The following is a 67,955-nucleotide window of genomic DNA, read 5'->3' on the forward strand; positions in this document are numbered from 1 at the left end:
TAATAAAATCATGTTTTCGGTTGACATACGTATACAATAAACAGGGTTATCAATGTAAACCCTTCCCCACCCAATCAGAGATCGTTCTAGTTGTTCAAATGACACCAAATATAGATAGATGGCACCTCCGCTATAGAAATCCCTTTTCAGTAGGTTCCTATTCGCAAGTCTACCGAGAGTAACCATGACTCCCACATTCTGCAGCAGGGTCCCCTTAGACTACTTCACCGATAACCTACTCCGGTCATATCATTATACAGCAATTTACTACCGATCGATCGCAATGGGTCGGAAATATTTCTTCATATAGAGAAAGTCACAACATACTTCTATACTCGTCTCGACTTTGCGAGAGCATATTGGGGGACGGCTACATCTATCGGGAGTCGCCTCAGGTTCAGTAAAGAAAGAAATTATATCTATGTACTTCTCCAAGTAATCGAACCCACGGACCTGACACTGGCCTTCATATTGGTAGACGAGCACCTTCTTACCACTGCGTCACTCACACCCCAAGGGACCCTAGACTGTGATCTTTGACGGGACCTCAGGAAAGATTTCTCTCGGGGGAGCACCCTGTAGTGAATTTACGGAGTTGAGAACAAAAAAAGAACTGCTTCGGGTTGGAGCCAAACTTTTGTTAGAAATTCCACAGGAAAATATATATACGAGGTACGTGAGCAGTTTAGTAGTAGTAGGCCTACTCTTGAAGGGGATCGCGGGGGCATGCCCATGATTCTGTCACGTCTGAAAGACATGAAATGGCAGAATTCTGCTACCAGATGTATCCCGTTGCTGAGATCTCTCTTACATGGGCCCACGCGTCCACATGGACAAACTGCTTACATATCTTCAGGAGACAGAGCAGGGGGCCCCGGTCAGAATAATGGCTTTGCGGCAGAGTCTGGAGCTTCATAACATTTCAACCCCCACCTCCTCACTTCATGACATGCATTATACTTATATAAAAAAGCAGCGTTTGTCGGAATCCCTGCGTCCAGCTCTTGAAAACATGGTTTGCGAATGGGAACCACGAATTTTTTTAACCAAGACACACACACGCGTGAAATTATTTATCGAGCAGTGGCTCTATCTGTCGAGGAATTTTTGTACCAAGTAATGATTAGCAGATGAAGTGAAGTAGGAATGAATTACCTTTTGAGTGAGACAATACTAGGGAAAGACCAACGTGTGTAGACCCAAAATTGCAAAAAAGGAACCACAGCTAAACGCTTTTCGGAACTATATGAAGCTCCTTCATCAGTAGCAAAGAAAAGAATATTGAAAATACTCCTCACTATCCTTGACTTTGCTACTGATGAAGGAGCTTCATATAGTTCCGAAAAGCGTTTAGCTGTGGTTCCTTTTTTGCAATTTTGGGTCTACACACGTTGGTCTTTCCCTAGTATCAACTGAAATGTCTGTTGTTCGAATTTCGGTGGCATCTGAATCAGTAGAGTGCCGTGCAGAATCCTCTGATTGTGGGGAAGAGGAATTTCGGTAACCCTATACACTTATATTACACGCGCGTATTGTGCACACAAAACATATATTATATACAACATACAATATGATAATTTATCTCTGAAGAAAACTTTCATCACAGATGCAGCACCATTGGTTCACCCACGGGATGGCATTTGATTCGGGCGTTGGTGGGAAGCATACCATTCCCTCGTAAGTGTCTCGTCACATGCGAATCGTTCATTGGCTAGTACCAAGGGAACCGCTCCTGTTCCATTCGGATGATCCAAGCTCAGTGCTCGTCACACATTCGAAGCACCATCCGTCTTGTCACCATTTTCCTCTTTGCCATCACCGTCCTCACTGGGAGAAAAAAATTAAAAAAAAAAACGTTGTTTTCGTTAATAATGTATATTAGAGTGTAATATACGCATAAGGGGTGTTTCTGAAATGCATTACAAAGATCTGATGGAGGGAGAATGCTCAAAGGCAAATCAGGATCATTTTGAAGTACAGGATTCCAAACGCCATCTTCATCCGTTAAATGGCATTCATCGGCTGAGATTCTGCTCGTGAATTCTCTCAGGACACCCTCCCGTTTCCCATTTATAGAGCCTTCGCTTATCCGCGGTTCCGTATGAGTTGCGTTAGTGATGTGTGACTTCAGAAGGATACTCGTAAAATGACGATGACCTGAAAGTATTCACGATCATTACCCCGCCGTCGAAAAACGCCATCTACTGCATAAATATGGTGTTTGCGACCCGCCTTTTTCTATATGATTCCGATTTGTCTTTGCCCAATCCACATTTCTTAAACACTCGGTGTTCATTACGGTGTATATTAAGTACTTCATTACATACTTTTGGCTAGAGGAACAGCGGAACGACCCCATCCCGAAGCTCTCGGAATCCATTATGGTCTGCGGGAGTCTCTTATTCAGAGTCTCTGGAACGAGGGGCGCCACCAAACCGGCCGATACGCAGAAGGCACCGATTATCAGGAAAGGAATGGCTTGGTTGTACATACCCTGTAAAACAAGAGGACAGAAATTAATAGCTGATTAATTGACTGTGACTAGATTCTTCAGGGTTTTCAGCAACCAAGGCTATTTCCCTAGGTTGCCGATTAATTCGCTGCTGCTGCTTTCATCCAAGTGGAGGTACCGCACATTATAAGAGTAAGTAGTACTTACCAGGTAGCACACGTAAGGCATGCATATCACAGCCAAAGAAGATACGGTCGAGCCCAGGCCCATGCCTATCGCTCTGACGGGCGTCGGGTAGAGCTCCGCCGCCTGCTGGTAGATCACCATGAACGCCGCAGCTGATCCAAACTTGCCCAACATGGACGCTGTGACGGCGATACCCTCCATATCTGTACGGAAACAAACAGACCTTTTAGATGGAAACTGCAAGCTTATATGAGAATGACTTCGAGTTACGAATAGTATTATCTACGTGTCGCATTATAATTTAAGGCAGAATTGGGTGAATTATACGCACACACTCGAGATCAAGTACACTTGCTCTGATATTTTTGGGCGCATTAACGATCTAGTACACTTGTGTTGATATTTAGTGAGTAAATCAATGATCGAGTACGCTCGTGATGATATTTTTTAGTATATTAACAATTGAGTACGCTTACACAAGTTATTTTTCGAGTGTATTCGCGATCTAGTATGCTTGCATTGATATTTTTGTGAGCTCATTTGTTGTCGAGTACGCTTGCAATTGAGCGCATTCAAAATGTATCAAATAGGCTTTTGTGCTGATAATTATTGAGTGCATTCGCACGCTCGTACTTGATATTTTTTGAGCACATTTGCGATTGTGTACGCTCGTACTGACTTTTTTTTTTTGTTAATTTTCGATCGAGTAGATATTTTTGAGTGCATCAGCAATCTAGTACACTTGCACAGTTATCTTTTGAACGCATTCGGGGTTGAGTATACGCTCGTTTTGATATTTATTGAGTACAATTTTCACGGTGGAGCGTTCGTTCAGATATTTTCGAGTACATTCTTGCAGTACGCTCGCACTGATATCTTTTGAGCGCATTCGCAATCGTACGAATGAGCATCCAACGTTGCCCACAAAGCTGTGTAAACATGTAAACAGTGACATGGCCCTCGAGCGAAGCGATATTTTTGAGCCTCCCCCCCCCCCCTCCCACTTAGCTGGAAGTACCTGGGTACACCAGCTTCTATACTTGCTTTCAAAAACTCATAGCACTAAATCTAATTATCCCGACGACCCCGGGTGTGGCAAATGCGTTAAGACGGCCCTGGCTTTTCAACGACCCAAATAAGTAAATACATACCGTCGGCTAAGAAAGAAGGCACCAGGCACGCGGTGCCAGTCAACAACACGAATATCGTGTTGGACCACCTCCTGCCCAGCCTCTCCATTATGAACAGGGCCAATGGAAAAGCCGGAAGCTCCACCACGGACAGCAGGAAAAAATTCAAGAAGTCGTTTCCTCCGAGGTTCGTGGCGTTTATGGTCAGGCCGAAGTAGGCGATGGCGATCGCTGTCCTGCAAACACAAAAGGACAACATTTAGTTTTCCTCAGCAAGGCTTTAGGATCCCGATACAGCTGCACAAAACAATATAAATTAACTCGTTTATTGTAATTAGCCAGCCGACAGATGGCAGCAACATCGTTTGTCAATAAAGTGTTTACATATTTGTCAATAAAGTGTTTACCAGTTGAGAGTCACAACCAAGAGTTTCTTTCTTAGCTGTGGGTATTTGATGATGTCCAATAACGAGCTTGAATGGGTGCCGTCGTCCGTGTTCTTCACGTTTTCGCTGATTTTCTGTAATAAAGAGGAAACAGACTTATTGCTACAGAAGGGTTATATTTTAATGCTAACGTTTCTCAACCGGGTTTCGGCTGAATCCTAGTGTTCCCATTGACGCATAGTTGAAAGTTCGACGAAAGCCATCCAATCAGTCCGTGCTGTTTCAAAATATATTTCGCGTCATGTCTTTTCCTGCGTATCTCCCTGCTCTTTTCAGAATTTCTAGCCCTTCCTCCCCACTCTTTTTGCCCTTTTTCTGAATTTTTGTCTCCTTTGCTTTTGGAAAATTGATAAACTTTGGCTAATAACACTCAGAAAAATTCACCAACGAAAAAGGCAAATAAAAGAAATTACGAAATCTGCTCTTTTCTGGTTTCTTGCCCCTGCGTGTGGTCTTTGTTTCTGATTCTCTGCCCACCTCTTTTCTGGCTTTCTTCTTTTCTGCCCTCTTTTTCTTTTCTCCGTTTTCTGCCTCCCTTTGTCCTTTCCTGATTTTTCTGTCTCCGTTGTTCTTTTCTGATTTTCCGAATCTTTTGTCCTTTTCTGATGTTCTGTCTTTTTTTTAGTTTCTGATTTTCTGCCTCCTTTGTTGTTTCCTGGTTTTTCTGCCTGTTTTCACCTTTTCTGATTTTCTGCCTGTTTTCACCTTTTCTGATTTTCTGCCTCCCTTCATCTTTTCCTGATTTTCTGCCCTTTTCTTTTCTGACTTTCTGCCCCGTTTTTCTTTTACTGATTTTCTGTCCCCTTTTTTCTGATTTTCTGTCCCCTTTTTTCTGATTTTCTGCTGCCTTTTATTTTCCAATCTTCTGCCACAATTTTTTTTCGGCCTTCCTGTCTTTTCCTAATTTTCTGCCCACCCTTTCTTTTTCTGATTTTCTGCCTCCTTTGACGCTTTTTGACTTTCTGCCTACCTTCTTTTCTGATTTTCTGCCTTCCCCCCTAGTCTTTTTTCTGATTTTCTGCCTCTCGTTCTTTTTTGATTTTTCTGCTCCCTCTCTGGCGTCCCTAATTGCATGGGTTCCCTCAATCATGAATGTTATTTCATGGGTCCCATCAGGATAAAAAAGAAGTTGGGAAACTGTGTATTATATACCTTTGACCTTTGAAGACCGGACACACCCCGCTTCCCATCTCATAGAGATATCGAAGCGTTCCCGAAGGGTGGGTGTATCCGGAAAGTTTTATTATAAAAACAAAACATTGTATTATATACCACAGAAAATTTATACGAAGGTGCAAATACTAACCTTGAGCTTAGACAAGAGATCCCTGGGCTTGTTGCGGCCGTTGACGATCGCGATCCTCTCGATGATCTCCTCGGCTTCCTCGCACTTTCCTTCGCTCAACAGCTGACGTGGTGACTGTGTCAGGTAACTGTGCACAAACAAATACACCTAATTAAGAAACTTATTTCGCTTGTTATACTTAATTATATCATGGTCTTTTCGGACAACCGGGACACCGCAGCCAATTCTGATCAGCTGGGCAAAATCAAACGTATCCCAGCTGGTACACAAATCTTTGTAGGCTTATTCCACTACCTTCCTACACAGCTGCATACCAATAACGATGACCATAACGATTAATCCAGGGTATTCAACTGGTCAAGAAGGCATTGTAAAAACTGATAATATGCAGCACTATGAAACTCACCTGTTATAGACATAAAAAACAGCGATGGGAAGAGTAGTGACGAGTCCCAACGTCGACCAGTGGCGGGACACGAAAGCCACCAGAGCAAGGCAACAGGCGCCCATGGTCCATAATATCCAAGAAAGACAGACCAGCTTCGCCCTCTGGCGAGGACCGACTTGCTCGACAGCTGTTAATTGAGAACGGTGAATTTAGTATGAGGACATTTCGCATAATAATGGTAATCATGATACTACTCTATACATTAAAAATGGTTATGTTTTTACTCATTGGTGGCAAAAAAAAAACTAATTCCGGTTTTTTTCCGGGCCAGCTATTTCCATCGAGGCAACTTTATCCCACAAAGGCATGGGTTGGCTCCTAGACAATTTACGGAAAAATCACCGATAAACAATTCACTGCCCAGCGAATCTATCGACAAGATAATTCACAGATGGAGAAATCTTCCCTGGGAAAATTCAACGACAACAGTTCGTCGGAAGTGAGTGAGTGATTGAGCAAGTGAGCGAATTTGTGAGCGAGTGATTGAGCAAGTGAGCGAATTTGTGAGCGAGTGAATGACCAAATGAGATGGTGAATGAACTAGTGAGTGGCCATATGAGTGAATGAGTAACTTTATGAGTGACCGTGTGAGTGTGTAAGCGAGTAACCACATGATGACCAAAGTGAACCAGTGAATGGATGAGTGACCGAGTGAGTAAGTAATTGAGTTGGGACCTTTGACCTTTGAAGACCGGACACACCCCGGAAGTTCGAGATGAATTTTCTCCACACGCTCTTGGAGACTACTTTTATGACGTTCAAAGTAATATATATATATATATATATATACCGTGTGTTGGTGTACTACTTACTTATGATGTACGGAAGCTGGAAGTTGGACGGAACGGTCGAACCGGTCAGTGCTCTCAGGATGGCGAAAACGGCGAAAGTCGGCGAGAAGATGGACAGTACTCCCGAAATTGCAGCTACGGATACGTTGGCGAGAAATGCTACTTTGCGTCCTTGCCTAGAAAATTAGAAGCAGTGATTATTATTGGGGAATACTGATAAACGGAATATATAATAATATTGTTTCATCCCATTGGGAATCGTTTGGAGCGGACAGTACTTGAACTTCCCACGATGTTGGCAAGCGTTCACAAATAAAGGACGTTACTGAATAGGTTCTACCACAGGGGATCACATCATGGGTTCTCCGATCTGCAAAATACTGCACCCAAGACTCCAACGTCATCGTACACATTAGTACCGGGGCACTGTTTTAGCAGGTGCACGTTTAACCCCCGATGTTTCGTCACCGGTACATTTCACCCCTGGACGGGATCAAGTGAGTGGGTGAGTGACCAAGTGAATGAGTGAGTGACCAAGTGAATGAGTGAGTGACCGTATGAATGACCGAGAGGGTATTCGTTTGACTGACCAAATGAGTGAATGAGTTACCGACTGAGTGAGCACATGAACTTATTAAAATACTGTCACAATTTTATAAAATTTGTGTAAAATTTTGTCATGTACCGTAATTTCTCTATTTTTGATCCTCATGTACGTACCTTTTTTCTGCACGAAAATGAACTGGGAGATTAAATATTCTGTTAATAATGGAAAATAATATTTTCTACCAACCAATGACAGCAAGAACTTTTTGATTTTTTTCAACGAGATCACTTTTTTTTTCCTTGGCAAACCAATGAAATGTAATCAAAGTTTAATAGACGAGCGGCATGTCAGCCCCCCCCCCCCCCACCAGACGCGGGGCCCGATTAGCCCCGATTTTTCCTTCTGTGAGAGAGAGAGGGGGGGGAATCGAAAAATCAAAAAATGAAAATTAAGAATAAATGCAAGAAATAATTTCAGAGAATCGGTGAAAATTTGGAATGAAAGAAAAAATTGATGAAAATTCAGAATTTATTAAAAGACCAGTTCCAGATATGGTAGAAATTCAAAATTTTTTGAAAGGAATTATTGTTATCGTAAATGCCGGTCGAGTTGCGACCGCACACCCCTATAAGGGCAGTTTTGGGACATATCCTCATTTCTTGGTTGGTCCACATTTCATGGTATATGAGTCCTATTAGATTGTAGCAGAGCCGCGTTTCCTGTGACTATCTTAGACTGATATCCACCATCTAAATTTTTTATGGGCATGATTGTAGGCAAAGGCGCAGACAGGCATGAATCAAACATTGGGGAGGGGTGAAAATTGCCGGTCGTTCCGTACACACTGGTCTCAAGGTCGTACGCTGGTGGGGTGGGAGGTTGCGTTGGATAAAATACGTTTGCAACAGGGTCAAATTTTATTCCAATTCGCGGGTTTATTCAGAATTTAATATAGATTAATATCGATCTTCTGAGAACATTATGTGTTCCGTTGAGCCGTGCTGTACCAACACACACCTTCTAGAGCAAGGGTTTCGTAGGACGGACCGGACTCCCACATTCAAAAATCTGGCATCCGTCGTTTTTTCGGCATGCGGCAAATGCAGTGGGGAACCGTGGCACCTATATTTATTACAATTAATTAATTTATTTTTATAAATAAATGACTTATTAAATTGTTCTTACAATTTTATAAAACTTGTATAAAAGTTTATCATGTACTTTATTAATTTTTGATGCTGATTTTCCTTTTTTGAATGAAAATAAATTGAGTTCTATTATACAAATATTCTTTTATGTCTAGTGAGAAGTCTCATTTTTCTGTCAACAGATGGCAGTAAGCACTTCATTTTTCTTTAACGAGATCACTTCTTTTTCCCTTGACAAACCTATAAAATGTAATCAAAGTTATGTCCTCATTTCTTTTTTGATCCACATTTTATGGCACATGAATATTGACGAAGAGATGTGTGTGACCTTACAAGAAAAAGGTCACGAGGTGTCTTCAAAAAACTGTGAAAAAATTTAAGTACATTCGTCTCTTACCCATAAACACTTACAAAAAATGGTGTCGGAGTACAATTATTATTAAAGCCGCAAAAAATTATTAAAATTTGGCTACTCATCGTTGACCTGTATAAAAGAAAAACCTCTTCTTTTCACTCTCTCACACACACATCTAGCTCTTTTTTTTTTCCTTTTCTGTTGAATACTAAGCGATCTATAGCCACTGGGAACCCAGGCCGACTCGCTATCCGCCATTGCTGTGTAATGCGACGTCAGTATTATCGCCATAGCCGACAGCTGCCCACGATGTCGATTTTTTTTTTTTTTTTTTGAACAATTAGACGTCACTTCTCACAAGAAACACTTTTCCACACTCGTCTTATAAGATATGGTATGTCGAAAATTCTCCAACTAACCTGTCGGCCATCGCAGAGAATATGAAGGATCCGAAGACGCTTCCGGCATTCGCCAGGGTGAGCACCAAGCTCGGCATGTGGTTTCGGTCACACACCAGATCCCACTGTCAAAGAAATTCAGATTATTTCCAAAATCAAAGGGAAGAAATGTATAAACAAACCGTGTTTAATTAATTTTTTCGTGTTGTAAAGTATTTCCATTCAGGGCTATATGAAGGACTATACATCATCCCTTTAAAGTCGCACTTGCCGCCTTGGCTCAGTGGGCGTGGTCTCGTAGATGATGTGCGACGTCACAGCCCTACTACTTTTCTATATCAGACCAGACGACATGAGCTTATACGCCGGTATTACACTATTAAAGTTTGATAAAAGATCGTTTATAAAACTTGAAAAAGCACCCAATAAGCCTGTTTGTTACATTCGCTTAAATGTAACCGATGCACTTATTGCCTGAATTTTCAAATTTTATAAATTAACTTTTGTAAAACTTTTATAGTGTAATCTGGCCTTACATTTTAGTCGCTTATTTCCTATTTTAAGCGAAAGATTGTTCGTTTATGGTGGTTTTAGTGGTATACGAACGTAGTATTTTTATAATCTGTGAGCTAAGAAATGTATTAAATCCAAGTAGGTGAGTTACTTCTTATTGATGTTAGCATTCAAAACAATAATACTAACTTCAAACATTGTGTATTAGGAATTTTTTTTTACATTTGCTTCCGACAGGGAGTCGGAAGTGTTTGGAACTTGTGGTACTCGTCTTGATCTTTACATAGGGAATTTAGGTTTCTAAATAGATTTAGTTGGGTGCTCAGACCCATACTATACATTACCGCGGGTGATCGAGCATCCCACATCACGCCACTGGCTTCCTATGTTTTTATATTGCGTTTTATTGGTAATAACGAAGTTATCACTTCTAAAAGTTACACCCATGGCCGTCTTAAGAGCATCATGAGTTCCCGGGCCAAGTAGTTTTTCTGAGGCCCTAAATGGTAAATTCTAGGAAATTTTAACCGGATCTCATTTTTGTGAGGCCCCCGGGTAGGCCCATGCCTTAAGACTGCGCACTGATTACACCTACTTGAAATGTGAGAACAAAAATATAATTAAAACTCTAGAAAGTTCGAAAGATACTTGAAATTATCTGTGTGTCTCGAGTTTTCTTTCAACAGGAAATATATTGGCGCCAACCAACAGTCGCCGGAAAAACGCGCACCAATAAATATGTCGCGCATGCGCATTGCATCGAGTTCCGAAGTCACGATCGGGTGTGACGATTTAGTGACGTAATAGTGATCTTAGCCAATGAGGTGCATCCCATGTTAAAAATCCTAGCTAGTATTTCTAGGCTTCCTAATGTAAATACCGTAATTAACAAGGTAGCAAAGCGGTTGCACTCGGTTCTGCAGGGGAATGACGTCACGCGTGACGTCAGCTGGAACCGACTCCAGTGTTTCGTGAGACATATATATATATATATATGGTTCTCTCTCTCATACTTGGTTTTTATAACGAATAATCCATTTATAAAACTTTGTTCAACTTCTATTAATGGGAAATGAAACTGCGTTGGTTGTAAAATCACGTCATTAGGGTAGTATTTGTGTATTCAGAGGAGGTATACAATTATTATAATATACCTAATATACCTCATTTATTCCTTCTCTAAGACAAAGCTTGACAAATCGAAAAAATATTTAGGCTCCAGGAAAATTTCATAGGTGCCAGGAAAGAAAATAAAAATACGCCGTATATACCTTTGGGTTATGAGGTTGCGTGATTTGGATAAAATGATGGATCAGGATAATTGATTAATTTCTTAAAATAATTATTTATTTACAACACGAAACATAAGACGAAATAAAAAATCTACGGAGCGACATGTTAAGCTCTTGATGGTTCGGTCGCTTCTCCTGCGATTTCCCGCGCGACAATCCAATGGCATCGGCTTTACAAGTGCCGCCATCTGTGAGATAAAATACAAATCGAATCTCACCACATGAGTTTCCCCCCAGTGAAGGAACATGGTGAGAGAACGATAAATGAGATACAAAATGAAAATGTGATACAAAAAATTAATCATAAGATGCAGAATAATAGGTGTGCAAGACATAATACAATGATGCAGGAAATCATGTGCAATAAGTATACACTTAAAAAAAAATATGATGCAAAAAAATATTATGATGCACAATTCGAAACAAAATTAATTTTGGTTATCAGCCTAGGACTGAATTTGACTTTTCTGCCAGACCTAGTGACATATGGTTGTACTGGCACAGTGTCATTTTTCTTTTCTTCGAGCTTGTTTTTGTCAAGTTCCACACAGACATCGTTAAAGATAAATGCGGGTTTCACTCTGTCAAGTGAAACACAGGTCTTTCTCCCATTTACATTTAAAGTGATATTTTTTTCATTACGAGAAATCACTTCATGGGGTCCAGTATATGGTTGTGTCAAAGGTGGTGTGATCTTGTCAATTCGAAGAAACACATGTGAGCAAGTTTGCAGTTGAGGATGCACATAAATTTTGGATTGACCATGAGGTGATGTTTTGCATGGTTTGATACTATTCATACGCTCTCTGAGCTGTTGTACGTATGTGTATGTTGATGAGAGCTGACCGGGTGTATCCGTGCAGAGATCTGCAGGTAATCTCAAAGATGTACCAAAAACTAACTCTGCACTAGAGGCTTTGATATCCGGCTTGACGGCTGCCCTGAGACCAAGTAAGATGGCTGGCAATGTGACGGTCCACTTTGGATTCTCATGTGCCTTCAATGAGCTTTTTAAGACACGGTGGAACCGTTCGACCATGCCATTGGCCTGTGGATGGTAAGCAGTGGTACGAATCCTGCTAGTGCCAAGCAGGTTGATCAGTTCTCTGAAGAGCGATGATTCGAACTGCCGTCCTTGATCGGTTGTTATGGTTGATGGACATCCATAACGGCAAATCCAACCATCGAACAAGGCACGACAAACTGTGTCTGCTGTGATGTCTGCTACAGGTATGACTTCCGGCCATCTGGTGTAGCGATCAATTACTGTTAAGCAGTATGTCTTTCCTTCTGAAGGAGGCAGAGGTCCAACCAGATCGATATGAATATGAGAAAATCTTGCATCGGGTGTTGCAAAGGTGCCTAAAGGTGTTTTGGTATGCTTATGAACCTTTGAGCGTTGGCACTCATTGCAACACTTTACCCAATCTTTGATGTTCCTTCTCATGTTAGGCCAAACGTATCTTGCAGATATTAGCTGAGTAGATGATGTTACACCTGCATGAGCAAGATTGTGGAAATGATGAAAAATAGTCTTGCGGAAGCTCGCTGGAACAAATGGTCTTGGTGAGCCTGTAGACACATCACACACCAGTTCTGTTGCGGCAAATGGACTTGGCATTGATTTGAAAGTCAGTGAATTAGAGTTGTCTTGCTGTAACTGTTTTAATTCAGGATCCTCTCGTTGAGCAGTTGCAAAAAGGTCAAAATCCAGGAATGGTGATTTGGAAATAGAGTTGATTTCTATTCTTGAAAGAGCGTCAGCTACCACATTATCTGCACCTTTAGTATGACGAACATCAGTGCTGAATTGCGAGATGAAGTCAAGGTGTCGCCATTGACGTGGGCTGCATTTATCAGGATTTTGCTTGAAGGCGAAGACGAGAGGTTTCTGATCGGTGAAAATTATGAACTCACGGCCGTCTAGCATGTGCCGGAATCTTTTGACAGCAGTGTACATTGCTAACAGTTCTCGGTCGTAAGTGGAGAACTTCTGTTGACTCTTTGTCAGTTTCATGGACAGGAATGCAATGGGTTCCCATCCTTTTCCATTTGATTGCATTAGCGAACCACCGACTGCTAAATCACTGGCATCAACCCATAGACTTAGCTTGGCACCAGGAATTGGATGGTGAAGTAATGTTGCACCCGCTAAAGCTTGCTTCGCATCGATGAATGCTTGCTCGGCTGGATCAGTCCACTGAAGGATATCAGCTGGCTTGGTTTGAGTAGCTCTTTTGGATTTCTTTTTGTTTTTTATTCCCTCCAAAAACTTGTGTAGAGGTGTTAAGATGTGTGCAGCTCTGGGCACAAAACGACGATAAAAGTTGAAGAGACCAAGAAAACGTCGTAATTGAGTGATGGTGTTTGGCTTAGGAAAGTTCAGGATGCAATCAACACGATCTGTTAAAGGCTCGATGCCAGATCCAGAAACTTGGTAACCCAAAAATTCAATTGATGAAACACCAAATACACATTTAGAGGGCTTGATGCTGAGGCCATATATTTGCAGACGTTCGAATAACAACCTTAGATGTTCGATGTGCTCTTCTGGTGATTTCGAGGCTACCAGTATGTCATCAACAAAGGCATATACAAATGGAAGTCCACGAGTGACCTCGTCAATAAACCTTTGGAATGTGGCTGCAGCGTTGCAAAGGCCAAATTGCATTCGAGTGCTCTCGAATAACCCAAACGGTGTGATAATAGCACTTTTATGGACATCTTCCGGATGTATAGGAATCTGATGATAGGCCCTAATGAGATCTATATGGGAAAAGATTTTACTACCATGCAATTCAGATGTAAAGTCCAGAACATTTGGAACACTGTACCGGTCTTTCACAGTCTGTGCATTTAAAGCTCGGTAATCACCAACTGGACGCCATTCATCACTGTCCTTTTTTGGGACCAAGTGCAGAGGTGATGCGTAGCAGCTGTTCGATGGTCGTAAATGGCCAAGGTCAAGCATCTGCTGAAATTCTTGCTTCACGATTTTCAATCGATCAGGAGCTAGACGTCTTGGTTTGGCATGCACAGGTGGACCAACAGTCTCGATATGATGCACGACAGAGTGTTTCACAGGTTGTCCTGGTTGTGGTGGTTTGATGATGTCGGGAAACTTGCTGAGAAGGCTGTGGTAGATGGTGTCACCTTCGATGAGTTTGATTGAGTGAACTTCTGCAATGTGAAGATCACAGTCAGTATTGAGTTTTGTTGTCCTATCCAGCAAACATCGTCGTCGGAGATCCGGAACAAGATCAAAGTTGAACAGAAAGTCTGCCCCAATGATGGGTGTGGAAACATTAGCCAGTAGGAAAGTCCAAGTGAAATTACGACGGAGATTGAAATCTAATGTCACCCTCTTTTGACCATAAACACTAATGGATGAAGCATTAGCAGCAGAGAGCTTCATAGTGGCGTCGCGGCGTCGTTGTGATGGTGATGCTGGAAGGATAGAAACATCGGATCCAGTGTCAATCAGGAATCGAATTTTGGAATTTCTGTCCATGGTAAAAAGGCGACGAGATGCCTGTGGCAAGGAGCATGTCGCGATTACTCCTCGCCCGCCCCGTTTTTTTGAAACTTGCACGGCGACACGCACTTTTTGGCGTTGTTGCCGAATTTGTTGTGATACCAGCAGTTTTCCGATCGTGGATGCGGACTGCGCGCACGTGAGGTACGTTGGCGAGAGTTGCTACGCGAACGCAGGACGTTTTTCAACTCGCGGCGTAACTGAGCCACTTCGTCCCGAAGTTGCGCGACGGAATCCGGCTGTTGCGGTTTCTCAACTGCGTCAACATGCTGAGGGTTCACTTCATGAATTTTGTCGGCGAGTTGAGCAGCTTTCTCGAGAACGAGTGGAGTGACAGCAGCGAGAATGGACTGAGTTGATGCCGGTAAGTGTTGGAGAAAAAGCTCCATCAGCAATTCTTCGGAGACAGAATGCGATTCCGCTCGTCGTCGCAATTCGCGGAGAATGTCGGATGGTTTCCGATCTCCCAATGACCCGCATGTTAAGAGCTTTCGAAGTTGAGTGGACGACGACTCGCTCGACCGTTTAATCAGTTCCGATTTCAGCCTTTCATACGGATCCGTGGCCGGCGGATTAACGAGAATGTCCCGGACAAGAGCCGCACTTTCCGGAGGCAGATTCGCGACAACATAGTTGTACTTTGTGACAGATTCGGTTATCGGTTTCGGAACAGCGAGAGCGAAAGTGCTTTCACACATGATAAACCACAGCGCTGGATCATGGTGGTTAAAAAGTGGTACCTGAACGGCACTTACTTCCATGATGAAAATCCAGGGAAAGTGATGTCAAGTTCCGGAAAGCGAAAGTTCACTCACGGGAAACGCCAGTAGATTGCCTCGTGCTGCAGTGAAGAAACTGGAACTTGTTTGAAGTCCGCGGTCACCATACTTTGGGTTATGAGGTTGCGTGATTTGGATAAAATGATGGATCAGGATAATTGATTAATTTCTTAAAATAATTATTTATTTACAACACGAAACATAAGACGAAATAAAAAATCTACGGAGCGACATGTTAAGCTCTTGATGGTTCGGTCGCTTCTCCTGCGATTTCCCGCGCGACAATCCAATGGCATCGGCTTTACAAGTGCCGCCATCTGTGAGATAAAATACAAATCGAATCTCACCACATACCTAAAAATATGTTTTTATAAATGCCCTGGCCATATCTACCTCGAGAAAAATACGTAAATTACAGTAAATCACAAATCATTGTAAAAAATTATGCCAAAGGTACACAAATAAAGTTGTCAATAGTTGTTCGGCAAAAAATCTCCAATCGTTGCCAAAAGCGATGTCAAAGGTAATTAAAATTGCCAATTATTGCTGAAATCGCCAATTGTGGGAAATGAAGGTGGGAAGAAAGAGCTCTTGGGGGGGGGGGGAATCTCTCTTAATTTTTTTCTGAAATATGCAAAATAATGTTCCTAAATATGCCTTAAAATGTCCAAAAATTACTGAAAGTCATGAAAGAAAAAATGCCTCAAAATTACTTCTACTACTTAAACCAGACTCGTCCATATTCTTCTGCGGAACTTCTAACGAATTGGTACAAGTTGGAAAGTGTGTGTGCGCGTGCAGTAAAGTTTGTTTCGGTGTAATGTTTGTTATGTGTAGTGCTGCCATCTGCCATCAATTTTTCTAAGTATGTATGAAGTGCAATTATTGAATAGTATACCGTTGTGTGGGCCTGTTGCTCTCGGCGGCGAGACTTTTTAACGGGGAGATCGTCTCACATTTGTGCCTCGAAGTTGGGAACGACAGGAAACCAACTTCAACCGACCGCCACTGCGGCGACGGTGGGATTCGAACCCGGCGATGCGAGTCATGATTTCCATGATTACTGGAAACCATGAAGTAATGCTTTATCCTTAAAAATAGCGAAATATGCAAAGTCATAGAAATCCTAGTCCTATAGTTATTGAGATTTCTCTTCCATATCTTCCCACGACCAGAATAGCAGCATTCTTTCATAGAGGACATTCTCGTCCTTGGAGGACTGCACGATACGTATTGAGTTTCAAAACCAGATACATCACCACTTTTGACAAATTTTTCAAGAGGAACAAATTGCATTATTTATGGAAGAATTTTATCTTCTCTCTTTTGTTTTACAAATTTGTATTAGATAGGCACGAGTCTCAACAAAAATTTTGGCTAATATTACTTTGAGAGAAAAACTTTTTTTTTTCTTTTGGATCTGCTGGTTTTGTAATCAAGCTCTCTATGGGATCTGTCTGTACTATTCATACGCGTATTTTCGCCTATCTGCTTTTGAAACTGATTTCTTTACTTATCTGGTTTTGCAATCAACCGCTACTTTCACACCGCAAAACGAATAGCATCTGGCTACTTTTCAATGCTATAACTTTGCCGACTGATAGATCTGTAGGAAAACTAAAAATAAATGGCATAATCTGAAAATCGAAAAAAATGGATCTATATGGGTTTTGAAACTAGACGGCTCAGATATAGTAGGATCCCCTTGAACTGCCAACACTGCCAATTGCTTCATTAACCCTTTAAGCGTTTAATAAATCATTGAACCCCCCCCCCCCGATAAAATGTTATATATTTGTCAATTAAGTAGGCTTTCTTCCGATTTTCACCAGGTGCAAAGCAAGGGGTATAGGAGAAAAGTGTTCCATTGAGAAATCAACTTTGCAAATTACCTAGGCATGTCAATGCTAAAATAAGACGCTTTTAAGGAGGCGAGATATCTCGCCAACGCCACTTAAAGGGTTAAAAACCGAATTAAGAATCAGAAAACTGATATAAACCTCAAAAGGATCGTCGCTGTGAACGTGACTTTTCATCGCAACTTGCCAGATTTCTACGTAGTATCAGCATCATCTTGCAGTTCTAGTCGACTGAAGTCGATTTACATAAGTTTTCCAACTAAAGTGAGAAACCTCCCATAGTGGTCACTCTTCGTTAGCGGACACTTCCCATTAAATATGGTCTCAATGTATTCCGCTCATCAAAAGACACTCTCCGTTAATGGACGAAAAATTTCGGTTACAGAGAAGTATCACTGGACAACTAGCAAGCCACTCATGCACCCCATTCCTCCGGAGAATTTTCAACGAATAGATTCATGCAGGAAAATGTTTTGTATGGTCCTAATATATTTATGCCGTCAAAGTTTTTCCTGTCTCGTATTCGAGAAGTGCTGCCATCTGTTTCTTACGTTGGAAGTGATGGTGCAGATACCTGAATTTTCGTGTTTGCGCTTAAGAACTGTGTTGGACTTGTGATGCGAACCTCATTATGCGAGTTTTTTTTTTCAACTAGAAGCACAGATTCCGGCTTTCTTCCAATAAAAATCTCACCTATACATCAGGGGCGTGACAAACCTAAATATATATACAGGGGTTGCTCAAAATAATATGAACACCTGGGAAAAAAACAACACTCGAGGGAACCTCTCGTATACTCTCGCCCTCTAGTGTGGAAGAGTGCCACCTAGCGGACGAGAATGTGCACACATCAGTCTAGCCGTACCAGTGATAGAGTTCGGGTGCGATGTATATTGGGGCGTTTAAACTTCGTTATGGCTGGCCTCACAGATTTCGAAAGAGGCGCGATTGTTGGAGCCCGTCTTGCCGGGGCCACAGTAACGAAAACAGCCACCCTTGGTGTCGGGAGAAGTATTGTGTCGATGGTAATGACAGCTTATAGCAAACAGGAAAAGGCATCATCTACCAAGCATAACAGTGGCCAAAAGTCGAAGATGACTGATAGACCCAGAAGGGTTTTGAAGCGGATTGTGTGTGTGTGGCCAGAAAGCACAAGATAACAGCATCCCAGATAACACCTGAGATGAGCACACATCTACAGGAAGGTGTATCGACAAAAACTATCCGCCGTGAAGTGCATGCAGCAAACATACAAGGTAGAGCGGCTATTCCAAAATCATTTGCGATACCATGCAATGTCTTGAAACGACGAACATGGTGTCGCGAACATAAGAATTGGACACAACAACAATGGGAGAATGCCATGCTGTGGAGCGTCATGTCTCACCGCGGTATCGGTCCACTTGTTGTCCTGGATGGGCGGGTTAAAGCATCGGTTTATGTCAGTATTCTGGCTGACCATCTTCATCCAATGGTGCAATATTTGTTCCCTGATTATCGAACTGTGTTCCAAGAAGATAATTCGCCCGTTCACACCGTTGGAATTGTCGGAGACTGACTTGATGAACACGATAATGAACTGCAACACCTCATGTGGCCCGTTCAGTCCCCTGATCTTAATATAATTGAACCTTAGTGGGGTATTTTGGAGGCCAAACTGCGCAATAGGTTTCCACCTCCAAAGACACGTTCTGAATTAGTGACCTTTTTGCAGGAGGAGTAGCTACGTATCTGTAGTGCATGACTTGTATTTGTCCATTCCAAAATATACAAGCTGCAATTAATGCAAAAGGAGGGCCAACAGCCTATTAATAAAAATTTTATCTCATGTCACAGGTGTCACTTTATTTTGTCCAACCCCTTTATATATTTAATTAGGCACCAGCCCAATTTCTTAAGAGCCACCAAGTATGGTATTGGGCTCAAGACAAACTGTCCTAAATATTTTCTTTTACTTTTCCATGTTTACATAATAATTATAATATATAATAACACATATAACATAGCAATGAAATCAGAAATTTTGGGTCACCCTCAGACTCCTATTTAGAAATTTACTCCAATTTCACAGCCACGTTTAAAAACTTTTAGGCGCCAATACCGATTTTCTAGTCACCGTGGAAAACTGGCGCCTACAATTTTCAAATCCCTGCTATACACTGACGAACAACCTAGATAGCAGCGGCTATCTATCCCATGAAACACAATGTTACACACATGCATTCACCATCAGGTGTCCCCAACAAGATATGCCTAAATAACTGCACTTCAAGGTGTGAAACGGTAGGCGCGGCACGTTAGACAGAGCCATAATGGTTATAGACAGAGCCGTAACCAGAAACAAAAATTCGCCCTGTGACTCGAGGCCAATATCTATTTTAGCGCTCATCTCCCCGTGAATTTTTACCGAAAAAAGTAAGCTCAGCACCTTACCTGGTTCAGTGCCCGGGGACACCAGACACCCCTGCCCAAACTCAGTTGTGGCCCTGGTGATAGGCCGGAATAAAGCATGAAATAATTGTTGACGGTAAATATTTGGATGTATTGAAACTTACCTGTGATACTATGGTCTCCTGGTACCGGTCTTGGTCGTACTGCCACCCATTGGCGCATTTCTTGGTCGGCCAGGCCAGGGAAGGTTTGGGCAACACCCCGCTCGCTTTATATTCGGCCATCACTGCCGAATAGTTTAGGGAATACATGGAGCACTTCGAGTAACTGCCGTCCTGGAGCTTCGGTATGGACAGCATCTTCTTTTGCGAGTCCGTCACGTTGTAAGACGACAACTCCGGCACCGAACACCAATGATCCGGCACCGCGACCATGAATATCACGTTAAGGACGTACAGAGCCGACGCGAAAGTCGTCGGTGCCATGAAAGTCAGCATCAGGTTCTTCTGGTAGCGTCCGAAATCACCGACTTCTTTGAGGATCGATTCGAAATCCATGTTGTTTGCGGTTCTTCTTCAATCAAACCTTATTGGGAGTTTGTGGATCGATTCAATACTGCCTGCAACTTGTATTGACCTTCCCGTGGCTAGTTTGGCCACAACACTAACTAACTAGTCTCGGGGGACCGCCAACTTATTCAAAAAAGAAGCGCGGAACTCATTTTTATGTTCCCGCGTTTGCACATGCATTGATATTCCTCGGAGATAATGGTGCTAAAATCGTAAAGAAAAGAAAAAGAAGCGTTCGGCGAAGATCCATTGGACCGTCAACGTGTTTGACGTCAGAGAGAGTCAAACGATAACATGGAAGCATCACAAGAGGCATTTTCTTTGGCATTAGGACATGGCATTGGAACTGGCAAAAAGTTCTTTGGACTCCAGAGGGAAGAAGAAGAGAGAGAGAGATAGATTTTTTTTTTGGCTGATCTTCCCTCTGTCTTATAACAGCAATAGTTTTTTTCTTCTTGTACAGAAATAGAATAAAACAGAGCAAAAGAGAAAGAGATAAGGAATCGCAAGAACGATTTCTGGAATGATATCGTTAGCACTTAAATTATTCACGAAAGAATTCACATTGTAACGTATTTCTCTTGCGCATAATGCATTAAAGATAGGGCCTGGGAATCGATTATAAATTTTAATTTTCTTTCAAACCGACCACAACTCCGGTCTATCGCCATGGACAATTTACTGCCGATTGAGTTGTTCCGGAAGTGTGAATGTGTGTTCCTAACAGTCTGAGAGCGTATATAATGTTGTGCGTGTTGTTTTTTGGTTTTTTTTTTCGCTGCCATCTTTATTTCAGAAGTGAAGTGTAATGATTGAATATTTGTACAGCTGTAGGCCTGTTGCTCTCTGTGAAGAGACTTTTTTTAACGGAGAGATCGGCTCGCATTCGCGCCTCGAAGTTGGGAACCACAGAAAACCAACTTCAGCCAACCACCACTCCGCCGGTGGGATTTGAATCCGGGTCCCGTTGCAAGTCCATCACTCTGCCCACAAAATTTTTAACTGGTTACTTCAGAAAGCGGAAGGCAGATGGCAGCATGAGCGCGAAACAAGCGCAACTCGACAACAAAAACTTTCTAGGGCCACACATACATTACAACACACTTTCCGGCGCGTGCCGATTCGTTAGATTAATGTGTACGAGGTGCATGTACGGTTAAGTAGTAATTTAGTTTTGCTACTGATTTCGAAACTTTTTCGATCTTCATATTGTTATTTGTTTCCCCTGAAATTGCACCCAAGTGGTATAAAATTATGGTATTGCACTGGGGGGAGCTGATGTTTCCAATACACGAAAACTGCTGTTCACACAATCGAGAGAAACAATAAATTTCAGTCTTTTCTTCTAAAACTTCCATCAGACTCAATTTGAAACTAAAATCATCACCGGTTTTTTGTTGAATCTACTTGTGTTCCCCCGTGTTAAAAAATTTCATCAAATTATTAATTCAAATATTTTTAAATATGGTCGCATATCTGAAATGTTATGTTATTAGTGCATAATTTAACATATCTAATCGGTTTCTTCGAGTATAACTATAAACTTTTGATAAAAATTTTTATCGAATTGATCGAGTTTTCGATTAACTCAACTAAAATTTTCAACTGCGACTAACGATCGATCGATTAATCGGACGATCCCTATTTAAAAACATTGAAATTTCTTAGTGTTGTGGATCTTACCAGCAGCTTTTTATTTCGTGAGAGTTCAGAATAGAAATACATATTAAAAAATTAATACATTTTTCTCAATGATTTACAGATGCGAGAAGACAAATTCATAAATTTCCTACGAAGTTGTAGAATTTAAACCTAAAACTTCATTATTAATAGGGCTCAGATTTCTATCACTTTGCATATTTTCTTATGTTTTTACATATTTCGCGATCTTTAGGGGATAGAGCATTTCTTTCATGATTTTCAATAATTTTAAGGTATTTTTCATGATTTACAGAATTTGGCATATTTTTATATTTTAGAGCATTACTTTGCATATTTCAGCAGAACAATGAAGAGGGGAGGGATTTCCGCCGCCCCCCCCCCCAAGATCACTAGCTTCATTTCTCAGAACTGGAATTTTTTCGACGATATTAGCAATAATTGACTTATATGACATGATGTCGCTCTCCACTTGTTAATGCAAGATATACAGAAAACTGGATGTTGTGAAGATATTTTATTATTTGAGATGTTGATTTTTTAAGGAAGGAAAAACTCATCTCTGTCTCTACCGGGAGTCGAACCCGGGTCTCTCGATTGCCGGACGATTGACTTTTTTACTTACACCTTTTGGAATTGTGTTTGGAAATGTGATTGGCTGTTTTCCGGAGATAATAGCAACAATTGGCAATTTTATTTGAGTGCCTTTGGCACAATTTTGACAATGATTGGCGATTTCCCGTAATTTCCTCGACGAAATATGGTCCGCACTATTTATGAAGGAATATTTTTATTTTTACGGCATATTTTGCATATTTTTAGTTTTTTTAGGGCATAAATACATTTTTTTTTTGGAGCATATTCTGTCGGTTTTTAGGTCATAAAAATCAGCCTCATTGATTAATGATAACTAGGGCTCAGATTTTCACGACCTAAAAATCTTGAAAACATGCAAGCATTTATGACCTAAAAAACATTAAAATATGACCTTAAAATTTTCCCATTTTTTAACTTTCTATTTTTCTAGTTTTATTTTGCTTCTTATGTTATTAAGTAAAATTCTCTCACCAAATTCAAATGAGAACCACGCCCACCTTAGCACAATAACTGTTTTCTAAGTTACGTTCTATAAATTCACTCTGAATTTTATGAGATGCAGTTTCAAATGTTTAAGAAAAACTGCTATTGTTTTATTTCATTCCTCTTAAGAAATATTTGAAGAAACTACTTTGTTGTGCGAAGGCTTTTTAAAAATGTAGGAACAATTACCAGATGAACAAACCTTGTCATAAGCGATAAATATTTAATTGCCAATTTTTTTTAGCTTTTTCATGAATTTTAATTACATTTATTATAGAAAAATCGACATTATTTCATCAATGGATTGATTTTATTGATTTCATTAATTCTGGATTTTCATAAATTCTGAAATGATTCAATTTTCCATAAATTCTGGAATTTTTTTTCCTGTTATTCTGATACTTTCATCTGTTCCGGAAACTATTTCTTTCATACTGAATTTCCAATAGCAGCTAATCACGATACGATGTGCCTTAAAAAGCCGAAATTCATCGATTAGTGCGTTATTAAATGCGGTTTGATTAATGTGGAATTTCTGGAATTTTTTTTTTACGGTATTCTGAAATTCTCATCAGTTCTGGAATTCAAGGAAACTGATGTTTTCTGGATATTATGCCGAAGTGAACTAAGAAAGAAAAGTCATCTTGTCTCCGCCGGGACTCGAACCCGGTCCCTCTTGCATACCGGACAAGCATACTACCATCTACACCACTGGATAAACGACCTGCTTTCCTTATTCCCTGCTTGTTCAGCATTTGCACGCATTTTGCGACCCTCCCCCCCCCATAATGTTGAAGGAGAGGTTAAAGAGTGAAATTTGCGCCCCTCAGGTCTGCCCCCCCCCCGAGTTGTGACCCCATATATTTTATTTACCCTCCTGATCCTTCAGTTTAGAGATATAAACTGAAAAATCCATGAAAAAAACAAATTCCCTATATATTATCTGGACTTTCCGCATGTCCACGAAAAAAAAAGACATTAAAATTCAAAACAAAAAAAATTAAATTTTGTTCTTTTCCTTAAAAATAAGTGATTTAAAAAAATTAAATTGGTGATACAAAGGCTGAAATTTTTGTTCAGTGAATCGAGTATTGAACCTGCAAAAATGAAATTTAAAGAAAGAAATCAAGGGCTTTCAAATTTTTTCTTTCTTCCTATTCGATAAAAACGGCGCTCCCAATTGGGAACATTTGCCGTAACGGAGTTATAAATTTTTTTCCCCCAAAAATAAATTTATTCACTTTCACTTATACAAGATGAGGAAAAAAATATATGCACAACAACATATTACAGACTGAAGTAATTTTTGGTACACTGAGTTACATATGAGTTGACAAGGGGTAACTTGGTTACCCGTACTGACAAACAATTTGTACCCGCTTTAAACAATAAGAAGCTGAGGCGCTCTCTTACCAGTTTTGCTGATGAACAAAATTAAACTTATCTCTTTATATTCCCTTTATTCCGTTAATATCTGGCTCATATTCCTGACAGGTCAAAATCCCAACAGGGTCGAATCGAAAATTTTAGTTTCACCGTATACGCCGCACTACGCAATTTCTGTCGAGATTTGCATTTCTCGCGTCAAGGGAGCATTGTGGGACGCCGATCAAGGTGATAAATTGCGATCAAGTAAATTTTTAAATTTTAATTTCATCGTATAAGCCTCACTTTGCCCCTTCTGTCCGGATATGCATTTCCCGCAGCATAATATTTTGTATGTCGGGGTGGGGGGGGGGGTAGAAGTTTAAAAAAAGTCTCAGTTATTCGACTCATTCATTCATGCGATGTTTTGACTCGGCAATTGAACGCAGTTGTAACGAGATTCCCCCGTATCATGCATTGGAGTTGGCGAGAGGTCACGTGATGTCCTATTATTCTGCAACCCTATCCGACTTGTTTATGCCGAATTGACGCTTCCCATTGCTAAGCTGCCTATACATGTTTACATTGCCGATTTACTTTTGTCTCTGCGATTGGTTTAATATTTGCAAAAGTGAATGAAGAATATATTAATCTTAATACTCGAATTGCACTATTTGTAAAAATAAATTTTACTTTTTTTTTTCTATGAAAAGAAATTTCAACTGTCTAATCCAGGGGTTTCCAACATATCGAACATTGCCAACACGGGCCAACAACTCTGAATCCGGTAAATTCACAATGGCTTAATTCAATGAACAATGAGCCAACGGGAACCCGGTTGAACAGGAGGTCCGAAATGATTGAAGACATTTAATTACTTTGAAATTATTTCTTCGGTTTAAGTCAGTTTTGAGAGAAGCAATTGCTTTCGGTAATTAAATCATCATAAAAATGTGAGAGAATTTTTATTATTTATTATTAATTCACTAATTCTATAATGTAAAAAAAACATAGATTCATCATGAGGCCCCCCCCCAGGGCAGTTGCACTATCAGCCTTCGAATGCAAGCACTGCATGTAGTCAGCCCAGTGCCGTCTTAACACATGGGCCCACCAGAGCATGGCCCGGGGATCTCATGCGCAGAATGGGCCTCATGGCAATGAGATCTACGTAGTCAAAAATTTCAACATTCAGAATGTAAATTGGTTATCAGGTGTTTCCAATCGAGTGGGGCCCAAAAAAACAACATAAACCCGTTTGCCTAGGGTAGGGTCGGAACTGGAGAGGTAAGGGTAACTGCCCGAGGCGGAAAAATTTAGGGGCGGTGAGGACAAAGAACACCGTCATAAAATTACCGCCAAAAAACACGAAGTGTGGCTTATATGTTGAAAAAAAAAATTCAAAATTTATTTGATCGCAATTTATTATCCTCATCGAAGCCCCAACGCCCCTCGCTGGGAGAAATGCAAATCCGGAAAGAAAGGTAAAGTGCGGCTTATACGGTGAAATTAAAATTTCAAAAAAATTTACTTGATCGCAGTTTATCATCTTGATCGGTGCCCTACAACGCCCCTTGACCAACACCAACTAGAAAACATTCTCTAGTAGGTGTTGCCTTGACGCGAGAAATGCAAATCTCGACAGAAATTGTAAAGTGCGGCGTATATGGTGAAAGAAACTAAAATTTTCAATTCGACCTTGTTGGGATTTCGACCTGTCGGGAATATGAGCCAGACCCATGTTCTACTACTGATGCTGGAAAAAAATTAATGGAATAAAGGGAGTATAAAGATAAGTTTAATTTTGTCCATCAGCAAAACTGGTAAAAGATAGCCTCAGCTTCTTATTGTTTAAAGGCATGCTTAAGCTCAAAAACTGTGTGACGTTATCTCGTTTTAAACATCCAATTCTTGCACGTAAAAGCTGTTGGGAAACAAAAAACATTTTCGAAAACTGGCTCGTGAAAACGAAATCAAAAAATAGCACTCCTTTTTGGGAAATATAACAGGAGATATAATTTTCGACAAACTTTTCATTACGTTGTTTAATTGGTATATATATAACTTTCATTCAAAACATACATTACTTGGTTAATATATATAATTTTCGACATAATTTTCATTACTTACATATTTATAATTAAAGGGTTCCTCGCTCACTCATTCCCTCACCATTTCGCTCGCTCACTCACGGACTCGTAGCTCGCTCGCCCACCCACTCTACCGCTGACGGACTCAGCAGCTCGTTCTCCCACTCATTCGCCCACGAACTCACCCGATCACTCACTCGCCTAACCACTTGCTCGTTCATTCACTCACTCGCCCGCTCACTTACCCACTAGCTCACTTCCTCACTCACTCGCTCACTCACTCGCCTAACCACTTGCTCGTTCATTCACTCACTCGCCCGCTCACTTACCCACTAGCTCACTTCCTCACTCACTCGCTCACTCACTTACCCACTAGCTCACTTCCTCGCTCACTCACTTACCCACTAGCTCACTTCCTCACTCACTCGCTCACTCACTTACCCACTAGCTCACTTCCTCACTCACTCGCTCGCTTCCGGACTCGGTAGCTTCGTATCAAACTGTTGTTGTTGAATTGCTGGTCGGTGAATTTTCCTAGCGGTGAATTGCATGGCGGTGAATTGTTGTCGGTGAATTTTCCGGACACGGTATATTTTTAGGAAAAAGTTAAAAATTGGTGTTTTTGTCAATTTTTCCAAACTTGAGTCCCTTTGCGCGAACCGAACATATTTGATGTATGGTTTTTCATTATTTCTGCGTTGATCAGCATGCAAATACGCAAGTTTTGAGCCCTACTAGAAATCGATACTCGAAAAATCGACTTTTTCGTCCCACCTAATATACATGCAGACCTGCCAACCTTAAAAATCCTGCAATTCTCTCACAAAAATCCGGCAATTTACTCGCTAAATGATAGAACCTACGCTATGTGTGAAAAGAATTGTTTTGGAACCACGGTAGGCAAAGTAAATATTCCGAAAAAGTCATTGTTAAGGCCCACGAAACATTGTTACCCGACAGTTTTTTTGCCCGTTTCGGGTGTTTATCCTGCTCTGACGAACTTTTAAAGTAGCCTATCCTTCATTTCGGGTCAGATCCCGTTTGGTATACAGTCGTCTCTCGTTATTCGCGGGGGTTACGTTCCAGCGACAACCGCGAATAACACAAACCATGAACTTTCGCCTCTTTCAGACATCCCGTTTATGTCTGCTTCGCGCGGCAGAAGTAGAAGAGAGCGTTCAGTGATTCTTGGCGATATTTTCTGGAAGAATATTAAAATGCCTGTTAGCCGTTACTTTATTATTTCAGTTAATTTGTTAGAGTATGATCACTTCCTACACGGTTCAGCCCCTCAACAGGGAGCAATGGTTTAAATTGGCTAAAGTAGATGGAACCTTGACCGTGTTGGACTTGAAACAATGATAGAGTATGATAACAACAAGACTTTCTCTTCCAATTTTTCAACGTTTGAAAAACGTATTTTAGATGGGTCTATGCCATGGAAAAAAATCTGCCGATTTAAACTTACGATGCACTTGGGCTATGTTGCTCACTATGAACTTCTCAACCAAGGTCTTGATCATAATGCAGTATCGCTTCAGTTGCAGGAGCAGTCAATTCGATTAATTGTCAGTTTCTGAATTGCTGTTACGCTGAATTCTGCAGTTTGTTCATGTACACTTCATTGAACCCTTCTCCATCCACCTGTTTCACTCACGTAACAATATATTCCATAACCTTTTCGGCTGGCTCCGTAGAAATGGATGTGTCCTCGGGAACACATTGTGACCAAAAGTTCTTCCAATACGAGGTGTCCTCGTCTTTACAACTTCCACAGCTCTATCGATGACGCTAATGGTAACGATGAAATCCATCCAGTATTCTAAGACGTTACCTGCATTTGCATTTTCTTCGAATGCCTGCACCAATGAGTGATGTGTATAGCAAGCCATAAATATTGGCATAAGAATGGACAATTAATACGCAGTCAATCGACTGCTTTGACAAGAGGACACCAGTATCGTTTGGTAAGGGACAATGCAAGGTTATGGTGTCGCAGGGAATTTTTCTCCGATAGGGTTGTTAATAAATGGAATAGCTTACCCCTAGGGGTAGTAAATTCTAACACAATTGACACGTTTTAAAAGAAATACGATAAACATGGTGGGGTAAATCGAGAAGCTATCCATACCTAGGATAAGACAACCATAAATACATTTATAGGCATTGTATAATACTGTATTTTATCATGTATATGCATTGTTTATAGTTTTTGTGATTGCATTTTTAATTGGTGCTGTATTTTAGTAATATATGGCATCCATACTTGTTATGGGCATCTTTTTCTCAGCCACCTCTTTGGGCATTTTCCCTGTTGTGGCCTTGTATTTGTATAACATCTGAACAAGCAGCTGGATGCCCGATGTGGAGTTAAAAGGCATGTAGAGATCTTAAGCACTAGCAAAAACTTTATATACAAATACAACGCCACAACAGGCAAATTGCCCAACGAGGTGGCTGACTTAAGAACATCATGGATCCCCGAGCCATTTTTTGGAGGCCCTACCTACTACACCACACATGCCCCCCCCCCGCGGAACCCCCAACGAATCGGTACATGCGGGAATGTGCGTGTACGTGTAGTGAAACCTGACGTGAAGTTTTTTTTGTTTCTCTGTAATGCTTGTTATGCGTAGTGCTGCCATATGCCACCAGTTTTTCTAACTATGAGTGAAGTGTTATGATTGAATGATTTATCGTTGTAGGACTGTTGCTCTCTGTGGCGAGACTTTTTAACGGGGAGATCGGCTCGCATTTGCGCCTTGAAGTTGGAAACCACAGAAAACCAACTTCAGCCGACCACCACTGTGGGGTTCGAACCCGGATCCTCGCATCGCGAGTCCGTCAATTATGAGTTTGCATTATGAGTTTTTAAAACATTTATTCAACACGTACAATTCATATTTTATTCCGATACGAAAATTAACACTGCAACGGTATTTTCGCAGAAAATTAGGAAGGAAAACGCGAATACACGCGCGAAAATCGCCAATACCGAGGGTCGACCGTATACGCAAAATTTGGCGACGACCGGTCAAAAATTGTAGATTTGTATATTGAACATTCACACACACACACACACAGAAAGTCAGACAGAAAATCAATTTTATATACAGGGAGCATAGCTAACACTGGGTATGAAATTTTACTGGCGAACCGTTGATCAGAGGCATACTTCCAATTAGAAAAAATTTCCTAATAACATTTAGCACTCAAACATTTCATTCATGTTTCAATGGGTTGTATATTTATTAAAATAAAAAAACTAACTTTTTATACAGCCCACGTGTGCCCCAAAACCCAGTTAGAAAGTTATTGCCCTGCCTCTCCTGATGCCAAAAAAAAATCCACGTTTGTAAGTGCAATACTCACTGAGATATCCGAATTCGAAATCGGAGGAAATTTGGGAAAGAAACAGCTTTGAATGCGGTTGAAACGGTTTTTCAGCATTTTAGAGCTGTTTTTTCCTCAACTTTCCTCTGTTTTTTCGAATATCTCAGTGAATATTGCACTTACAAACGTGGATTTGTTTTATTGGAATCACGAGAGACAGGGCAACAACTTTCTAATTGGGTTTTGCGGGCACACGGGGACTACATGAAAAGTTTTTTTTTTTTTAAATTTTGATAACTATACAACCCTTGCAACATAAATGACATTTTATGTTGGTCTGCACGTTATTTGGATAATTTTTTTTCTAATTGACAGTATGCCTCTAGAATCAACGGTTCGCCAGTAAAATGCGGTAAGAGGGAATCGCGGAATCACCCTGTCCATTGCGTGTACTTTTAATACTCAGGAAATACGAACAAAATTTGACGCTTTAAAGTTACTCGCAAGGTTGTCTCGGCTTTCACTGTTGAGAAAAACCTGCTGAGGACAAAGGGTATATGGCCGGGCACGAAAATCACGTCCATCCCTCAATTTTTCAAGGGCCGACGGGAACGGTCTGGACACCACAATCTGTCTCCGAGGTGAACAGTCTCTAGTCGACGGGGCAATGTAGGTAAGGGTAGTCGGCCAGACGTATCAGTTAACTTCGGGAGGATTGGCAATGAGGGCCGGGCCCATCGGGCTGCGGTCAAGCTCTATGCCATCTTGCTCTAATTTATAGTAGTGGGAATCCTCATACCACTTGGCCACGGTCGGCAGTGGCATCAATATCATCAAGGCCACGTCAATTTTGCTTCACCTGTGGTTGGAGCTAAACTTCTTGCCCATAGAGTGGAATAATTTAAATTATTAATTAATAATTTAATAATTAATTCATTTGAATATGAATATCGAGTAGGAAGATGGAGGGAACGGTCCGGACCAGAAGTACTTGCCAACATTGTAATAGATCTTTCCGCGCTCACACACACCCCCTCAGAGAGTACAGCAAAATGTACGTATTAGACTTGCTCACGCCACTGAGTACGCAGAACGTTAAGCTAATAGTCATGGCCTCCACAAGGGTGGGGCTGACGGAGCTGCAGCCCTGGGGCTCGGGACGATTCTCATCATTTTTTGTTTTTCACGCTATAAATTCATCACAAAGGGGCCCGTAAAAGTCTGGTCTGGGGGGGGGGGCAGCAAAAGATCCCAGCCTAGGGTGCCCTGCTCCGAAATGTGGGGGCCATGCTAATGGCTCGAGTGGAAGCCTGTTTCACAATAGATGAAGTGACCTCAACCAATAGCTCTGTAGCTCGAATTTCGGATAGGACTGTTGAACCCTTGTAACAGAATTTTGTAAACTTAGTAAAGATTCATCTGTGTGGTGAGGGTCCTGGCGGCTGTCTGGGAGTTGTGGTGCCGACTGGAGCAACGCTGGTCCTAGATGGTTTTAGCAATGGTGCAAAAGGAAAAAATGAGAGAGAGAAACCACTAAAAACAAACTCCTTACGATCGTTTCGGAACATTATGGTTTCCTTTCTCAATTAGAGAAACATTTTCAAAATTAAAGCAGCCATCACATAGGTCACAGATAGGAAGGGGGCACATTTGAATGGCCTACGGAGCAGTTCCAGATCAGTTTAGTCACCCGTGGCCCATTTACCGATAATCGCGGCGCAGTTCCAAAGCACTTGTGTCCCTTGACTTATAGCATTCAGAATTTCGGGAAAACACTCAGGCATAGCCGAAAAGAAAAGATAATATAAAAGCCAAACATTGATACCAAACGAGGAAACAATTTACATGAAAAAGGACATTGAATGTTTGTAAACATGCTTAAGGACCATCGCTACTGTATAAATAGTTCTCACGCGCTATTGACCTAAAAATCAGATCGAATAGGAAGGATCGCATTCCATTCAGAAGTCCTAGAAACAAACATTTGGGAGAGAAAGAGATGCATTTCCCAATGTTATTTTGTCTCATTGAGATTTGCAAGAAAGCGTCTCCACCTCGTAATGTTTCGATTGTAAACATGTTTGTTAGCAATATGTGTTTCAAAGTCAAGGAGACCTTGGTGTTTGGTGGCGAATGTTCTTCTTTCTTTACGTCGTCTTCTGGCCTTATCTTGGAGAAGGTCTTGGACTGAGGCCAGAATTGAGAGAACTTTGGGTTGTGTGCTCTCCCCACCTTGTGATTCTATTTGGCGAGAGTCATTCGTCTCTTGAATTGCGAGTCTCTCTTTTACAAAAACTACGTGTTCGAGTGCGAAAAAGACGCACTGAAAAAAAATTATCTTGGTTCTCTCTCTCTCTCCCTCTCGATCGTGATGATTATGATGATGATAATGGATAAGTCAAAATGCAAATTAATGTTCTCGTTCGCGTATATTATTTGGCGTTTAACGACATTGAGCTGGTAATGAACACAACGGGATCTCATTTTCACTCGAACTGAGAATGAGATCCATCACTGTGCGTTAGTGTGAAACAAATTTTTATAATGTACCGCCATCTATTGTTTGATATTGTTACCGAATAAAGAAATGTACTGTATTCCCTGATGCTATGCATAGGCGAGGATTTCAAAGGGGGGGGGGGATCCACGCATGAGATGATTATGATGTCAGTCGCATATAATACGGGGATCCCACGAGAGTGGTCTGGAGCACTCTTGGTAAGATAATTAAAGTTAATAAAAGTCTAAAGATAATAAAAGTCTTTGTTGAACATAAACCGCAAAAACCACAGCAGGCGTGAATGCGTCGCTACTTGTTCGGTTTCTAACAAAGGAAGACGCTTGGTGGGGAGAAAAAATTCGAGGAATGTGTAATATGTTCAGTGTGTAAAGCTGTAGGACAATCTCTTTTATCTTCGCCCTCTATTTTTTTTTTTTTTTTGACACCTTATTTCTTGTTTGGAAATTTTTACCCATATTTGTAGTTGCAGACTTGCAGTTATACTTTTGTCAGGCGACCGTGCGGAGCAGTTTGCTGAAGGTCAGAGGAAATCCAGATGTTTTTCTTGTTTCAGAAGCGGATTCATGTCCGGGGAAGGGAAGGGGCAATTGCTGTGTTTGAAGATCCTCTCATTTTTAGGCTGCCGGCACACTACGGTTCGGCTGGTGCGGTTGATCTTATCAGCAACCGTGGAATTTTGCGTGAAACACACACTACTGTTAGCAACCGGGGTTTTTTTTATTTTTTAATGTCACGTGACATCTCGGGATTGGCTAAATTATTTTCGCCAAGCTGAAGTTGGCTCCAGTTAGCATGCGAATTCGTACTCATAAGCTGCATTGCAGTAAAACCCCCTCTTAACGTATACTCCCTCTTTTGCGGACAAATAATAATTTACAGTTGTATAATATATAAAAGTATGAATTTCAAACCTCTTTTTAACGGTCACCCATTTTACATGGATTTAATTTTTTTGTCCTGTCCGTGTTCACAAGAAGGAGGGGTTTTACTGTATATACTAATAAAAATATTCATGTAATGGAATTTAATTTTCTGTAACAATATTTGCCGTTTGAAATTAATTCAGAGTTGAAGAAAGACAGCCTACAAGTTGACCCATTTTTGATGCTTTTACGATTCGTGACTAAATCGCACAAATTTTTTTATATATCATGACTGGAATCATCATAATTTATTTAAATAACATATATTATAAAAAACTATTTAAATAACATATTTTTGTCATATAAAGCTGGTCTTTTTTCAACCGCGCTTATGATTTTTTCGGAATAACTATCGCTAGCCATTAACGAATCAGAATCTGCTGAAGACATGGTGGCACAAAAAAATTTCGTTGACACAGCTGACTAATGGAACTGGTAAATAAGAAATGAGATGGATAAAATATGATTAGTAATGTACTGCAACACTGTGCAAGCGCCCTCACGCGTTCCAATAATAATCGTAGCTGCGGCTTCAGATTGGCTTACTGATACCAAAACCTGTCTGAAGTGGACACCTCTACGGTTCCATTACAATTAAATTAAGCCGTTCGGTATTGCCGACATTCTGTGTTGTAGGATTATGACGGTGCCTTTCAAAGTTGTCCTATGTAGGAGATGTCCGAGTTGACAGGTTCCACGAAATTTGTTTTATGTTTCGCGAAGTCCCTTTTTTTAAAAGACCATTCGTTTTCCAAAGGGCCTGCATGGAAGGCTAGTCAATTGGGCCTAAAATGAAGTACAGTATCTAAATTTTATTACTTTTCCCAACAGGAAAATTGCCCTTAAAATAGATAATGGTTTTTCTTATAATTCTCAGAAATCCGGATGAAGGCAAACAAACTGAAAAACGGTTACCGACTGGTATACCCGTTTGGAAGACCTTGGCAGGGGTTCTTGAAACGTTTGCCACTCGCGGCTTCTTCGGCCTGCTCGTAAGAATAGCAAGAGCCATTCCAAAGCACTGCGGGGGTTCACGGCAATGCAAAGTCGTCGTGACGTCCTTCCGAGCGATAATGCCGATTATTCCCAGAAAAAGCGACCCACACCTCGAGAACTTCTGTTTTGGGTATGGGGTGTACATCAGAAAGAAGGGGGGGGGGGGGAAGGGACTACTTTGCGAACTCAGCAAAGCTGTTCGTGGGACCAAGGCCATCTTAAAGCCACCCATATTCGCGTGACCCTGGACTTCTTGTTCACATAGGGCCTACATGACCATATGTAGCATAATGGTTTAGAGCAGGCATCTTCAACCTGTTGCTCACGAGCACCACGGTGCTACCTGAAGCAACTGGAGTTCTCGAAGCTCCTGTCCAATAATTGCTTGCTAGAATTCGATCGACGTTTCAATCAAATTACCTCGTTCAAATTGCATTCGAGGATTAAAATCATCCTAATTTTTCATGCATACGTATGATCAAACTTGTAAGGGTGCTCTCCTTTCGATGATGGGTACAGCCAGTGCTCACAACTAGAAAAAGGTTGAGGACCTCTGGTTTAGAGTGTAAATAATTACATAATGGGTGATTACAGTTTAAGTTCTCGTACTTCGAGTAGTTTTTCCTCAAAAACTGCTTAACCGAGTACATCCTAATTTTCAGGATATCTCAATGAGACCATGGGGAGATTTATGAAGTAAAACAAATACAGTCTAACCCCGTTTTAACGAATACCGTTACAGTGAAAATCTCGTTCTAACGAGATTTTCAACTTTTCTAACCTCCCACAACAGTTTACATAGGCACAACGGCAACAACCTGGAATTCCTTTACAAGGAAATTTCGTTTTAACGAAGTGATTTCTCCGGTCTCTTGGAAGTTTGCTATAATGGGATTAAGCTGCAGTTCAATTTTCGACCAACAAGTGAAAAGTGCCCCCCCCCCCGGGGTAGAAGGTCCTGGGGAAAGATGGGGGGGGGGGCAGCACGAGAAAAAAAATACGGTACAAAGGGCCATTAGCTCACAAAAAAATTGGCAACCACTGGAACATATGATATTTTCGTTTAATGTAATTTTTTTTTTAATTTATTCAATCACACATGATACAGTATAACGCTATATAATAATACTAAGAACATCATCAACGGAGGATTAGTAAATTCGTTGTGATGAACACGAAGAACCGTGGTAACGAAAAACGTCATAAAAACTTCTTCGTTTATCATTTCTCCCGATCAGTTATCAGATGATTTTTTGCAGATGATGCGATGACACGAAGGGAACGTAATGTCCTTATACGAAATTATTTACATGCTTCACACTAAATCCGTTTCCAGACACAGATTTATGGCTTCGCCGCTTGCTGGCTATTCGAATTGCTCTGCCCCCTATTCACGTTATAATTTAAAGTTCTTGACCACGAATTACTCAAATTTGCCGCCCCTCTGAACTTGCTACCCCGGCCCGCTTAACACCCTGTACATACGACATCAGGGCCGCAACTAGAGAGGAGCAGGTGGGACTGGTGCCAGGGTCGTCTTAAGAGTGTTATGGGCCCCCCCCCGGGCCAAGTGGTTTTTAGGAGGCCCTACATGGTAAATCCTTGAAAATTTCAATCGGATCTCATTTTTGGGAGGCCCCTCTTCTCTTGAGGCACCCGGGCCGTGCTCGGGCGGGCCCATGCGTTAAGACGGCACTGACTGATGCCCCGAACTCCGAGCCAGACAGGAGCGCAAATGTTAACCTTTCATCTCTCCTTCAATATTAAAAGGGGACGCCAAAATGCGTGCTTGCCCCGGCTGACCACGCATGTCGTGTACATCAGTATGTATGTTGCAAGGTTTAAGGACAGGGCCGCAGCTGGATACTTTTTTAACTAAAGCTAGCAAGCTTTTGGCGTCCCCGTGTAAGAAAAGGTTAGAAGGAGTGGTGTTAAAGGGACAATTCGGCGCCCCCCTAGTTCAGCACTCGATACAGTGGACCCGCTCTCCCTAGTTGCGGCTTTGTGTGTGTATGTAAATGAAAAACTGCTTGAAAAGAACGGTAGGTGTGAAAATTGTCTTAGTGCACTCTTCGATATTACCCGCATACAACGTTTTGTCTAAATCAGCGGTTCTCAATCTTTTTTGACCCACGGAGCCCTTTCCAGTACATAATTTCTATGGCGGAGCCCCGTAGGCCTATTTTTTATTTATTCATCAAAGTTACTGATTTATTTTTATTCAAAAATATTAATAATTATTTTTTTCAAATTTACTGGTTCTTTTTTTATTTTCCTCGAGGGCCGCGGAGCCCTTGGGAGTTCACACGGAGCACCGGTTGAGAACCGCTGGCCTAGATGGTTTTTTTTTCATTGCAAAAACACAGATAGACAGCCACATTCATATACGATACAAAAATAAATAACAAAAAGACAGAATAATGAAAGCAAAACACACACACAATGCAGCTCTTAGGGACATATTTCATCCCCGGTTCATATTTAGGCTTTTAATAAATGTTTCAAAAGTTTGATATGGAGAATTTGCAAATATAAAAATATATTCCTTCAGATGTCTGATTATTTTTACTTCTAATTTTTTATGAATTTATTATAAATGGTTGGGCCCCGTGGTAATTTGTACTCTTTTGGATGAGGTAACTAATTGGTTTTTTGCTAAAACGTTATAATCGGGATCCAATGCATTTCATTCATGTGTTCTAAAATATACATCTCGGTTTTAGCGTAATCACGTTAGTTTATGAATGTCATTATAACCGAGTTTTAATGTATGCTCATGTAGGAAAGCAAAAAAATTTCACTAGTTAGAAAAATTTAATTTTTCCTTCATTGGTTTTTTTTATTGTTATCAGTGCAAAAGCGCCAAACAAAGAATTAGCTTCTGTCGAATAGAACTTCACCATACAGTTCTTCGAATTTGTCTTCTCCTCTCATTTTTTTTATGGCAGCCTGAGAAGGAGAGCAATTCCTTTGTCCAGTGCATCCGAAATCCCATCACCCTCCTTGTCAAACCACTTAATAGACAATGGAAGAGAGCAACCGCAGGTCCAGCCGAACCGTCATCAGGGAGCTCAAGCCTTCCCAATACATGATGGCAGCTTTCCGGTTACCCCAACCGTCCAAAAAAATGTGCTTTCCCCCCCCCCCAACCTCAACCGCGTGCAACCGCGCCGTAGTCAGGTCCCAGCCTAAGGCCGGGGGAGGGGGGGAGTGCATCCCCCCCCCCCAGGCGTATCTCCACCCATGGCAGTGCGCCAACGTTTTTTTGTTGGGTTATTTTCGTTTTTTGTGAATAGTTCGTTTTTTTTTTTTGTATTTTGATTTTATATTATGTTCCCTCCACTTCATGGATTCTTTAATATAGTAAATTATGTCTCTGACCTGCGATTTCTTTTATTTTTCTTCCGGCTCTTCTGCAACTGATATAATTGGTAAAGAGTGAATAGCAAGAGCGCGTCTTCCATTGTGGACATCCATCAACAGTCACAAGCTGGATCGCAAGATAAAACGGTTGAAAAATCGTTGCGTGTAGACACCCCCAAAAAATGACACGATTTTCAGACCGGTTTGGTCCACCCCAGAACGTACGATAAAACGGTGTGTGTAAACGCGCCTTTAAGCCGGTACTATCATCAATACAACACTGATTCGGACTTTGCTCTACACTCTCGTATAACTAGTGATTTGGCTTTTGTACTCATGGCCAATATCGAGGATGCAATCGACGTTTTACGAGGAGGGAATGAAGATGACAATGTTCCAGCTATTGACGAAAGTTTGATACCAGTGTTAAATTACTTCGAAGACAATTAAATCGGAAGTTTGTGTCAAAACAACCGCCACAGTCGGCCACTGTTTGAGAGTTGTAAGCGCACTGTTCATGACGAAGCCCGCACAAATAATTATTTGCAGAAGCAGCTCATCGACGCTTGCAAGTCGAATTCGGTGCTGACCACTCAATTTTGTGAAAATTCATAGGCAATTTTATTTTAACAAATTGTAAATGATGGATTGTGCAAATTGATCGATATTGTAATGAACCTGCCGATTGTGCGGCGTCTAAACGGCACGAGTCCAAATATAGCCGCTTCCAAACGTCCTGCTCCACTAAAATTGATAAGATCACTGACGATTTTAATTGGCGTATCATATTCTTTTCGTATCTTCTCATAGCTTTAAAGTCAGAGGAAAAAAAAGAGCTACTTGAAGAAATTACGCAAATCATAGATACACATTTGCGTATCTTTTTACGTAAAACGAGAAGTGTGAGAGATAATTAATAGATCTCTCCGTCCAAGACGAATTTTGCTTCGTTACGAAAAAATCGCGAGTTTGGCGTCATCTGTGATGATCTCGTCTCTTCTTCAAACGTCAAGTTTCGATAATTCTTAATTGTTACCAGGGGTCAGGGGATCAAATCCCGTCTCGTTTTCGCACGTTTGCTTGAATGTGACTTGCAGGAAATTAAACGTTATCCCTGGGAAAGAGAACAAGGTTCTTCGGTCTCTTCCTATAATAACTTATATAAACATTCGATAGAGTTCCAATAATGGATTGTTTTTTGGTTTCATTTTTTTTCTTTTTAATTTCATATCTAAAGTTCGTTCATTGGCTTCAAAAGCCGGGGAATAATCGTCCTTGGCAATCGCGATCTCACGCGAGACATTGAATTGGGCTTCCTTCATAGAAATTCGTTGGAACTGACATAATACCGCCACGTCGTGAGAGCTGAATTTTAGCACCAATCATCCTCAAAATCACTGTCACTTGAGCCCGATTAATAGCCATGTAACATTCCCCCCACCCCCACAAATGCGGACATGACAGGACTCTAGCCCTAGCGTCCCGCATAATATTCATCTTTTTTTGCTTTTTCACGCTATAAATTAACTATAGAAGGGCCCATGAAAGTCTGACCGGGGGCCCGCAAAAGATCCCAGCCTAGGGGGTCCTGCTACAGGATGTGGGGGCTATGCTTATGCTCACATCGGAATCTTTTTCTATAGATGTACCTCTACTTTTCTTCATGAAAGTTTTGAATCATTTTATAAAATGAAAGATTCGGCTGACAAAAAACACATTGAAAAAAAAGGAACCTATTTGTTTTCAGAGCCGCGTTCTTTTATTGAAAGACAGAATCAAACTGAATGGTCCAGACCAGTGTTTCCCAAAGTGGGCAATATCGCTCCCTGAGGGGCGAGGCAAAGGTGTAGAGGGCGGTAGAAGCTTTGGGTTTAGTATAGGTTGGTTTCAGTTGGGGGGGGGGACAATAAGAAAATTTTTCTGGAGAAAGGGGTGATAGAACAAAAAGTTTGGTAAACTATGGTCTAGACATTTTAGGAGCTCATCTTTTCCATCCTCATGTATCAGACACAGAAATGAGCTGACCAAATCACAAATGAACGGGGACACCTGCGAACTCGTCAACCCATGAACTGTGTCAACACCAGCTGTAGTACACTAAAGCTGGTGTTAGTTGTGTACATGGTGTAAAGCAGTGTTTCTTAACCTTTTTTTGCCCGTGGCCCCCTTTGAACCATATTTTTTTCTCGTGGCTCCCCTGTCTTACCCAGAGTTTTTGACTCTCATCTAGAAGCAAGTTCTTTTATACGTATTGAATTGATTTTTTTCAGTGAATTTACACTGAACGAAAATTTTGCAAATAAGATTGGCCTCCAGACCACTGGCCTAGAATTTATTGATCTCCCCGCTAGTCCGAGTTCTATCAGGCCCTCCTTAGGCAAAGTGATGCTATGGTAGTCCCATACTTTAGCTGGAAATAAACAGCCTACATATTTCCTATTTATTTTCAAAATTAATTGTACTATACAAAATATCATAAGGTAGGGTCACTTATGGGCATGAGGCCCCTCACGAGAGTGGGACTGACAGAGCTACAGCCCGGGGCCTAATATGGTTTTCATCTTTTTTGTTTTTCAAACAATAAATTTCATATAGGGAAGGGGGTCTGAAAAATTTAGCCGGGGACTTGAGAAAAACCCCATCCTAAGGAACTTGTTGCAAAATGTAGGCGGTGAGGCCTGGGTGGGTCCATTCCCTAAAGAAGGCCCTGGTTTTATGTGTGGTTTTGTTGGATTCTCTCTCTCACTGTAAGTGTTAGTCGCTAATATAAAAACTTTATTTCTTCACACCTTAATTTTTTTTCTCAGCTCTCCAAACCACCTGTCATGGCCCCCTTCCCCATTATCTTCCGTGGCCCCCTTGAAGTATCCCAGTACCACAAGGGGGCCATATGGCCCCCGGTTGAGAACCACTGGTGTAAAGTACAAAGATCTCTAGTTTGGGGTAGTAAAATCCTCAACAATATTCAAGTGGAAGACGTGGAGGTACTAAATCTTCTAAGAAATGTACGTGCAAGCAAAGCACCAGGACCAGATATCTATCCCAAGGTGCTCAGGGAATGTGCTAATGAATTGTTGGGGCCAGTTGCGCGGATATACAGGAGTAGTATTGCTGAGGGTATCGTCCCAAGGAATTGGAAGCTTGCTAATGTTGTTCCGATATTTAAGAAGGGTGGTTGAAGAAGATGTGTCTAATTATCGTCCAGTGAGTTTGACGAGCTCCCTCTCGAAAATGTTAGAAATTATTATCAAAAGGCAGGCAATTTCTGAAGTGGATAGACGAAAATAATGTATTGTCGGATAATCAGCATGGGTTCAGGAAGGGGAAGTCATGTGTGACTAACCTCCTTTGCTGATATGATCACGTGACAAAAGCTTTGGGAAAGGGCAAAAATGTAGATGTTGTTTACCTTGATTTGCAGAAAGCTTTCGGTCGGGTCCAACATGGCAAACTCTTGAAGCGTTTGCACGAGATTGGAATTGGGGGCGACTTGCTGAATTGGATAGAATCGTGGTTAAGAGATAGGTCGCAACGAGTTATGGTGAACGGGGAATTCTCTGGTTGGACAGGCGTCACAAGTGCAGTTCCTCAAAGAAGTGCCCTTGACCCCCATACTTTTTTCACTTTTTATCGATAAACTCGATCAGGGTATCGATGGGATTACTAGCAAATTCGCAGATGGTGTGAAGCTAATGGGGGTAATCGGGAATCAAAGCGATAGGATATGAAGTTGCTCCAGACCAACTTAAACAGGATTACAGCATGGGCAAATGAATGGAGCATGAAGTTTAGCGTTGACAAGTGCATGTTCGCTCATTTTGGTTCGAGCAACCCACGGTTCTCTTACGAGTTGAATGGTGTCACTATCCCGGATGCAACTAGGGTCACCGATTTGGGAATTCTCATTGACGAGCAGCCATACCTACAGAGGGCCATAGACTTGGTTGAAGGGGTGCAGAGAAGAGCTATGCGTATCCTTATTGGCACACGGGGCTTGAGTTGTGAAGAGAGACTTCATTTTTTGAATATGTTTACATTGGATGAACGCAGGTGTCGGGGAGATATGATCGAAGTGTTCAAAATTTTCAACGGGATGGATAGGATGGACTATGAACTTTTAGTACACCGTCAATCGACTGCTTTTACAAGGGAACACCGGTATCGATTAGTAAGGGACAATGCGAGGTTATGGTATCACAGAGAATTCTTCTCTAATAGGGTTGCTAATAAATGGAATAGCTTAACCCCGGGGTAGTAAATTCTAACACAATCGACACGTTTAAAAAGAATTACGATAACTTGTTGGGGTAAATCGAGAAGCTATCCATACTTAGAATAAGACAACCATAAGTATTCTTTATGGGCATTGTATAATATCGTTGTTTGTTTTGTTTGTATTGTTTTTAATTGCATTTTTTAATTGGGTTTCGTATGTTTGAAATATATGACATCCATATCTGTTATGGGCATCTTTTTCTCAGCCACCCGTTCGGCATTTTGCCTGTTGTGGCCTTGTATTTGAATTCTAGTGCCTCATCTCTTCCTGTAAATTCTCATTTTTCCAATTTTGAAGCTATTCATTTCAACCTTCGGTCATTTCTTTGTCTTTTTTTTATAGCGCTCCTTGATGTTTAAAAAAACGTATCTTTAAATTTTGGGCAATATCCGGAACTAAGCTATTTTCTATGTGGAAAATGCGTTTCGGCAAGCGAACGTGATTTCAGAACAAATCAGCTTCGTTAGCCGAGGTATAACAGTCAATAAATACTCCGGGCATTTTCTTGCTTTTCTTCCCCCATGCACAACCCGGTTGCGATCGCAACGCTACAGTCTTCACTATACAAAATCCAAGAGGCCCAACTCAAGTATTTTTGATGTGCCTCTCCTCCTAACCAGATCATGGTTCACTGTCGCAATGAAGAGATATAAGCAGGTGGTCGAAGAGGACCTGGGCCATGCTGGAAATCTGATATTTTGACCAAATTAAGCTGAAAGTATATGGAATAACCACGACTTCATTCACAGCTGAAGATGTCTGCCTTCGCTTAGGTGCGGATCCAGAGAAGGGGGCGATGAGAACGATCGTCTCCTCTCAAGAGCCAAATATGGGAAAATTAGTCTTCATAAAATACAGGACGATCAGACAAACTTACACAATTTGCCTCTTCCGTCACATCGTCCTGAATGGTAGTACAATCGACAGTGAGGAATTACATTAGTGAGCGACAAAAAGAGTGATTTAGAAAGTGAGGTGCCACGTCAGTGAATGATCATAATAAACTTACAGAGCGTTCAAGCATTCAATTGTCCAAGCAGTGAGCGAGGGACAAAAATATTAATTCAGAGCATGTGACAACCAAAAGAGTGACTTCTCAACATTATATGGGGGGAGCTTAAGCAGACTTATAATCCAGAGCAGGCAATGTAAGGAACGAATGGTCAAGAAAATTAGACTAAAAATTAGATTATAGAATGGCTAAAAGGTGGCAAAACCATAAATCCGTTTCCATTTCTACAGAAGTGTTACCATTGTTAGAGACAAACCAATCCTCATACCATATTCGATACTAATTTCACCATACACATAAGTAAATTCTCAAACGTATTGAAAAAGCAGTCATACAAAATACTGCATCAGACAAAAGGATTTCATTTTTCCTTTCTTTAATCGCAACAAATACCACCTACAATATTTGGTATAGAGTTTTTTCACTACAAAACAAAATAATCAGAGGGGGAAAAATCGAATAGTGACATACATTTATTTACTTCACGAATGACTTTGTTCTAATGTTCTTCATGTAACTGGGAATATTATCATCAAATAACACAACAAAGTTAAAATCTCAAACAAAATGCACTTGAAATTGAATCACTGAGGTGATGGCAATAAAAATGTTGCGATAAACACAATCTTCTCTCAGGGAAACCAAACTCACACAACGATGTTATTCCTTGAAACATGCAACATGTTATTTTGAACGTAATTAATATTGAAGTGAAACAACATTGACATGGTTCTATCACACAAGAAATAGCATGGAGCAGGGATGCACAACCTTTTCAGTGCGAGGGCTAGATATGCTGCAATTCTGCCACTCTCACGGGCCAGAAACTTTCATATGTAGGGTGACCAGTATTTTACTGGACATTCTTGCAATTTCGGTTGTCTCAACCTTTTCATAAAATATAATTTTATCTCCATTATTTCCAACGATGCTTACTTGAATCTGTAAGATCAAGAAATTAAGATTATTTTCATGACAAAAATTACTGTGTTTGACAATTTTTTTGGCTGTAATCAGCATTTGGAATGTAATTGGTGACTTTACGTGCATTTTCCATTTTCTTTTGACTATAATTGGCAAGTTAAATTGCTTTTGAAATTTTCTTGGGCTGTAATTTGCGACTTAATTTGCCTTTGACAATTTTTTTAGCGATAGTGATAACCCATATGAATCATGATTTTCTGTATATTTGCAAAAGAAATATGGTCAGCCTAGACAGGCCCGTATAATTTCAAATTTTTCGTCCCCACCCCAAATAATAGGTCTGAGCCTAGGAATTTATTGTGTTGAGTACATTTATGTTTTTTTTATCGGAACACCTTTGATGGGCTGGAAGGAACTTCTTGGCGGGTGGCATTTGACCGTGGGCAAAAGGTTGTGCACCCCCTAATCCCTAGCGTATAGAGCAATATCACAAGAAAACAAAATGCATTGCAAAATATCACCACAATTCAACAAATATGCACAGAATTTGAAATAATTATGATAGGTTTTTCTTTTTTCCATACTATTGTTAGATATAAGATTAATTTTGGTCATTGATACACAATATAATAAATAAAAGTTAGAAAGAAAGTAATATGGCAACACTTTGTAGAGTGAAGGATATTGATGTACCGCCTACACTGCAAACAATATGAATTCAAAACTTAACGAGAATGGCTATTTGCCCAACTGTTGCTGCTGCAATAAAAATGTCATGGGTAATGTGACTGTCATGCACAACCAAAGTTTGAGAGTGACCCTCTTAAAGAATTGTAAAACACACTAAAGAAAACCAAAAGTATTCAAAAGTAGGCCACTTTCTCCCACAACCGCTATGGAATTGGGAGAGCCTTGGAATAATCCAGATGGGCGATAGCAGCTAGGATTATGGTAGAGTAACAGATTTAGATTAAACAAAATACATTTCCAAAAGTAAGTGGATCCAGAGGGGAATATCAGCACAATCACCCCCCTACCCAGAGCCAAATTCAGTTGAATGCCGTTATAATGAACTCAAAGAGACCAGAGAAATCACTTTGTTATAAAGGAATTCCAGGTTTTTGCATTGTTACTATGTAAAGTTATCTGGAAACGAAAAGTTTTCATTAAAACGAGATTTTCGCTCTAATGGTTTATTCATTAAAATGGGATTAAACTGTATATAATACGAGAAAAATCAATCTGGCCCATAAAATACTGGACGATCCAACAAACATTTACACAATGAATTGCCCCTCCTCACATGTGGCCCTGGATCTGCGTTTATCCAAGGGATGGGTTGGTTTTCTTTCAGGAAGAGAAGACAGCAATAAACCAAATGAGTTTTGGGGAACCACAGAACACTTAGTAAGAAGACATTTCCAGCCATATATTTTACAAGAATTGATATCGATTATTAGGTACGATGTATCCATTATTACAATTATACATTCATTAAAAAGCTTGGTTTACTTTTCGGAACACTATAGACATCTACTACAGGGTATTCATGAACTCATCCCCCCCCCCCTCCACAAAAACACAAGGAAAGGCTGAACCTCACCAACATTCATCCTATTTATAAGGAACTAAAAGTTCCAGAAAACAAGAACAGCCCAGCCATTCCAGCTGATTTCTGAGCTGCCCTTAAAGGAACATACGTTAGAGGCCTCTTCAAACTTTTTTTTTTCTTGTGCTAATTTTCCTTATTTTTGTGAAAAAGGTCATTAATTTTGGGAAAAATAAGTAATTTTATGGAAAGCGAAATAATCTAGTTAATATACCACAAAAGAAATGAAATGCCAAATTTATGGATTCATTAATTTTTATTTTGTGAAAGGTCAGTTTTTCAGATCCAGAATTTTGTGAAGAGTCCAGAAAAAATACCTAAATTTTGGCTGAACAGACCCCTGCATATGTTCACCTAAAAAAGATGCGCTATAAATGTATACAGGCATTATTTGGAGATAAGATTTGCAGAAATTGACAATAAATTCTCAAGATTTACAAGATTACAATTACCTCTGGCAAGAGCTTGAAAGATGTCCTGGTTTTGTACCAGTTAAAATCTGGTCTCCCCCCATCTTAGAATATGCAGTCCTGCACTGGTGTATGAGGAACACAGTCACAGTACAATGAAGCCACACAGCATTAAAAGTGCCAGGTCAGTTGAAACACAGTGTTCTCTGCATTGACACATGATGGTTTGCAAACCTAGATGAAGCTGATTAGCGCCTGATATTTGTGATTTAGCTAAGAGACACCAACAAACATGATGTCAGATGAGTACATGCAATCAGAATTCCAGCTGCAAGCAAGGTTTTATCTCATGTTTGGTGACAGACCCTCACAAGCAGAGGTATATTTACAGTGGAGGGGAAGAGAGCTATGGCACAAGATGAGAGTATGAAGTGGGAAGGATGACAAATTTCAGGAATAAGTGGTCTAAACAAAATTAGAGTAGAACGAGAGAAGGGTGGCAAAATCATAAATCTGTGTCTGCCTAGAGGGACGATGTCAGTGAGCAACCAAAAGATTGACCAACAGTGCAACCCCCGAGTAAGTTTGAGTGATGCAAGCATGTGAGTTACCAAAAGAGGGATGAGGTCAATGAGAAACCAAGTGACTCTGAGCATGTGAGTCACAGAAACAGTAAACAGGTTAGTGAGCAACCAAGACCCAATGGCCCAGAGTGTGTGCAAACATGTGTATGACTAAAAGAGTGACATATGGTGTGCAAGCACGTGAGCAACTAAAAGGACTTAGAGATAGAAGCATATTTGACAAAGAGGGAGGGCTGAGTGAGACATAACAAAAACAAGGAGACATCATGCCAGTGATCAGCAATTATTGCTTAAAAAATTCATTAAATTACCCCTCTACTACTAAACCAGACATGCACCTCGTCCATATTCCTCTGCGGAACTTCTAACGAATTGGTACATATTGCAATGTGTGTGTGTGTGCATGTAGTGACCCTTCCGTGATATTTGTTTCTGTGTAATGTTTGTTATTTTTAGTGCCGCCATCAATTTTTCTAACTATGCATGAAATGTAATGATGGAATATTATACCGTTGTAGGCCTGTTGCTCTGCAGCGAGCCTTTTTAATGGGGAGATCTCTGATCACATTTGTGTCTCAAAGTTGGGAACCACAGAACCATCACTACTACTACATTCAAACCAAAACTGCACCATCAGGAAAAATCACCATCAGGACCAAAAACGTAGCACAGTGATAGGCATATGTTATCACACTGACCATTTCTTGGTAAATCATATATTTTTCTCGTCAAACAAAGCATGTTGTTGTGATTTGGTACAATGCCAATCGACAGTGGGAAATAAAACATCTCCCTAAAATATGGAAAAAAGCATAGTTTTTACTCTTTATAGTAAGGGTGAAATGCGGGAAACTCCCAAAACATTCAAAGAGAGTTGGCGACTATGCTATCAATGCCTCAGGTTCGGGGCATGAGTTCAAAGACACCCTGTATTTATTCCGAGCATTCAATATCACAGAGTTATCAGCTGATGGTGCTGTTGAAAATACAAAACTCTTGTGATATACAGCATGAATATAGTTGTACATATACACATTCATATATGTAAGGAAACGATGTTCAAATCATAAGCTTTGTTGTCATGAAGAGAGTAGGTGTATATGACAAACGCAAAGCATAATATAAAACAGAACTTCATATATAAAGCTTTCATATGAGTACAAAGAAAATAATAGAAATGACATCTTAAATAATAAGTGACACGAGAGAAGGGATACGAGTAAGTTTATATTTGGCTCAATCGATCAACATCCTCGACGGTGTCAGTGGCCGTTGCTGATGAGAACCGTTTTTTCCGTTTCTGCTGACTGAAGGCCAACTTACGTTTCTTCGGCGGAGGAACGCAGCACAGTTTGGCATCGCTGGAGCTAGGCTGGGTCCCTTTGAGCTGGTGCAGCAACTGGTGGACTTCTGTCATTGCGGCTTCATACTGGCTCAGCTTCCGGTTGATCTCTGTCGACCTGTTCTCTAGGTTTGTGAGCCTGGACTTCTGCTCTGTGACAGTGTTTTCCATTTCATCCATCTTACAGTTCAGGGAATTGATTTTCCGGGTGTTTTTTGTGTTCTGAAAAATGAGGGGAAAATATTGTGAATAAAAAAAAGGAGGGATACTTTGCCCTCTACATGGAGTCCAACCTGTTTATGAATTCCATCTGACCCACAAAGCAATTTAAACAGCATTAATAGTCATAGACATACCTTTCTGTATATGTAAGAGAAAATTTGTTCACAGTGGTAAAGAGATTTACGGAAAATTCACCATCACACAATTCACCAATGGAAAAATCACCACTGGGAAAATTCATCCACAACAGTTCATCACCAGGTCGTTAGTAAGCGAACGACCTAGTGATTGAGCAAATGAATGAATATGCGAGCGAGTGTGTGACCAAATGATCTGGTGGGTGAGTGGGTGGGTGAATGTGTAATCACATGAGTAACAAAGTGAGTGAGTGACTGAGGAGAAAATGAGTGAACAACCATATAAGTGATAGAGTGAGTGATCCTATGAATGACCAAGTGACCAATCACGTGAGCAACCGTATCAGTAATCGAGTAGGTGAGTTAACAACTGAGTGAGCGACCGTTTTTATCCAAGTGATTGTATAAGTGAGTGAATAATTGGGTGAATAAGTGACTATATAAGTGACCACGAGAGCAGGGTGGTAAAAGACCTGGGTTTTTTTGGGCAAAATGAGAGGAAAAAATTGAATTTTCATTTTCCACAACCTCAAACTATCTAACTTAAACATGTATGTACATCTTATATATATATTATGTCATCATTTGATCATTTTTGTTGCACCACTGTCATTTTCTGCACGAGGGCTAATTAGACCAGGACCTACAATTTATTGCCGATTCCGAACAGCAGGTTTTTTTTTTTTTATACTCATCGAGAGGTTGGTGCGGTAATCCCTCCATGGGGACTCCCTATATATATTATGTCTAAATATATATTTTTTTTGGTGCATGTTGTTGAACTATGTATTTGATCAATAATATTGACCATACAATAAGGGAATAATTGTTCACACACGAACACACCCACTTCTACATAATTGCATCTGAACCTTGAGTTGCATGCGGAACTGTAACAAGAAGATTGGTTGTGGTAAACAACGTGAGAAATCGGGATGGTGCCTGAACTTTTTCTTCTCCGAATTTTTCAAACCCCACAGAAAATGTATGCAAAAGTTGTGTCCTGATCCATTGGAAATAAAATCTTTAGCAATGTAACCAGAACCATTAAGTAATTTAAAAAAGTGTGTCCGTGATTCCAAGAAATTATTTATTATCACATTTTTGCTCCTAAAAAATCATTTGAAAGTACTTCAAAATACACATATTTTAAACAATGCACTATGCAGCAATTTTTGAAATGCATAAACCAATTTCACGATAAAATTTTAACCTGAAAGCAACCCATTTTTTTCAAAAACAAATGATTCCCCTCCACCCCAAAAAAAACTGGTTTTTTAAGCTAAAAACCCAGCTCAGGGGGAGGGAGCAAATTTCACAACCCTGCACGAGAGTGAGTGAATGACCAAGTGGCTAAGTTACTGAGCGACTGTATGAGTGACTCATGAACTTGACTCACTCGATCAATCACTCACTTGCACACTTACTCACTCACCAGCTAATTTACTTACTATGTGACTTTGTCATTGAATTACTTATTGGTGAATTTTCCTTTCGGTGAATTGAGTGGTAGTGAATTGTTGAGGGTGAATTTTCCAACAGTGAATTATTAGTATCGAGTTTTCTTCACAAGGGCAAAGATTTTAAGCACACACAAGAATGATAATATTGATAATGACAAAAACTTTCACCTTTCGTTTCATGGCCAGGCTGTCTCGTTTCAAGGTTAGAATCTTGCTATTGTTACGCTTCACCGAAATGGAAAGCTTCAGAAATTCGGTTTCGCCAGTCAAGAATGCTGGAGCAACATGCTCGACATTTTCATCTACCATCTCTTCTGTAACGTGATAATAAAATTGTAAATGAGCTTAATTATATTACCCATAGACATGCAACAGATAGGCATAAATAAAGCTGACTTGCCTTCTAATATGCCATAAGCTGTCACAGATGGGTTCTGTGAAGGTTTGCTGCGATTCTTGAAAGCCGGAGCAATGTGCTCGTCGAAATAGTCCATGGCCATGGACGATATGTCCCGCAGCTCCTGGAGAATGACATGCGCACGAGGAGAGGATGACAGGCTTGAGACAAATCGCAATATTTTGAATATCTCGTCTAACACCTATCGAAGAAAGTACATGATTTAGAAAATATATTCTAAAGCCTGAGATATTGAAAAGTGATGAGCACTTCTCCCGATTAAAACTGGTGGAAATCACTGAAAATGTTTGTTATCGAAAATGGGGTCCAGAACGGCACTTGTGAAGAAAGCAATTTCCCGAGGGGAAGAATTCTCAAGTTGCGGTCTTTACTCTGATCAGTTTTCTCTTGCCTTAGCACTATAATGTAATTTTGAAAGGGCGTTTAAAATAGCACCCAAACTACAAAACGTGAAAGGACTGATGTGCTCAGTCACTAATATGGTTCTCAAGAAAGCTTTACACATAAAGTAAGAATAGAATCATCTGACGCTTTGTGGCATTTGTTCTTGTTCTTCAATAAACAAGCTGAAAATAGTTTTCATTTGCAAAAAAAAACCCTCACACCCTTATATGTGATGATCTCTGGTACTAGATGACACATATTCATGTATTGCGGTATTTTCTTATGCACATTTCCTGGTGACACTGCTATGCTAGCGCTGAGTGTTTGAAGGGGAATTCATCCTAGTATGCAAATCACAGTGAATGACGCTTTCAATACTTCTGTAGGTATATAAAGGCCTACTTTTTGTGCTTACTGCTGATTTTAGTGGTCTGGTTGCTAGCGTGTACACTGTTGGTGTGTTTGAGGTCATGCTAAACAGTTGGATTATTGAATCTCCTTCCAGTGAAAGCCACTTTAACCAAGTCTCGCCCTTGCTCACCTGCTTTGGTAGATTGACTTACTGCACTGACCAGCCTCTTCTCATTGCACAGACCAGCGGCTTTGTCACTGATTAGAACTGTCACTTTGCCAGGTCTAATCAGTTTTTGTCATCACTTAGATCTGCTACTATGCCTTGCCACACTGATTTGCCTCTTTGTCATTGATTGGACTTGCCACTTTACCTAATTGATTCAATTTTTTGTCATCACTTAGACCTTCCACTGATTTCCTGGAATGATTTGCCTTTTGGCATTGACTGGACCTGCCACTTTACCCAAATGATCCTACTCTTCATTATCAATTAGATCAGCCACTTTGCTGGATTGTAATTCAACTCTTCATCATTGGCTGAATCTGCCACTTTGCCAGACTGATTTGTTTTCGTCATCGGTTGTACAATATCTGCTATTTTGACAAACGGACTAGCCCCTTCATCACCAATGAGACCCATTGCTTCATCTAAGATTTGACCTGTCATTTGGCTGGACTGACTCGTTTCTTCATCGCTGATTGGATTTGCTGCATCACTGGAACGGCCCACACCTTCACTGCCACTTTATTTGTATACCCCATACCCATAATCTACCCATAATAATTTTTGTATTCAGTATCATGGGTTGTTTGTAAAATTGTCATTAAATTATTCTACTTTTGTTCCTCTGTCTTATGTTTCGCCTGGTTATTCACAGTGAAAAATATAAGAACCCCAATGCAATAATAAATATCAGGCATGATTAATTCAGATCTGTGTCATGTAACTCGCCCCGTATGAATGTCAATAAGGTAGGCCAACCCAAATGGTACCTATACCAACAGCAAAATATGAGGGAGAGACAAAAATTACCTTGCCAGGAATAAAGCAGCAGTATTTCAGCTCTACGTATTTCATGAAAGTCATCCCTAGCAGAGACAATCGGTTGTCAACGGCTGTCAGTATGTCGCAGTGGACAGACAGGGGGTGCTTGCGACGCTCCGATTCCCGTCTAGGAAGCTGCTCCTTTACCTTACGGAAGCATTCTTTGTGGAAACGCTCCGCCTTATAAAAGCCATGATTCAGTATCCGTTGGGCAGATGCATCAAATTTTCTGCACACCTGAAAGTTCATTAATGAGAAATTACCATTTAAAAAAAAAGTGAAGTATTTCATTATTACTTTCCTGTATGCAATGTCAATCAATAAAATAAAATGACAATGGGGTACGGGTCGGTTATTGGGATGATAGTTGATTGTCCTTTGGTGCAGTACAGGAATGTCTTCAGATTGGTCCACACTATTTATTCACTCTTTATTCTGGAGAACGAATAGCGTGGACCAAGAGTCAGCAGGTTCACCCTTGTTTAGCTTCTGCTGGTCCGAAAGTTCAATTGCCCATTGAACTTTCGCTTGGGAGAATAGGAAAATTAACCACATACACATCAGAAAAAGTAAGCAAATCAACTGGTTAATGGCTCTGAGGCATTCACATGACTCCGGAGGTTTGAAATAAACCTTCTGGAGTTGCCCATTTCTCGCCTTTGTCTCTCCTTGAGTGGTGCATAACTGTGTGGTGCATAACAAAACAACACAACTGTTTTTGTCTCTAATCTTTGTTCTGCATTCTTGTCTCTTCGTCGCCTCACTATGCGTGTAGCCTTAAAGAAGAAAGTTGAAAGAGATACTAAAAGGTAATGACAAGAATTTACACTGATTAACTGTTGGGCTATGTAATTTGTTCTGTTCTATGTCCAGTTCATTGAACCATTCTAACGTCCACCTATTTCACTAATGTAACAATATATTTTATTATCTTTTCAACTGGCTCCGTAGAAATGGATGTGTCCTCAGGCTCACACATTGTGGCCAAAAGTTTTTCCAATACAAGATTTTCTCATCTTACAGCTTGATGCCACAGCTCTAGCAATGACACTAATGGCATCAATGAAATTCATCCAGGATTTTAAGATATTTCCTGAATTAGCACTGCAATGGAATTTTTGCAGAAAATTGGGAAGGTAAACACTGCAAATACAGAGGGCCGACTGTAATCCCTTTTTTCTTCGGCAATTTCCTTTCTGGCCAGTTGGCGCGCTCCTCTTGGTCAGCCATTTTTTTCTGTTGGCTATTATTATTTCTTCAAGCTTTTAGGTTTGCCACTTTCCTTTTTTTTTATTAGTCTGTATTGTCATCATCCAAAGGTGAAGTCATCCCCCCCTAGAGGTAGCTTGTAATAATAAGCAGCTTTTGTGTTGAAGAGTGCTGCGTTTGAATCAACTGAAGCTTATTTTCTTTTGTTCGTACATTGTGCCATATACGGTTTTCCCACTATGTTAACCTCCAGCTTTTCTGTAGGTGAGAATTGTCAGAATTTCTAATTTTCTCTCATGTTGTACATTTCATATTTCTGTTATTATCTTTTTTTTTTGCATACCAGCCATTATAGCCGCGCAATTGTGATTGTTTTTTACCCCAGTCATTATATTATTTGAAAGAGTCCGGTTTATTATTATTTTCAATTCTGTGTCTGGTCTAAAGCATTTTATTTCTTATCTTGATCCCTTATTTAATCTAAGAATGTTGGTTTGGTTATTATGGTTTTAATAGTTCATTTTTTTTTGTTCTAACAGCCATAGTATTATTCCTCTTTGGCAATGTAATGGCTATTTTTTCCTTCGGCAAGAAAGGCCACAGAAAGCATGACTCTGTTTTACTCTTGGCCACTTCCCATCATGATTTTGAATGTTCTCTCGCCAAAGAAAAACAAATCGAAAACATATAGCCACAAAGGGAAAATACAATAGCTGCCTGGCCCTGCTGGAGGATGGGGGGGGGGTGGAGTGGCTCATCCCATTTATGGATTGAATCATGGCCAAGACGAACTGTGTTGGCAACAAAGTCGTTGCTTTCGGTGCAAATCAGAAAACTGGCGAAAACACGATAAACCACATACGTCCTAGGAATCGGCCCAAAGTAGAAAGATATACTATAAGGCTATGATGAGAATCGACACTTATTTGGTGATTCTTTTTTGGAGCAGGACCTTGAGTATGTAAGGGCGACTGGAGGCGCCCCCATCCTCCACATGAGCAAATTACAACAAGGAAGATTGGCATCAGCGGCCAATGACACCACCCTAATTTCATGCGAAGAATTGGATGTCCAAGTTTTTCCCATTGCCAATTTGTTCCTAGCCACTGAATTGGGAGACACATTGACTAAATTAAGACAGTGAAACGAAGACAATTGTACGAGATAAGAAAAAATTTTAATGCTATGTTAATACAGCTAACACAACTCTATAGAGATCGGGATACATTACCAAGCGGAGATGGCTGACTTCATCATAGGTGGAATATGACAATATCTTGTCAAGGATTTCACCCGGCATAGCCAATATATCCATCGTCATTTCGTTTTTTCAGCGTTATTTATCAAGCACAGAATCGTGATTTAAACACCTCCATCCACAATGTTTACACTCACGTACAGTCAGCTCAAGTTAAAAAAACTGCGTATATGCTTGCATGCGTGGGTTACAATTTGATCTCGCTCGTCAATCACAGACAGTTTTGTATTTAAACAGAATTTTTGCGAGATAAAAGATTTACTGTGATTCGTCAACTGCAGTATGATATTTATAGGAGTTAGGAATTTACAAACAAGTAAACTCTTTTCTCCAAACCTTCATACATATTTTTGATTTTTTTAAAATTTGCTTGAGTTTTAATGACTGAATACTCCATTCATTCATTACAATGATTTTGAGTTTCAGTTCTTTTATATTTTGAATTTATTTCATGTAAATTTTGAACTGTAAGTTGAGTGACCATTGGTCCCGTATTTCTCACTATTGTCCCGTTTACAGAGTTTTTTGTTGTTTCCGACTTTTTGCGCAAGATTCCCGCTTTTTCCCGTTTGTAAAACAAAACCAAAACGAATTCTTTATTAAAATCAAAAATTATTTTTCAACTGATAAATTATATTATGATAATCACAACAAAAATAAGAATATTGATGCGTTTGTCATGGTGAACGTTTTATTTTGTGGAATTCATTTTAATCTACAGTGGAGCTTCGGTTTATGAGCGATTCGATTAACAAGCAATGATCCGCATTACGAACAAAAATTTTGCACTTTATTTACTTTCACGTTATCGCAATTGAGCACGCCCACCTAAAGACGTCTCCATATACATATAATGGGTGATTAGGTATTCATAATCATATAAGGGGGTTTTACGACCACCTAGATCGGTGGTTCTCAACCTTTTTTTGCCCATGGCCCCCTTTCAACCATTTCTCATTCCTGTGGGCCCCCTCTTGCGAACATGAATAATTTTCTACTTCCCCCCCCCCCCCCCGCCCCCGTTTTTCCATTAGAAGATAGTTATTCAAAAATTGTCTGAAGTATAAATATATTTGAATTTAATTTGATTAATTTTTAATTTATGAAAATAACTAAAGAGCAAAATAAACGTAATAGAATACAGTAAAAAAAATAGAATAAATTATTTTCAATCAATGTAAATTCTGCGCTTGAAGACGGTACAATGTCATCAAGTTACTGTACTGGATGAAATTTGTATTATTTCAAATTAGTTTATTTTTGTGTAAATTATTATAGTTTCGTTGAGAAAATGTCAGTTGTGGCTTCCAAAATACGCATTCTTGTTGTGATAAAAATCGCCAAATGTGGTAGCAAGCAGTTTTATTAATTTTATTTTCTTCATGCGGATAAAAGTGGTATATAATGAGGGAGTAGCCACACAGAAATGAATCACAATTGAAAAGTTCAACCTTTCATATCGTTTTCAATAATGCATCAAGGATATAGGTTCATGTTGTAGCCATACTATGAACTTAAACAAATGAACTAAAATACGTGTGAAAATTTTTTAAATATTTGTTTGAAACATTCATTCCAGAGAAATCATGTACGCAGTCACAGGGCCGGATTAACCATTAAGCAAAATAAGCACGTGCTTAGGGCATCAGTACTCAACGTGCACTACAAAAAGATATTAAATGGTATTTTTTTTTAATGTACAATTTTTTTTTAACATCGATCATTTGATAGAAGATCCAAAAATTTAAAGAACACTTGATTGTATAGTTGAAGATCATCATCACAAGGATGGCACAAAAGATGAGAAACTAATAATATTGCAAACTAGACTTCACATTATCTTGCTGAGTTTTTGATTAGTTTTTCACAATTTTCATAAAGTACGCCCAGGACTGTCTAAACATTATCATATGCCCACATACAAAGCGATTTTTCTGAGAGAGGCACTATTATCTAGCTAAAAATTTCTACCTACCGATTTGCATATTTACTCTTGAAAAGCGGAACCAGATCTAATACCACCTCGGAGAAGTGCCCATACAGTAAACCAAGTTCTACAGAATAAGGACATGATTTTTGTGGATCATTAGTGGATCAAGTGTGTAGTTTAATCTATAGAAGTGAAAGAAATGCCACCAGGTGTAAATTGCGAACTTGAGAATGTATCTAAAAGAAAAAAATACCCAATATAGTGGTGATTCATCAGAAATAAGGTACCTATTGGCAGGGCCGTAACTCGATACTTGGTTAGCCGGGGCAACTACTCATTTAGGCACCCCCTGTAATGCTGAAAGATAAGCTAAATAGTTAAATTTGTGCCATTTTTTGTGATGCGCCCGGGCACCAGACCCACCTGCGCCCCTCAACCCACTAGTTGCGGCCCTATCTATTGGTAATATTATGGCCATTCTAAAATTCCATGGTTTCTCCTTGGAGTGTTATTACAGCCTTTATCTCATCAACAGTTCGTCGTAGTGGTATGGTTCTAATTTTCAAAATGTGACCAGAAATCACCCTGTACGAGTTTTGAAGATGAAAATACAGTGTACACAAAATAAAAAATTCAAATTTTTATACGATCTTCCCCCCCCCCCCCCACCCACTCACGCATCCTCTGACTTCCAATTAGACAGTTGTTGCTCTTTCTTTTCTGAGCCCAACAAACAGATTACATGTTTTTAACTGCATTATTCCCTGAGATATTTAAATTCAAAAATCGGAGACAGGTCCGGGCTTAGGAGAATTTTCCGACCCAATGCATCGTGGCTTCCTCTGAAAAAATTTTATATAGTTGCTCCCCGACTTACAAACTTTTCGAATTACGAACATAAATCTTGAAGGGGAAATTTTTTTTCACAAAGAACGCATTCTATTACATTCATTTTTTTCATTATTTCAGGAACGCGTTGAGAGTCTGGATCGTAATCAAGCACGATCTATTTAGAGGCAATGGCATTAAATTATTTTAGACAAAATTCATAAATTATCAATAATAATTATCGTGGTCCACCTGCTGACACTTCATCGTGGCTCGAACCATATCGAACAGACATAAATTTTTGTCATACTTTTTTATTATATTATTCTGTATATATAGTTTTGTCTTATGGATAATGCATGGCACTCAGTTTTGTTTTGGTTAGTGGGATTAGTTTTTATTGTGAATCTGATTTTATTATATATATTATCTAATTTATTTATGTTAGTATAATATGCACCACCCCAGGCACAGATTCCATACGTTACAATTGAATATATCCATGCATAAAATATATCTTTAAAAAATTTTTCATCTATTGCATTTTTAAGTCTATACAATACCGCTGCAAAAGTTCGAATTCTTTTAGTTATTTTTCCACAATGCAAATTCCATTTTAGGTCGTCCTGTATTATTATGCCCAAATAATTGTAGTCGAAAACTCTGTTTATTTCTTGGCAGTTACAGTATGATATGCTATGAGTAGGGGAATGGTTATGAATTTTTATATGTATATTATTAAAATTATTTATGTTTTTTGTCTTTAAGCAAAAATATTTAGTTTTTTGAATATTTATTTGCAGTTTGTTTTTACTTAGCCAACTATTTATTTTGAAAAGGTCTTCTTCTACTTTTTTTAATAAATTTTCCATTTCCATCTCTTCTACATACAGTACTGTATCATCGGCAAAAGATATTAAGTTTCCATTTAGTTCTAGTTTACAAAATTCGTTTATATATATGAGGAAAAGTACAGGTCCCAGAACTGATCCCTGAGGTACGCCTTTTTTTACTTCCAAGAATGTACTAATTTTTTCATTTATTTTAACTGCTTGTTGTCTATTGTAATAATATGTTTCAAACCATTTCAATATATTACCACGGATGCCAGCTGAGTAAAGTTTCTTAGTTAGGATATTAAGGTCAACGTAATCAAAGGCTCGTTTAAGATCTAGGAATACGGTTATTGAGTATTTGTTTAAGTTATATCCATTGTTTAAACGATTACATAAATCAATTATAGCCATTTCTGTATTTTTTTTCTTTTGGAATCCGTATTGGTTGGTGGCAAAAAATTTTTGATGATTTAAGAAATTTAGAAGTTGTTTTTTCATACATTTTTCCATAACTTTTGAAAAAACAGGTAGAATAGAAATTGGTCTGTAATTTATTAAATCGGTTGCATCTCCTTTTTTGTAAATTGGATGTACCAAGGAATATTTGAGTTCCGGATAAAAAAGTCCATTTGATATTGATGAATTTATGAGATTTCTTACTACGTCTAAATGGTATGTTGAAATAATTTTAATCATTTTAGGGGTAATTTTATCGTACCCACTTGATTTGTTTTCTTTCATTTCTTTAATCACATCATTTATTATTGCATCAGTGGTTTCAAAATAAAACATAGAATTACTTCCATTATTATTATTTGTTTGTGCTGTGCAAAAATAATGTTCATTTTCTTCTACATCCTCCAAATTTCTGTTTATGAAATCGACATTGAATCTTTCAGCCATATCTGAAGCACATTGGAATTCTGGTAATTTGTTGTTAATATTTTTGTTCAAAATGGTTTCATTTATACATTTCCATTGCAGCCTTTTATTACTTTCACAAGTGTTGAAATTGTTCTTAATGTACTTCAGTTTTGTGGTTTTTATGAGTTTTTTTAATTCTTTGTCATAGTTCTTGTATTCTATTTCAAAGGATACTATATTTGGATATTTTTTGTATTTTTTGTACAACTTTTCTTTGTAATTTATTCTATCTATAATTTCCTTGGTGATCCATTTTTTCTTGGATTTTTTTGGATTTTTTTTAACTGTTTTAGACCATAAGTTCGAGTTTAATGTTATCACATCCATGAACCACTTGTATTTATTTTGAGTATTACTCTCTTCAATAATAGTCGTTAAATTCAAATTTGAAATGAATTTTTCAAATTTTTCATAATTTATTATCGTTATTTGTTCATTTGTTCTGTTGATTTTTATATTCCTTTCCAAAAAATTGATGTAACCTATAATTGGGTAATGGTCAGTGACTTGTGTTTTGTAAACAGTGAATTCTTGTGTGGTTGTTTGTTTGGTTCTATAGAAAGCATGGTCAATACATGTTTTAGTTCCATTTCCTTCTCTAGTTACGTTTTCATGTAATGGATGAAATCCATTTAATGCCATTATATCAAGATATTTTGATGTTTCTATGTCTTCTCCATAAAGATTAATATTTATGTCTCCCACTATTAATGTATTACTTTTCGAATTTAACATGTAAAACTCCAATTCATCATTAAATTGTGATATGGTATAACAATGTGATCTGTAGATTTGAAATATTTCTAGCTCATAATCAGGGAGAAATATGCAAAGTTCTTCTGCTGTTTGGAATTTATAGCTTTTTTTTTGTATTGATCTAATTGACTTGTTTATATACATTATAAAGCGCTTCATCATCTCTTAATCAAATATATGTTGCAATTCGATAACTTTGATCATTTTTCGAATCTTTTATTGCTGCTTTTGTTTAATTAATGCAAATTAATAGAAGTAAAGGAATCAAGTACTGGAATTCCATGAGCCCCACAAGAGAGAAGCTGACACGCAGGATTGTCATAAGAGCATCATGGGCCCTCGAGCCAAGGGATTTTTTGGAGGTCCTACCTAAAAAATTCAACTATGTCTCGTTTTTCTGAGGCACCTCTTCCCTTGAGGCCCTTCGGTCACGGCCCGGGGTGGAGGAAGCATGCGTTAAGACGGCACTGCCTAAGGTTCGCACCAGACGTCCTCATTTTTCAGTTTAAAATCTGGTAACCCTATCTGAAGACCACATAATCCGTATTTTCACTTATTTGTTCGATCATCCATATTGTCCGAATGTTTTTGTGGAAAGAAATATTTATTTTTTCTACATAAAATCGATTCTTGCAAATGTACAAATTTTGTTACCAAAATTTTCGTCTCATAAAAAAATTTTATGCCAAAAAAAAAAAAAACTCTCCCTTCCATCATCGCACGAGTTGCCTGAAATTTCGAAATTAGATAGCAGCACCAACAGTATATAAATCAAGCTTCCGGAGAGCGGGGTTACTCCTTATCACACTGCAAAAGTGGCAAATTACGACTGTATCAGACAGGATAGAAGTTTTGGTCCTGGGGGAGGAGTAGCTATCTATGTGAAACGACGTATAAATTATGATATTATTCAGCTACCTCCCTCATCACAATGTGAGGTAATAGCCATAGAGATTTTTGTAAACAATCAAAAAATTAGGATGGGAGTGTGCTATAAACCTCCGAGAAACACAATAGACATTCCACTCTTTAACGAGTTTTTCAACTGTCAATATCCCGTGATCATGTGTGGCGACACGAATGCAAAATCCTTTCTGTGGAACTCGTACTCTACAAACACTCAAGGTAGAGTGCTCGAAAATTTTTGTATCAGGAAGAGTATACAACCTTATGCGCCATACACACCTACTCATTTTCCTGACCAGGCTGACCAGACACCTGATATTCTTGATATAGCGCTTGCTAAGAACCTTACATTTGCAATGTCGGTTCATGTTCAACCAGTCACAGACTCTGATCACAACCCTATATTTCTGGTAGCGGATTTCAATATCTCTTTTATATGTAAACCCAAGAAAATTGTGATGTGGCCATTATTTAAGCGAAAGCTGGCCAGAGTCACCTTGCCTTCCTCCACGGTTAGCAATATTGACCAAATTGAATCTGAACTATTGCTTCTCACAGAAACCATTACTAATACTGCAAAGGAATCCACCCGAGATGCTCCGACTAATAATCCACTGGGCATTCCCCGCTGGATTAAGGAACGCATCAAATTAAAAAATAAATTTAGGAGGAAATGGCAACGTACGCTAAATCCGTATTACCAAAATAGATACAGATCTTTAAAAAGAGATGTATCTAGAGAGATCAGAGAATTTATGAGCGAAAGTTATTAAGTTTTTTGCGAGAGGCAAACTGTGCTGATGGCACGTTATATAAAGTATATAAAACATGCAAGCCCTCTTATTCGAGGATTCTTCCGATTATTGGCATAGGCGGAACAGCATATAGTGATAGTGACAAAGCAGAGGTTTTTGCCGACACGTATGAGAGGCAGTTCTCTCCATGTGACAACGCTCCTCCTCAAGTTATAGCCAATGTCGATAGAGAAGTTCAGGTATACTTTAGAGATATTCTTCCAGAACAACCTTCAGCTTTATTTCCAACAGACATTGATGAAGTAAAGTCTGTTATTAAAAACCTTAAAAAGAAAAAGTCACCTGGTCAGGACGCCATCACAAACAACACTCTTAAGAATCTTCCCGAAAACATAGTTCACCAATTGGTCAATATATTCAATGAGTTGCTTCGAACAAATCACTTCCCGGCAGAATGGAAACTTGCTAAAATTAAGGTTCTCCCTAAGGCTGGGTAAGATTTACATCATCCGCAAAATTGGCACCCAATCTCACTCCTTAGTTCTCTAGGAAAACTTTTTGAGAGAGTGGTGGCTAACAGATTACATAAATTCATTGAAGATAACAACATTATCGGTCCAGAGCAGCACGGGTTCCGCTGCGGGCACTCGACCACCACTCAACTATTACGCTTCGTAGAACGAATCCAAGAAGCCAAAATTTTTAAAGATACTGCAGCAGTGGCCTTCTTTGACTTAAAGAAATCTTTTGACAAGGTCTGGCATAATGGGCTACTGCTTAAGATGATTCGCATGGGAATGCCATACAACATCATTAAATTTGTGAGCAATTATCTCGACTCGCGTTCTTTCCGAGTACAGATAAATGACTCAATATCTAATTCCAGACAGATTCGTTCATCAATAGCGCAGGGAAGTGTGTTAGATCCCATCCTACACAATTTTCACATGAACGACTTCCCAGTTGCCACTTTCAGTTCGAAATAAAATTATATTGTACAAGATGGCGATCAGACCGATACTGTTGTATGCAGCACCTGTCTGGCTGTTTTCAGGGAGGATGAATATCACCGCATTGGAAAGATTTCAAAATAAAATCCTGAGGCGTTACACCGGTTTACCATGGTTTGTCAGAAACGTCAACATCAGAAAGGATTCTGGAGTGACTGATGTAACATCTTATGCTAAGAAGCTAGCGAAAAAACTATACGATAAACTTAGCAACTCTGAAATTCCACATCTCATGGAGATTTCCTCATATGACAGCAGAGATAAAGCACGTCTCAAAAGACCAAAAAATTTTCTTCATATGCCCAGGCCTGCGCTGCCAGGTCTGTGAACATTGTACGAAGTAACATTGCACATTGCTCTTGAAAACGAGGTGATGCTGCATGTCGGTACATCTATTTATATATATTAATACTCATATAATTATAATTATGCGGTGAGCGTACTCACCTTGGCCCTGATGAGATTCCTGTTTGAAGGGGGGGGGGGAATTGTAAATACATTTAATCATTTTTACTACCCGCATTTTTTCGTGATATTCAATTTTATCCTTGTGAGATATGTCTTGTGAAAGCAAATTGCACTGGAACAGTGTAATAGTCAGGAATATTCTCAAGTACTTATTTATCAAAAAAAAATTTTTTTTTGCTACTTTGGGTCTCAGGTGAACTTAAGTCTTTCACCCACCTCGTTGATCTTTATTTTCTTTTCATTTGCAAAGCTCACTACTGCAACAGGAATTGGCAGAGTCATGATGAAGGGGTTTTGATGGGTTATAACTACCCATTGGAACCCTGTCTCACCAATTATGGTTTTCGGTTTCGGTTTCGGGGCTACTCTTTCTCGCTTAGCCCCGTCCGGAGAGAGTATGACGTCAGCGGTCTCCGCCTTGGCAGTGCTGAGTCCCCCAACATCTTTCGTCGGAACATCACGTAACTCGGTGAAAACAAACACGATCCCCTGTTATTTTCTTATGGGACCATTCAACATTCAAGTATTACGTAAGCAGATTTTCAGCCATTTATGACCCCCTCCCCCCTTGTCAGCAAAATTTCGTCAGCAGCTTAGAATATTTCATATCTTCAAAAAGGGGTGGTTGATGACATAAGCAACCTTCAAACCCCACCCCCTTGTCATCAAAAGTCAGCAAATCGGAAACCCCCTCCCCCCCCCCCCGTCGATGCTAACGTAATACTTGAATGACCCCTATGGCATAAGTAGAAGGTTAAAACAATAAATGAAAAAATAATTTCAGCATCGACGAGATGATTCCAAAATTAATGAAAGTTATAATTTCAGCATCGACGAGATGATTCCAAAATTAATGAAAGTTATAATTTCAGCATTTCATTAATGAAAGAAAATATTCTAGAATTAATGTAAGAGATAATTACAGCATCGATAAAAGTGATAATTCCAGAATTAATGAAAAAGATAATAATAAAATTAATGAAAGATAATATTCCAGAATGAAGGAAAGAGATAATTCCTACATTAATGAAAGAGACAATTCCAGAATTAATGAGATATAATTTCAGAATTAATGAGATATAATTTCAGAATCAATGAGATATAATTTCAGAATCAATGAGATATAATTTCAGAATCAATGACAGAAATAATTCCAGCATTAATAAAAGAAATAATTTCAGAATCAATGAGATATAATTTCAGAATCAATGAGATATAATTTCAGAATCAATGAGATATAATTTCAGAATCAATGAGATATAATTTCAGAATCAATGACAGAAATAATTCCAGCATTAATAAAAGAAATAATTCCAGCATTAATGAAAGAAATAATTCCAGCATTAATGAAAGAAATAATTTCAGCATTAATGAAAGAAACAAATCCAGAATTGATGAAAGCAATTATTTCAGAAGTAATGAAAGAAATAATAATTAATAAAGAAAATAATTCTAGAATTGATGAAAGAATATTCAAGAAATAATGGAGGAAAATTCCAAAATTAATGAAGGAAAATTTCAGAATTAATGAAGGAAAATCCAGAATTGATGAATAAAAATTCAAGAAATGATGAATGAAAATTCAAGAAATGATGAACGAAAATTCAAGAAATGATTCCGGTATTAATGAAATAAATAATTTAATCTTTTTTCATCCTTAGATGAGTTCTCTATCCTTTTTTTAAATGTTCAAAACGCAATATTTAGAGACCGAACTGTACATTTCTATGGGCAAATTGCCAGGCGGGAAGCTTGTTTTCACCGGGTCACGTGATTTCCTCGCATTGGATGTCGCTGCAGTCGCGGTGGCTGAATGCTCCCTCTAGTAATATAATCTCTGTCATCTGCTTCTCTCCAGGTTACTTGTTTTGGGCGTCTCCTTGTGTCCTGAAAAAATTACTGAGCTGGCAGTTCGAACTTCCAGTTCTGTTTGTGAGCTTAGCTTGTAGGGAACCGAACAAATCGACTTCTTGTCTGTCGTCTGCTCATTAAGAGGTTCTTTGTTTTGGACGTCTCCTTATGCTCAAATAAAATAACCGAACTTTCAGTTTAAATTTCCAGTTCAGTTCACGAGCTTTGCTTATAAGGAACTGAGCAGAATGAAGAATATCGTTTTTTTACTTTAAACTTCATCGTCACCACATGAGTCACTTTCAAATTTGAGATTAGATGGCAGCACATTACTATAAAGTGGAGTGTGGAAGAATTCACTTTTTACGATCATGCCTGTCGTCTGCTTGTGTGGAGGTCCTTTGTTTTGGATGACTCTTTGGGTCTTGAAAAAATTACTGAACTGGAAGTTTGATCTTTCTGGTCAGTTTATAAGCTTATGTTCATGAGGAGCAAAACTGAATGAAGAATTTAGTTTTTTATACCTGAGCATCGTCATGACTACATAAGGCACTTCTAATTTTGAAAGTAGGTAGCAGCACCAACAATATTTTTAAAAATGAATGTCTTAAAGTGTATTCTAGAGTGTTAAATTAATTTTAATTCCCTTAAAATTGTCAGTGCCATTGTGAATTCGCTGCAAATGCTACCTTCAAGTGGCTTTTTGGTTCATAATGTGGCCGCTCTCTCGCAGGCGAACGAAGCAACGTGTGAGTTGGCTTAAACACAACACAATATTTCACGTAGCAGTCCGTACTATGTTTAATATACAGGGCGCATAGGTAACGGGGCATATTTCATTTTACTGGCGAACCATTGGTCCTAGAGGCATACTTCCAGTTCACGGAGGAAAGAATAACAGGAGGTGACGTGACCAGTGCGTCCGTTGTCCTTTCACTTCTGTTCGTCGGCTGCCCATCTACACAGACCATGGATGCTTGGCATACTACGTCGAGAGGAATCAAAGGAAAAGATAAGAAAAATGGTGAAATTCCTTGAGGAACATCCCGAGAAGATAAGGGATCCGTCTCCTCCAGCTCCTGCAACTCCGGTACCAGCGCCGTTAAGGAGATCGCCGCGTCTTCACCCTGACAGTGCGCTGGTGGCACTGTTTGCGAGCGAGGAGCAGGATGAATTCCAAACCTAATTAATGACGTCTCGGAGAAATCAGACTGACTGTATTGAACTGCCCGAGCGCAATGAGATGCTCTGCCCTTCTTGTCATTTGATACAATCCTTGATCAATCAAATTTCTGATTGCGCCTTTTGCGATACGATTTTTATACAACTTTCCATGATTATTTATTATCCGTGCCCGTTGCTCTTTACTTTAACTTGATTAATTTGATTTTTCGATTTACATAATTTTTGATTTCCTTGCACTATATGTAATCTTTGACGTATCAATAAATTTTGGTTTCACTGGAGATGCCCTGTTTCCCCCCCCCCTCCGGGGGGGACGAAGTGCTTACGTTGCTTCTTGCGACAGAGCCTGGCTGTCTCGCGGTTTCTCCAGTTTCTCCAGTGCGTCCGTTGAGAAAGCATCGGGAATCAGGGTTTCCAGATGAAGCCAGTGATCGCTCTATTAAAGGGACCAAGTAAGCCCAAACAAACCGTAGCTTCCCTAATTTTTAAATGATTTTTTAAATCATTTAAAAATTTACTATTCACTTTAAGAACTCGATTTTTTTTCCCTCAAATTCTGTGGATATATTTATACAATCGAACGAGAGCTTTTACAATTTTAGTTGTTATTTGTTTTCGAATATTAACTTCAACAACATGGAACCTTTTGCAAAAATAACCAAAATTTACCCATATCTTGTGCCCCAAAATTCCTTCTCGGCATTTTAATTTTAAAAATATTATGCCAAAGCATGTAATACCTCAGTGCTGAGAGAGACACAATGTTTAAAGACACTTGAACAAGCGGTGTTTGAGAAAATCTTACTTTATTTTTTTTCCGAAAAACATTATACATGCAAAACATTAGCATATATAATGCCTTTCAGCTGTTTATATTAAAATATTGTAGAAATACTTCCAGTCCAGGTAGAACAAAAAAAAAACTCGAGCACAGACAATTTTAGATTTCAAATTCAATTCGAAACTGGTTTTTTTTTCAAATTTTCGTACACATACCACTTTAAAAGCAAAGTAATAGGTACAAAATGAAGAGGGGAAAAATCCAGCCCAAGTGATTATTTTTCTAAATACTATAGGCCAGAGAGATGACTTATCGCGGCTCGTAAAAATTTTTTTTTATTTTTAATGATTTTTTTCTCAATACTACAACTACATAGCGGATCGGATGGGCGGCATATATTTCAGTAATACGTATTCAAGAATATGAGAGTGGAACGGAAGAAGGGTGGCGAAATTTGTACAGCCTACAGGCAGCAAAACCATAAATACACAGTGGCGGAGGACGCACGAGCACTTCCAGTACTTTGAGGTACGGGGGCGGCAAAATGCTGTTTGCCTCGGGTGGCCCTGTCAGAAGGTGCTCGAGCAACTCAGGATTGATTCAAAAATCAAAATTGCTCATGTAAAGCTTAAGACGAGCGCCCACGGGCCTCAAACACTTTCGAAATGTCCCGGATCTATGATAATGATAAACGAAGCAAAAAGGCAAAATAAGCAGTTAAAAGAAAAAATTATGAAAATTGCATTTTATTGGAGCTTCATATGATTTTAATCAATCATATTTCCATAGACATCAATGTGATACATCGAATTTTTAAAATAAATTGAAGGCACTGAACGTATGACGAATTGAGAGTGAAAAATGATCTTCCCCTTTCAAAAATAAATTAAAAATATAAAAACCCCTTATACAAGGATAAACTTTTATCTTTCCCCTTTATCGGATAATGTAGATTACCTGAAGACGCATTAAACAGTCATTGTGCTTAAATTTATTTAGTTATTAATATTTTAAGAGAATTAGATCCGGCAAAACACATGCTAAGTATAGGGAAAAGAGCGGTTTGTTTGGGCTTACTTGTCAGCCCATAGGGTTGCCACAACGGCTTCAATTTTAGTGCCTGATGTCACCTCCTTGTATTCTTTACTCCATGCTTCCAGATGGAAAAAAAACAGCATTAAATGCGAGGATTGGATTCTTTGGCACACGGGGATGGTATAAAAAGTTTTTTTTTATTTTATAACTATACAACCCCTTACAACATGAATGACATATCTGAGTTGGACACGTGATTTGGATACTTTTTCTAGTTGGGTATGTCTTCAAGACCAACGGCTCGCCAGTAAAATGTCATACGCCCTGTTACCCATGCAGCCTGCACGTAAAAAAAGTTTGAGACGAAATACAATCGACTCCCGTTTTAACGAATACCGTTATAGGCAAAATGCCCAACGAGGTGGCTGAGAAAAAGATGCCCATAAAAATATGCATGTAGAGCAATATAATAAAAAAAACCACTTATCTCGCAATCCAACGTGCGTTAGAAAAAAGAAAAACACCGCAGAATATGACCCAAAAATAAACAACACGCTAAGTAAAACTC

The 67,955-nt window shown here is 39.5% G+C and overlaps 2 protein-coding genes across 2 annotated transcripts in view; both read right to left on the reverse strand.

Moving 5' to 3' along the window:
• LOC149081561 (carcinine transporter-like) overlaps nucleotides 1–20,393 on the reverse strand; it is a 20,575-nt gene extending 182 nt beyond the window's left edge. The window contains exons 1-10 of the mRNA XM_089238502.1: nucleotides 19,741–20,393; nucleotides 9,229–9,332; nucleotides 6,781–6,935; nucleotides 5,927–6,095; nucleotides 5,521–5,647; nucleotides 4,176–4,288; nucleotides 3,790–4,004; nucleotides 2,660–2,841; nucleotides 2,328–2,494; nucleotides 1–1,827 (exon numbers count right to left, since the gene is read on the reverse strand). The exon at nucleotides 1–1,827 is cut by the window's left edge and continues 182 nt beyond it. Coding sequence (XP_089094628.1) covers nucleotides 1,767–1,827; nucleotides 2,328–2,494; nucleotides 2,660–2,841; nucleotides 3,790–4,004; nucleotides 4,176–4,288; nucleotides 5,521–5,647; nucleotides 5,927–6,095; nucleotides 6,781–6,935; nucleotides 9,229–9,332; nucleotides 19,741–20,133 — 1,686 coding nt within the window. The 5' untranslated portion in view covers nucleotides 20,134–20,393 and the 3' untranslated portion in view covers nucleotides 1–1,766. The remainder of the gene's footprint in view (nucleotides 1,828–2,327; nucleotides 2,495–2,659; nucleotides 2,842–3,789; nucleotides 4,005–4,175; nucleotides 4,289–5,520; nucleotides 5,648–5,926; nucleotides 6,096–6,780; nucleotides 6,936–9,228; nucleotides 9,333–19,740) is intronic.
• Nucleotides 20,394–43,122: 22,729 nt separating this feature from the next.
• LOC149081562 (uncharacterized) lies at nucleotides 43,123–54,287 on the reverse strand. Its single transcript, XM_089238504.1, has 5 exons — nucleotides 54,096–54,287; nucleotides 51,644–51,892; nucleotides 49,855–50,053; nucleotides 49,623–49,768; nucleotides 43,123–47,854 (listed from the first exon to the last, which is right to left on the reverse strand). Exons 1-5 carry the CDS (start codon nucleotides 54,183–54,185, stop codon nucleotides 47,516–47,518), a joined length of 1,023 nt encoding a protein of 340 aa, XP_089094630.1. The 5' UTR covers nucleotides 54,186–54,287; the 3' UTR covers nucleotides 43,123–47,515.
• Nucleotides 54,288–67,955: the final 13,668 nt, after the last annotated feature.

The sequence above is a fragment of the Pholcus phalangioides genome, unplaced genomic scaffold (genome assembly GCF_987345545.1).
Source record: "Pholcus phalangioides strain wild (caught in Gottingen) unplaced genomic scaffold, Ppha-v1.0 ptg000010l_1, whole genome shotgun sequence".
Classification (NCBI taxonomy): domain Eukaryota; kingdom Metazoa; phylum Arthropoda; class Arachnida; order Araneae; family Pholcidae; genus Pholcus; species Pholcus phalangioides.

What these genes read in the sequence shown, in the direction of transcription:
- LOC149081562 (XM_089238504.1), bottom strand. Translation starts at nt 54,185, where the DNA reads ATGACGATGGATATATTGGCTATGCCGGGTGAAATCCTTGACAAGATA. An exon ending in GCTGCTTTATTCCTGGCAAG is followed by an intron (nt 50,054 to 51,643) that starts GTAATTTTTGTC and finishes TTTCTTCGATAG; the next exon opens with GTGTTAGACGAGATATTCAA. An exon ending in GCCTGGCCATGAAACGAAAG is followed by an intron (nt 47,855 to 49,622) that starts GTGAAAGTTTTT and finishes CTCATTTTTCAG; the next exon opens with AACACAAAAAACACCCGGAA.